Source organism: Phlebotomus papatasi, chromosome 1 (assembly GCF_024763615.1).
Source record: "Phlebotomus papatasi isolate M1 chromosome 1, Ppap_2.1, whole genome shotgun sequence".
NCBI classification, from domain to species: Eukaryota; Metazoa; Arthropoda; class Insecta; order Diptera; family Psychodidae; genus Phlebotomus; species Phlebotomus papatasi.
In genome coordinates this window covers 60,024,558-60,096,646 of record NC_077222.1, presented here as the reverse complement: position 1 = coordinate 60,096,646, position 72,089 = coordinate 60,024,558, and the positions used below count along the sequence as shown (strand labels likewise).

At 33.3% G+C, this 72,089-nt stretch overlaps 1 protein-coding gene across 3 annotated transcripts; it reads left to right on the top strand.

Annotated features, from left to right (window-relative positions):
* The first annotated feature begins 44,772 nt into the window (after nt 1-44,772).
* On the top strand, nt 44,773-59,756 carry LOC129809520 (nuclear receptor coactivator 7-like). Of its 3 annotated transcripts, none has more exons than XM_055859439.1 (6): nt 44,773-44,958; nt 45,346-46,011; nt 51,194-51,326; nt 52,583-53,048; nt 57,564-57,697; nt 58,443-59,756. In XM_055859439.1, exons 1-6 carry the CDS (start codon nt 44,928-44,930, stop codon nt 58,678-58,680), a joined length of 1,668 nt encoding a protein of 555 aa, XP_055715414.1. In that variant the 5' UTR covers nt 44,773-44,927; the 3' UTR covers nt 58,681-59,756. The 3 variants fall into 3 exon arrangements, with proteins under 3 accessions (XP_055715414.1, XP_055715415.1, XP_055715416.1); XM_055859440.1 differs by having other exon boundaries at nt 44,774-44,958; nt 52,601-53,048; XM_055859441.1 differs by lacking the exon at nt 58,443-59,756 and having other exon boundaries at nt 44,774-44,958; nt 57,564-57,701.
* The last annotated feature ends 12,333 nt before the right edge of the window (nt 59,757-72,089 follow it).

The following is a 72,089-nucleotide window of genomic DNA, read 5'->3' as shown; positions in this document are numbered from 1 at the left end:
CCTGTTTGAATCTTTTCTGACGGAATAGGGTTTTCGGTGCTTCCGGGGTGTTGCATTTCCACTTGAAATGCAACACTTTCCCATATTCTATCGGGATAGGTTGACCCCATTCTTTGGTCCATTTCACTGCAGTGAGAAATCCTCTTGCTATCTACTTCAGAACATATCCTGTTATTTCTTCCTTCTCCATCCTTCAAACTAAAACATTTTCTGTTCTCTAGGAGAGTTGTCATGAGACTTTTCTAGTTTGATGCCTTACTTCCGGTTGCACTCTGCCACTTAGATTCAATGAGGAGATCATTGCTATTTTGCATTATAACATTTTCGATCGAATGTAAAAGTTTTGTTCTCTCTCGGTGTGTCACTCTAATTAAATTGGCACCATAGCAGAAATTCGGAAATTCTTAACCCTTGATAACCCCCTTATTTAATCCTGTATATACTACTGGGTCACCGCTTATCCAAAGGAATGATCATGATTTTAGATTTTGATGCTCCCAGGAATATGTTTTGAAAATATTGATTTCTATTGATTTTTAGGCTTTCTATATCTCTGGAAAGTAAGAAACATCGAGTTTCGCTTTTCGGCGAAATAATAGTTCTCGACGTTATCTAGAAAGTACTTTTGACTTTCCCTCTCCCCTTCTCTCCATCATTTCAAGTCCAGAAAAAAATTCTTCCTTTCTGTCCAGATTGTTGCCATGTGAGCAGCGGGTCGTCTTTGAATATTGAATGGATGAAATCGCCTCTAGGAGATTTTCTAAAACGTATTTAAGAGTTTAGGTAAGCGATCGTCTAGTCTTTGACAAATTATTCAATCCCGTCAATTTAACAAGGTATGGTAGGAATAGTGATTAGTGTTAAAAATCTAAAGTTGCTACTAGGGTAAGTGTGCCAAATTTCGGCATAGTTGCATGCAAGCGGCAAAGTCTCAAGTTTGAAATGTAATATTTTAAATACAAATTGATTTTTTTATTCTTTCTTCTGAAAGAGTGTTGCTGGGAACCTTGTAAAGAGTTTACCGTCTTTATTTACTGTAAAATCATTCTTAATATATTTTAAAATGAATAAAAATATAGACATAGCTTTGGTACCCTATTTCGGCCACCTTCATTTTCATAGTTTCTTGCCCTTCGGGAATTCTTCCAATATCTTTTTCACGTCATCTCGTTTGTCGTAGCTACATTTTTTGTTATTCTTTTGCATTGAATAATCTCTAGAGTACGTAAAATCTAAAAGTTCATGGGAATTCGAGGAACAAAAAAGGTGACCGAAATTGCAAGCTGGCCGGAATTAGGCACACTTACCCTATATGGTTGTAATCTGGATTGTTTATCGGATTGAAAAGTTTTTCTCAAGGTATGATAAATCCAATGATTGAACTCGGTCATACGACCCATAAAAGCTTTTGCTGAATTTCAAAGTGAAGTTTTGAGAATTACTCTTTATACAAGAAACTTTCGTTTAGTATATTTTTGCAAAATAAAGTTAAATGATATTCATGTGTTGAAATACTTGTACTTATCCTCTCGTAATCCTAAGTAATGGCAGAAACTTGCATTTTCAACAAATAAGGGAAAATCCATGATAAAGACAAAAAAATATAACGTCAATTCCTCAGAAGTATTTGAATCTTTGGTCATTCTAGAAATTCCTTAAACTCTCACACAAAGGAATAGTTTCACAATATTACACTGAAGTTTTACCACAAAGAATTTTCCACGAAAGAGGGACAAACGAAATTTCAAGGGGTTTTCAGGGAAAACTTCTGGACATTATCTCAGTTACATTCATGATTTAATTTCATGAACATTTTGAAGCGAATATTGAGCGGAAACATAATCAACAAAGAGAAATAAATGTTAAATATATATAGTGCTTCATTTCATTTCTAAAGAATTTGTCGACTATTTGATTCAATTTGACTGCCAAATGACAAGACATAATTTAGAACCTATTTCTACGAAAGCTCTCCTTCAGTTACTTGTGAATTTTTCATGTCACAGCTTTGGTAATCCTGTCAGACAGTAAACTGTTTTCAATCATTTGAATAATGTAAGGAACGTGATCCAAGTTCTTTCTTAAAATAATATAATTCAAATTATTTTATCTATTTGATGAACCGAAACTTACTGTTGCTTAATGTTGATCTCTCGACATGTATTGATCACGTTTTTTTTGTAGAGAATCTTTTGGGAAAAGAATGATGGGGAAAACTGAACTTAGTCATTAGTCTAAATATTGATTTTCAGAGCTATGTTTATTCATATCCTCTCCTATGTAGGGCCATGACATTGGGTAATGATCGAGAGAATAAGACCGTGAGTAGAAGATAAAAGGATGAAGTTCTTGAATTAGAGTTCCTAAAATGAATTCAATATGGATCAGTCGTAGAGATCGAAATGCATGTTCCTGTTATGATGAGAGATCGCAGTTTTAGTGGAATGCTCATCAAATCTTTGCAAATTATGAAAAGATGTTGATTACGAAGAAAACCTATACTGTCAAATGCGCTAATCCGGGCGCTTTGCTATGTGGATCGTTATGACTACGCTATCTAGATAAAATCCACTTAAAATAATATTTTTATTTTTATTTTCGTAATATAGTCACTACAGTAACATTACATAATTATTCAACTTTGAGAAAAAGCAAAAATAATATTTTTATCTATTAAATAAGTGAGTGTAATCGACTCATTTCAAACTTGTGCCGGCTGGGCTCTGTACTAAAAATTTTCTTGCAGAGATATTTTCGCTATTGACAGCTGCTTGATTGAAAACATTTATTGTTTTTTTTTCCTTGTGAACAAAATATTTTAAATCCAAAATTTAAATTAAAAGTGAAGTGTAAACATTCTCCTACAAGGTGAGTAAATCGATTTTCATGAAATAATAAAATATTTTATAAAGAAATTAGTGAATTTATGACTGTTTACATTTTGCTCTAAAATGGGTGCTTCGCAAATCAATATTTCTTTCGGCAATCGCATTGATCAGCATTGTTTTACTATTTCAGATGCCGAAGGGAACAAAGGAAAAGATTCCTAGGAACAAAGCTTATTCTAAGGAAGATCTTAAGAATGACTTGAAGTGTGTACGAGATGGTTCTACAATAACCTATGCATCCAAAGCATTTCCTGTACCAAGGGTGACACTATACAACAAATTGTCTGGCAAATACCCGGAAGATTGCCCCAATGTTTGGCCAACGACGCTTACAAAAGAACAAGAAAAAAAACTTGTCATGTGGATCCTGGGATGTGCGGATGGTTGACATCCCAACACCAAGGAACAAATTCTGAACAGCGTTAAAATCATCAGCGAGACCTTAAAAAATTCCAAACTATTTTACAGATGGAAAGCCTGGAGATGCTTGGTTCAGGAATTTTCTAAAGCGTCATCCAGAGCTCAGCATGCGACAGCCAAGGTCCTTCTCATTGGAAAGGGCTGTGGTTACTGCTAAACATCTCACGGAATGGTTTTAGAATTGTCGAGAATATTTTACAGAACACGATTTGCCGACCATTTCACCAGAACAGCTTTTTAATTACTGAAATTACATTTTTCTTGACACAAGAAGATGGAAATGTATTGACCAGGAAAGGTTCACGTGTTTACGTGTTAGGCCAGCTCTTAAAAATTCTGGGCCGACGGAATGTGCCACAATACTTTTCATGGTTGGTGCTACTGACCAACTTGTTCCTCCAATGGTTGTTCATAAAACTGATATTACACCAAAGATTGCCGTTCACATTAAATATGAAATGAAATAATCCAATAAAAATTTTAAAAATGTAATAAAAAATATTTTCTCGTTTTAATATGCTTGTAAATTGAGTGATCCAATTAAAGGACCATTTGATCCAATTAGCAAACAGGCGATCCATTTAGTGAACGCTAACTTATTTCAGTATTATCATTATTTTATGAATTTTCTTTAATATTTTTAATATATTTTTTTATATTATGTTTCTGAATAAAACAGTGAATAATTCTATGGATTTAGAAGAAGTAAAAAAGAATTTCATCAGTCCAAAAACAAACGTTTAAGTAGCACTCTACGAAAAACGATCCGGTTACCACACTTTACTATAATCATAGTGACTGAAGCAAATTCAGAATAAGTATAGCAATTGATACCGCACGCACACACTCCTGAGGTAATGGGGATCGAAATGAGTGGCATGTTAGCCCAGGTATCCTCAACCCGCAATCTCAGTACTTGCCTTTAAAGTAAGCTTTTATGGAAATTCAGTTTTTTTATATACAATTTTCCATTAATTTAAATGTTGTTGCCTAAATTTATAGTTACCCTATTAATCTTTTTGTGTTGACTCACAATCCGAATTGCCAATGAAGAAATCACAAGTTCTGTAAAGAGAAATAGGCTTAATACTGTCTTTTACTATGCAACTCATTGAAATTGTCGGATTAGCTATAAGGGAAGTCAATTAAGTGAATTTCAGAGAGAGATTTCCTACAGATTTCTCTGTTTTATGACTCAATTTGTTCAGTCCTAAAATTGTACAAATGACAAAATGAGAGATCTATGGGAAATCCTCGATTTAAGTTTCCTTCCTCTTTCGGACAAGACATTTGGGAAGTTTGTATTGTACATTTAACAAGTCACTCCCGATAAATTTATGAGGCAATTCCTCGCAACACGTGTAAATTTTATGGTGGAAAGCCGCGTCCAGGCTAATCTTACATTACCTGGAAAATTCCTCTAGAACAATATCCGATGTCTCTAAGCCAATTTAAAGTGTAATCCTATATTCTATCGCAGTGTAACTTTGCAGGGTAATCCCTAGACACTGGCGAGGCATCGTCTTAATTGCAAAATATCGGATGGCATCTCGGAACACAGGCAAAGTGTTGATTCTACTTTGGCCTTCCACGGTATTTCTGCCAAGGGACTATACATGACTTGTATCTCTATCACGACATTTTTCTACCCTATGCTTTCTTAAACAAGAAATTCGAAATAAAAGTTCTGTTTGCGGTTAAAGACCCCTAAATACGTGATATCTGTCACAGTTCAGTAATCCTTATCGAATTTTCCAGCTTGGCGCAAACATATCCTAAGGTTTCTTTTCCTCAGTGTTTGGTGTTCACCCTTCAATATCACCTGCAAATTCCACCGAAGCAATATATTTCGTCCCTCAGCAGTAATTAGAGGACAATTCTCAGAAAGTTTTTTATCCCAAAACTTCAACTGGAGGAAAAGTAAATACAAAGTAATAGGGGAAAGTCAAAAAGTCAAAACACAATGAGAATAAAAGATTTTGATGAAGACCACTAAAAAAGGCTAAATTACTCTTTATTATTTCTGATAATTGCACAAAAAAATTATAATACTTTCTCAATGTGTAAATTTTCGTCCTTCATGTAATGAAATCCTTTAATATACTAAAATCAATTGAGCTTAAATATTAGACTTACAAGTTTAATATTAAAATATAAGATTTCTATGTAGGGGCAGGTGGGGCTATATTGAGATAGGGCAACATTGAAAACCTTGAAAACGCTATTTTTCGCGTATTAAAGAATGAGTTTTATGCTAATGTAATTTAGATAGACAAAATAATTAAGGATCTGAATTAATTTATAGCTACTAACTTCATGTGAAAAAAAATTGTGTTTACAATGTAGCCCCACCTCCCTCTACTATTAGAAAAAAAACTTTCACATGATCTGATACATTTAGAAATAAATGTGTTTTAACTCTAATTATAGTATCAAAATTACTAATTTTCAATTCAAAATTTTCTTTAATTAAACGTTAGTGTTTATGAAGCGCTTAAAAATGAGGTAGGGAAGATCGGGGCAGAATTAGTCAGTAAATCAAATTTTTCATTACGTATAATTTTTATTAAAATGTTTGCATCGTGCTAACAAATATTTTAATAAATAGAAAGGGACGTGTAATTTTGGAATGAATAGTGGTTTCTTTAATATTCCTTCTAAGACAAGCTATAACATCCCACTGTTTAATACCAAGCATGACCAATTCTACCCCGGTTTCCCTTAGCTCGAAATGTATATCTAAAAGTTACATTTATTAAAATACAAATAAGTTTTTAAAAAATTCAAAACTTTATAGGTTAAAGATTTATTTTAAAATTTTAATATATTTGTATGCTTTGTATGAGATTTATATAAACAAACAGGGATGAGAATTCCCCTTTAAATCCAAACAATTTTTTTCACTAATTAAAATTTGATCATATGTACATTCGCAAGAATTTAATAACTATTTATTGAATAGAAATTAATTTAAAGCACGTATTTATTGCTGAAATATAGATTTTATGCGTTCATCCTTCCATGAAAATCCAACAACCCCTATTTATAAAGCTTTTAATTTTTAGTTCATATCAATTTGATTTTTATTGCCCAAAGTAAATGAAATTAATTTGAGTAAATTTAATTTAGATTTATTAATCACAAAAATTATGATATTTTATTTTCTTTCTCTTCATTTGAATTCAAATGCTGCCAATTAAAGATGAAATAATAATAATAAAATTCATTAAATTTATTGAAGTCTGTTTCCAAAATACAATACTTTAATAATTTTGCCGTCCTATTCTATTCACTCTATGATGGTGAATAGAGCAATATTCTTCTTTCAGAGTAAGAATTCAATTAAATTCAAGAATATGATTTTCTTGCTACAGCATTTTCGTATAATATGTTGAAGAGAGTAAGGAAAGTCTTGATCATCTCAGGTTCCTACAAATCTTAGCTTATTTGACATGATTTTATTATCGTTTTAGGCATGTCTGTCACTCACTTATCCCCAAATCAACTGACATAAGTGTGCTAAAGACTTCAACTGTGCAATCAATAACACGACTAAACCATTAGCTTTAATGGAACTGAATGAAGTTGATGTAGTCTCAACTCATTCTTTGTTGTCTCTTAACCCGAGGAAGGAGACTAAGCGAGAATTTGCAGTATTCTTCTCGTATATTTCATGGAGAATAAAGTCTACTAAAATAAATGCAGAAGAATTTCACAAAGTGGACATTTGCAAAAAGAGGTTAAGGGTAAAAAGACACTTTCTTAAAGTTAGATGAAAACTTTAAGGTGTATAACTTGTAATAGAGAAGAAATCTCTTATAAGCAAGATATACAGTTGCTCTAAGTTTGTACGATGGAGTTGAAAATGAAGGACTTTTCTTTGTGTCAGGAGTTGATAAATTCGAGAAGATGGAGCTCCACAGAAATTCACAAATTGTACATTGGGGAGGCGGGAATTCCAGTGAAGCTGAGACGAGCTAAAACCCAAAGCACAATATTTATTCTACTCATCTCCCACAGTTCAGAAAATAAATACAAAATGCTAAGACGAGAATCCTGGTTACCCCAAATGAGACCAGGAGATATAAGCATTCAGTGGCCTCAGAATGCAGCAACAGAAAAAGGAAGGATGCTCGACTTTGAGAATGTAGATAAACATTTATCCCTGGACGGAAGTTTCATCGTCACTCCGGGCGCACCTGTTCCACATCTTTCACATCCGCAAATAATAACTTCACGCACATCTTTCGCTCCTTTATGTTCTTCATGACCATCCTCTCTATTTAGTATCACCCACTTTCGTTCAATCACTGTATCCTTCCCATCATATTTAATCTTTCGTTTCATTCATCTTTTTGAATGACTGACGTCGTTTGATGTAGAAATTTTCTGCTAAGAACACCTTTCATATTTGCAAAATTAAAATTCTACAAATACCTCTGTAAATAGAAATATGTATAAAGGAAAAACTGAGTAAAGATTCAGTTTATAACCAATTGATAGTTCAAATTTAAAATTTAATATTAGCTACATTTAATTCTAGTAAGGTAGATAGGGGTAATTTGGAATTAAACTCAATTTGGAACTTTTCGCAATAACAAAGTGGAACAGAGAATTTTTCATTACTAAATTCATGTTATCTAATTTTACTGCTCGAACTCCACAGAGAGTAAATAATTATTTTTTCGGTGCCAAAAATTTTTCATTACTTTTATGAGTTGTCAATTGAAAACCCTTTTTTATTAAACTCTTACAAAATTTGATTTAACTGACTAATTTCACCGAAAAACTTTAAAATTTTCTCGTTTTTCTTTTCGTTTTTCCTATTAGACAAAAAGCAGGGAACATTTTTCGGTAGATTCATCTAAATATTAAAATTTATTTATTGTAATTAATAAAATACAAAATGTGACGTGTTTTCTTTAATGTTCTTTTTCCTTTGATATAAAGAGATGTATTCAAATTTCGTATCCCAAATTGGTATTGAAATTTTCTAGTAATAGCATTTTCTGCTACTAAGAAACATTTTTTTTAAATTAATTTTTATAAGTATTCCTCTGTTTTAGTAATAAGAACGAGAATTTTCAGACGAATTGGTATTTTAAGCATCACAAATTTATCAACTAATGGAATTAAGAAAAATAGCAAAGAATTAAAGAAAATAGCAAGGAATAGCAAAGCGTTCCATGCTTGGCGAAATGTATGTGACTTCAATGTCGTATTTTAAAAGTACTTATGCAACATTTATAGGGTGGAATCACCACTTCTCGCCAGTGCCCCCACTTCTCGCCACTTATATTGAAATCGCTATTTTTCACGATTTATGAAATAAATGAGCCACAAAGTTACTTGTACTTTAATTGCTGCTACGCATAGAGTCGAAAAACACTCATTTTTTGTTTTGAATTTAAATATTTGAGTATTTTTTAGAGGAATATTTAAAGCAAGTGCATAGAATCCAATATTTCTTACCAAATATAGTAAGTGTCATGAAACTTTCATCGAACAAAATTTCCGATTTTGAATCACTAATTTGTCTATTGAACATTTAATTACATTCGACGAATACATAAAATTTGTATTTAGTTAGTTAATATTTCATTTTATATTATTTTTATGTAAAAATCAGGCATGGCGGAAAGTGGTAATATTCTAAAATTGATTCACCACCTATCGCCATAGCTTTTCAATAGGCGACGCTAACTTCACTTCATAGATTCTCAGTTGTCAAATCTACTTTGTTTACTTTCTGCAATAGTCTAATAATTTTATTTCTCAAATAAAAGTGAAGAAAAATCATTTAATGTGAGTAATATAATAAGGTGATCATGAGGAAAAAGAAATGCTGAATGTATTTTTTGAATAATATTGCTCAAAATAATCGAGTTTGAACTTTTCCAAGTGGGTGGCGAGAAGTGGTTACAGAACTGGCGAAAAGTGGTAAAAAGTGACGACAAAGTGATTATTTTTGCATTGTTAATAAAAATCAGTTTTTTATGTACTCCCACGTTAAATTGTAGGACAATTGTTTTGAAGAATCTAGAGCTAATATATCTAAGTAGCTTTGTGTCAAATTTGAGTTATCTGATAATAAGGGATCAAAAGTTATAATACAATTAATTTCACTTTTTCCTAAAAGTGGCGATAAGTGGTTACTCCACTATCATTTACCACTTCACAATAGATTTTAACCGCCTGATTGAATCACTCAGTTCCCCAAATTATTTAGGGATACGTAACCGGTACGTTACCGCTAGGAACCAAATGAAACTGATTCAGTCATATTATTACAAATTCCAAAACGGTTTGAGTAATCTGTAATACATAAAGCGTGTGCACGTTAAGATTGCACCCAAGAATAATGTTTTAAAAATGAAGTCTACATAGTATAAAAAAAGAAAAATATTTTTTGAAACTTTAATTCATTGTAGATTTATTAAATAATATTAGTTTTTTTATTCAAGTATTTGATTGGCAAGATCTCGAATCGTCTTCTTGAGCCCTCCCGTCAAGTTCTGTACAAGATCATCACCGCGGTTCTTGGTTGTTTCATTCCATTTTTCTTGAAGTCTCGATGTTCTTGACGCGTTTAACCTTCTTCTTCAGATCGTATTTGATAATAGCCCAATATGTTTCAACTGCACGGAGATTTGTAGTGTTTGGCGGATTCACCTCCTTGGGTGCATAACGAACGTCGTTCTCCTCGTACCATTCTTTGGTTGCTTTTGAGTAATGGCACAACGCCAAATCTGGCCAGAAGATTGGGGGTATGTCATGGCATCTGTAAGGAAGAAACAGGCGTTTTTGGAGGCACTCCGTGATGTAAATTGACCAGTTCATGTTGCCCTGCATAAAGAAAGCCTTGCTCTGACCTCCACTCTGACGCACCAAGATTGATGATAGAGCATAGAAGTATCTGCTTCCCGCCGCGAGCCTCTCATTAACCTCTACCCTGACGTCATTGTCCGTTGTCAATACCGACCCGAGGTACCTGAAGTTCCTTACAACCTCAAAATTCCATTGGTCAATAGTGACATTCTGCCGGACCATTAGTGCTGATTTACTAGTTACCATGTACTTCGTTTTCGCTTCGTTGATCCTTGATGATTGTTTGAAGTCTCCTTTTACGTATGTTTCATCATCCATCAAGATGCACCCATTAAAGCTAAAGCCAGGCATCATCTTATCGTGCAGCCTTCGAGCTCGTGGTTTAGCTGACTGACTTTGTGCATCCGTGCGATGAGGGACTGTTGGGCCTTAAAAGTCTTCAGTCCATTCCTCTGTTTGATTTTGTGCATAAGACTGGGAGAACATTTAAGTTTTTTAACCATATCCCTCACAGATGTTTATTATTTATTTATTATCATCTCTCTATTTCTTTTTTGACCCACCCCCCGTGCGGCCATCGCCGTCTTAGCGTTGGTTCCAACCTACTCCGGAAGTCGAAGGATTGTTCTTGTAGTGCATGATCACCTTTTTCTCCAAATATCGATTTCCAATACCCCGATTCTTTTCCACATTCAGATTTCTGGGTAATAGTTTTACTGTCGAGGAATCGAAGAATCACCCTCCGGACGGTCTGGCGTGAGGTATTTGTGAGTTTTCCAAGGTCCGCGTAATTGATTCCAGATTTTTTAGATACACACGTACACGTACACACGTACGTCTCTTTTTATTATTATTTTGTATCTCAGTAAAAAATGAACAGAATTTGATGAAAGTTTCACCAAAAGAGAGGTAAAAAAACGTGTTACAATGTTTACATACAACGGAAATGCGGAGCTAGTGACATCTGTCATAAAAATATCAAATCATTTGGTACAATCTTATCGTGGACACGCTTTATCCTAAAATAAGAAAAAAAAAACCACACGACAAGTTTTCGAGCAATCCCCAAAACATGTTTTTGGAGGGGAAAGGGTAGATAAGAAGGAAATCATTGACATATTAAGGCCCTTGACACACTTAGGACTTAAGCCCAGAGACGGCTTAGTGGAAAATGATAGAAATGTGGTTTAACAATTATTTGGAATATAATTACGGTAATCCGTCTCTCGGCTAATCCCCAAGTCTGTCAAGGCCCTAACGGTCTTTGAGTCTTATGGAAGGGTCCCCCAAATGTTCAAAGTATATCTCTAATCGTTTTACCTCTAGATCTAACGACATATAGACAGACGGACAAACAGTTATTATTTCTCAGAAGTGATCTGACACGCGAAGATGTTTTGAGAAAAGTGTTTCGCAAGGGGTAGAAAGTGGAAAATTTAGAGGGTGGAAAAATCGATGGATTATAAAGGGGAAATTTTTCAAGTCTCGCACACAGTCTGACTTCAAATACATTATATTTTTCCCAGTCAATCTGACTTATGGCAATAATATCTTAATAGTCAGTCTTAAGGCACATATTTCCTAAAAAAAAGAATTGGTAATATTCATTAAATGAATATGGGAAAAATATAAAGTGATCCAAGGCAGTGTGTGTGTGGAGCCTGAAAGCCTTCCGCGAATGCTCTCTCTGTGGAGTACGAGCAGTAAAATACACAATACAATTCTTTTTCATCACATTGCGTGGACATTTTGCAGAACATTGTTGAAATTCCATCAATAGCGTAAGAGATTTAACCTTCCCATCCTTTCCATTACGAACTAATTGATTGAATGCATGTGAAAGTCAGCGTGTGGCAAAAGTGGTCCAAAGCAGTCTGACTTCCAGGAAGATTACACTTATGGCAAATCGATGAGAATCAATTGGTGGTTGCACCCAAAAACCCCTCCCAGATCCTGTCAATCGAAAGTGTCCATTGAGAGAACATGTGGAGAACCACGAGCAGATTGGATGAGAATGACGAAGCTGTATGGTATAGACGAAAATTCTCAAAACTCAATGATTTCCCCTGCTCAAAAGATGTTTAATTCTAAATTGAATGCAGCTTCTTCAGCTACCCATTTGCGTCATAAGGATGGGCAGATGCAGCCGTATCATATATTGTGTGTTAATTAAAAATTATTCCACAACTTTTTCCATTAAAAGTGCAACCGGGATGCACTCATTAACGTACGGAGAAGTGCTCATTTTTTTCTACATCTGCTTCACCAGTGGGAGGTAGAGACTCCCATTTTTCTTTAGTTACCCATCAGGACTCCTTCGTATTTGCGTCTCTGATTCCGGCCACTGTCATTAAATTTACATTAAGTCAGGAACTACATTTCACTGAGCATTCGCAAGACTAATAAATTTTTAAAGCACACCTGTTGAGAGAGCTGTGTATCTCAGTTTTAGGGTCATTTTTAGAAAAAGTCATCACCATAAACTTTTTCAAAATGACTTAATGCTTTGATATAAATAGCGTGTTCAATGGAATATAGAAATGCATTTAACCTATAGAAAAATATCGGCATAAAATTCCCTACACAAAGAGTTTCAATTGGCTTCTGTGTCTTTTTTCTTCGATAAATCGATAAATTCAAAAATTTATTTAAAATGAAAATTTTGTAACTTGTCTATTTTAGTGTTTATCAAGGGAAAAATGATCCTTTTGATGTACTTGGCAATAAGATCCAGTTGCCCGATACAGTAAAAATGTCTTCTTTCAGAAATGTAGCAAATTGTCTAAATTTAAGCATCAAGCTAAACATCTGCTGCACAATAAGTTCAAATTTGTCTTTAACCACGAATTTCCCAATTATTTTCTCATGTAGCCACTTTGCACGACACAACAAGCCCCAACCACTTCCAAAAGGGACTCTCGCCTTCAATATCAAACCTCCAGACTGCTAATGTAAACATGCATTAGCTTCTTGTAGCTCAGCCAGACGCAAATTAATGGAACATGATTTTTCGCCTAACAACTGATGCTTATGGAGGGAGTCTGTGGGGAAGATGAAGAAATGGAAGCCCTATAGTATAACAGCTTCGTCACCTGATTTTCTAAAGACCGAGGAGTCAATTTTGAAAGTAAAATCGCGAGAAAGGTGGTTTTGGGTTGAAAGTAAGTACATTTGCTCGAATTTGTGTGAGAAAGAGATTTTTTGTGGGCTTTCAACAATGATTTTCCAGATTTTAAAGTAAATGAGGTAAAAAAAACTATTTTCGGTTTCATCCTTTAATGAACCCTCAAATCTATCTTAAAAAAGGTATAATAGTCCTTTAGTAAAATTACATAATTTTAAAAAGGGATTGATTGGAAGGAGTACCAGATTTGCGAAGTGCTCGAACTCGTGACTTAAATGGTATCCCTCAAAAGTACTTTCGTATCATTTACCGCTTAAAAAATCACAAACCGATTTATTGAACCGATTGAATCACTAAAAAAGATCACTCTTAATAGCTTAGGAGTAATATAATTGAATTTCGAATAAAAATTATTTATTATTGAAAGCTCCAGATCTCTATCTCTAATCTTTTGTACTATATAAGCGTGTGGTAGCAGCCGAACTCGCAGACGCTAAGACGGACAAACAGTAGCGTGACGACAAGAAATTGGAAACTAAACTTCAGATTTCCAAAATTCTGCCAAAAAAGGACCCTATGGGGGTAAGGATAAGGAGTCGAAAAATATATATAACTCAAAATCGAGAGATTATATTGCTCTATCTGTGGAGTTCAAGCAGTAAAAATTTCAAAATCCATTATAAAAATCCATTAAAAAGAAGTGATCGTTTATTGTTCGGATCAGAGTACCTTTTTAATATATAACTGTGAATCATTGGAATGGTCGCGGTAAAAGCCGTCTAAGCTATAGGGGAAAGTGACCTGCCTCTGAATGCGGCAGCCTTTGAATACTTCAATTTTTCTTTTATTTTCCAAAGCTAAAACCCTATTCTCTTCTAAACTATAGTCAATACAACTAACTATTTTCTATTAACTTCGATTAAAAAATAGAATTTTTGCTTTGGGAAATTAATGAAAAAAATAAATGTTCAAAGGCTGACGCATTCAAAGGCAGACCACTTTCCCCTACTATCGTCAAAATGCATATTCTATTGTGATATTCTGGAATTTTCAAAAGTCATTTTCGTTTTTATTTTAGCTCGTTTAGCGGTGGCTGTATTAAGTTGTGATGTTCTGATAAGTTATAGCATATCAAGAGAAAAAGAAATGTGTACATACCTCTGTCTATCTCTCATTAAATTGAAACAAAACAAGCTACGTGACACACAAAATTTATTCAATAAAACTTAATAAAATATTTTGAGGATAGAAATAATAGTTTAATTGTATAATTTGGTCAAACAAAGGTGCTTATTATCAATCACTAAAATGTTTCAAATTTATATTTTTCATTTAGACAAATTTTCGTAACTTCCAGTTACGATAAAATCTTATTGTGCTTTCTTCTGACACTTCTGACATATACCGTAATATCTGGCCTTTTAAATAATTTTATAAATATTTTCTAAAGTTAACTTACAGTTTATTAGTACCATCTTTATTATTTTGATTCAAAAGTATTGCATTCATTTGTCTTCTGAAAAAATGTCAAAAGAAAGTTACAGCAAATGATGATTTACCTTTGTTGCATACCGCTTATTGCCAATATCTCTTACTGTTTTTTCTCCAGAAGCGTTTGCGCTACAAAAAAAAACTGACGGACTAGTAAGACAACCACGAAAATAGATTTAGTGAATGGTTATCATTTTTTGTGATATCTAAACGTGTTTATATACTAAATTTAAGGCCCGATCGAACTCGGTCGTATTTCACCTCGAACTACAGAAGCTGGGATTGTGAAGAGTTTTCGTTAAATCCAAAAATTTCTTTTATTGTGAAGCAAAGCAAAAGGAATGTTGGAAGGAGGTTTGATTTGGAGCCTAAATTGATAATCAAATAATAATCCTCAGGGTGACGAAAGAGAAACCGTCATATTGGGAAAAACCTTGTACTAAAGACTGCCTGCTCCCCGAGATATTGTCCCTGAATCTTCTCGCCAACCCCTTGAATCGTCAATCTTACCTTTTTCTTCGCCTTCAGGTAGTCGGAGTGACATTGACAAATGGTCTCAGCTCTGGGTCGTTTGTTTTCGCAAATTTCCACGCAGAATGTCTGCCTAGAAGCGTTTTCGTGTGACTCGGCGATCTATAATAATTTGTAGGTGAATTGAGGCATGTTGAGCATAAAGCTCTTAAAATTTCTATTCAAATGAAAATCTGTAGATAAGTCGATCAATAGGGCCAAAATTTCAATTCTTTCCCAATCTACATCTTAAAATATTTAGTTTTCTTTGGATGAAGAGCAATAATTAATTACTGAATGAAGTATTCTGCAATGATTGGCAAAGAGGTGGATTAGAGTCCAAACTCTGGGAATTCCCAGCAAAGTTTTAAGTTGTTAACTTAATATTCCTTCAATATGTTTCATGGATAGATTGAAGTATATAATTTCTTGTTAACAAGGTTTTCTATTTAGGTAAACGAAAGGAAATGATGACGTGAACTTTTAGTATAGCGCTCTCGAAATTCATCCCCAAATGGACTTAAGTAAATATATGTATATTGATATAAGTATACAAGGTACTTAAATTGAAAAATTCTGAAGGAGTGTGGTGGTATTTTATCGCGATCCCGTCCAAAACTCTCATTCCTTGGATGAGATGCAAATTGCCAAATCTCGTGGAAATTTTTTCAATCCGTCTTGCCTGAACAAAACTTTCTTCCACGGAAATGAGCAAGTATGAGAAAGTTCTGTTTGAATGGAAAAGTTTGAGACAACGACTTGCTACTTTCGCGGAAATTGTGATATTTATTGTAATTTATTTCGCAAATGTATATGTAGCGGGTAAATTTATTGCAAGAAATGCTTTTCTATTGTTATTAGAAGTGAAATTAAGAGAATGTTGTGACTTGTATGTAAATGCTAAACTTAAGTGTAGATAAGTATAAAAGTAGTCTTTAGAATTTATAACCAATTTGTTGCTAGTATTTCAACATAGATTGTATTAATTCGCTTTTATTTTACTTTTCGAACTCAAATGATCATTTATATAATCGATTTTTTTCAAATTGGCACTATCCTGGAGATTAAACAGTAAAAGATATCAACATCCGGTTTATGGTGACCTCCAATAAAAAAGCAATATCTCCAGACGTTTCTTTTTCTTCTTCCCACCACCCCTCCAAAACCATAATTTTTTGGTTTATTTCAAAAACGATTTCTTGTATCTTAAGATATGTTTTGGAGGTCGTGAGGTGAAAATTTCGTCCAAACATACCTACACTGAGAAAAAAAGAGGGTGAGATTAACTTTTTTCCCTCATAACTTTAACACTTTTTAGGTGTAAAAATATATCAACATTTTTTAATGGTAATTGTACACCTTTTTAAGGGTAAAATTAACATGAGAAAGGGTAAGTTTAACCCCTAATACACCTAAAAAGAGTAATATTTACACCGATTTAGGATCAATACTGCAGGGTAAAATTAACATTTCCGGAATGTTATTTTAACTTTTTCGGATTTCTCTCAATGTAAGAGCTAAAAATATCGCCTTTTTGAATTTTTGAAGTCTAGAGTTTAACCAATTTAGCGGGCTTACTTTTCAACTGTTTTGGTTAAATTTGATCTTTTTGAGAAAGTCTTGAAATCAGTAATAAATCAGTTAAATATCCGTAAATTAGTTATCTTTTTCGTATTTACATTTTTGTATGTCCGTATGTTCGTTTGCTTGTAAGTCTTGCCAGAATATTATAGAATAATCATTTCTTAACCTATTTTCGATTTTAATGTGCTTTTATGATTTAGTAAACCAGTATGCACTAAAAGACCATGCGAAAAAATAATTCATGGAGAGCTCTATCTCATGAGTTCTAGCGTTCCACAAAGCTGGAACGTTTTGAAATCTTTTTTTTTAATTCAAATGATATTGTATTAGGTACTTTTCGTTGAGAATTTCGAGTGAAGTACGAAAAACTTTAGTTATCTGAACAAATAATGCAAAAATACTTTAGGATTAAAGCATTTAATTCACGAGTTCGAACATTCGACAAAGGATGCATTAATGATTTTCAATTCAATTTTATTCATAATTTAATCTAGTCTTTTATCTCTCTTCTTCGTTAGTTATTTTATAACTTCTCCTGTTCAATAGAAAAATTTAAAAGACTTTTAACAATTTTAACTTGAAAAGTTTCTTTAATACTTTTTTCCTTTGAGTAACTTCTCTGAAGAATATTGATGTATAGAAGTTTTGGATTTGTGATAATAAAGAAATTGTATAAATTCAATATATTGATATTCATGAAGCGGACTGTTATAATAAATTGTCCACGAAGTTATCTCTAGTTTATATAGGAAGAGGTGGGTTGGGAGGCTAGTTTAAGTTGTGTGGCTATATCGATATATGATTTTTTCCACATATTTTTAAATAAGTTGGGCTTTACCATAATTCAATTTATATCCACAATAAATTGTTCTATCTATCTAAATTATATTATGTGAAAACCCAGTTCCCTTTAGATATATAATTTCTTTATCTAAATTCCTATAACAGAATTTAGAAATCTCTTAAAATACTGTGTTAATGCACTTAAAGGACTATGAGTTGAAAGTTCAAGAGAATCAGTATCTTCAATTTAATATTAGAACAATTGATCAATTTTAGTTGAGCATTATGACTATAAATTCTGTCAAAAGCAGAGAATATGAATTTCTTTTTACGACAAACGTCTTGTCCATACCCTTGTGGTAGATTCTGTTCAAATATATAGGGTCACCGTTCTCTCAGGGTTGAACTCATTTTTGTGTGGAAGGAAAACCCCTCGAGAGATTCTTGTTTTGAATCCTTGTGGATTCGCTTTTCAGACCTTTTCTCCACAAAAATGTACCAGGAAGTGATTGATAGCTGGATGCTCACTTTATTGTTTGAATTTTCCTTTCTACTCAACATTTCTCTCTATTCTGCGCCACTCGACTTTTCTATATACTTTCCAATCCTAATATCTTAAACCACCCTCCATCCAAAAGTTGTATATGTATTTTAGGGAATATGGAAGTTATCTTTTTTTTCTCCCTTTATTTTTTTTTTGACTTCTTCACTCGTCTTCTGTGCTGAATCCAAACCCAGTTCTTCTTACAATGTTTGATTTTATTTAACAAGAGATGAGGGAACAATCTTACATATATCGTTGGTTGTATCAGCAACTAGGCTATCTGCATTACATTTATGTCTGCATTTGTCGTGAATATCTCATCGATGTGTAGTCTTTTGCAGTAGATGCCAACACAATGGATGTGCGCATATCCGAGTTGCTGTTACAACCGACGAATATGGTGCCTTATGTTGAAATATGAAAGACTATAATGCCATATCTGAAAATTGGGTTCCACTGCAAAATTTGCTGATGTGGTTAGCTGACGATTGATAACGCTATAGTATTATTAAAGTTTTCAACCCTTAGTTTCAACTATGAAAAATGTATTCAATAAATTGAAAATGTGAGTCACGAATCTGCAGATGTCCCTCCCTTAAGGTTCAGAGAAAAATTCATAAAAGAGTAAATGGTTATGAATATAAATTTTGAACAATTGTCATATATTACTGTTTAAGGGAAACAATTTCTTTATTTGCCTCCCGCGGGGGATTGAATGAAGGAATTATTATTCTTAAAATTTTCTCACAGTATATGCGACTTAGCCCTGGATCTCCTAGCTCTTGGGGCTATATTTTCACTTGTTTCTAACATTTTCTCATCTATGCAAGTTCAAAGGGTGTTGCGCAATATCCATAATTTTAAAATTTGGCTTATTTTTTTTTATTTGTGTTGATAACAAACCTCAAATTTGACTGAATTTGTTAACGGTTGAAAATGAAGACGTCATATTATATAATTTCGTTTTCTTCGTAAAATAACAAAAAAAAAAGATAGCAAAAAGCTGAAGGCTGTTGGACCCTGTGAAAATGTATACAGAAAAGCTGAAAATTAATGGTCTCCCATTTATATGCGGTATTGCCTTGAATTTCTAGCTTTGGAATATTAATATTGATGAGTTTTCTGCTTTTTCTCAGCAAATCTTTTCTTGGTTTCATCCCACAATAAACATTTTCTTCATTGTTGACGGGTGGAACAACATTTTTTACAAGCTTCATTAACCATGACTTGTATGTGTGACCACCAAGAGAAGCCTATGGGATAGACGAGAGGGACAGGCGGGATATTCAAATTTCCTACTTTCACAAGAATGCCCTAACGTTCTTAAGCGGAAATTGATTCTTTTTGAAATGCTTCCATGAGACATGCCCTGCTTCTTGGACTGTGTCTTCAGACTGTGAGAGGAAATGTCGATTGAATTCTGGGAAGAACCGGAAATAGGTCATTTTTTAGTACATCGATCTTTAGTGTTTTTCTTCTCCCTTTTTTTTCATGCGGGAAATAACAAAAAGGATATCTCATTCCGGGGAGATCTTTTACCATGACTTTTCGTGGCTACTCATGAGATCCTTTTGTCAATAAATTGCGACAAATTCTTTTCTTTTCCTTCCTCAATTGCAGACGTCTCATCAATTTACAGCTCTCATATCAAACTATTCACCAGAAATCTCTATCACATCCGACGCCATGCACTTCTCTTTCTAAGAAAATACACCACAGAGACTTTACTCCCAGTGGTCATTCAATAAATTTCCCAGAGGAAACAATTCATCGTATACATAGTGTGTTGTCGAATTCAAGGCATCAAAATGAAATTATATTGTCTGGAACACCAAAAATTCTATCAACATTAATGGAAAAGTTATTGCCTCGAGAATCCCAATGATAATACAGGGTATACAACATGTTGAACTAAAAAATGTCACCATGTACAAAATTAATTAATTATTATTAAATTTTGAGTCAAAAAATAAAAGTGTATAACTGAGTAATTAGTTGAATTATAATTTATCGCATGAATTCATTTTATATTTAAATTAAATATTAATTGCACCCTGTAGTATTCTACCTCCCTTTTGCATGTACGTGGTAGTGCTTTTAATTGAAAGCCCTTCTATATGTTCAATTGAGCAATGTCCATAGGGATATACTTTTCATATCGAGTAACATTGTTAATTTGGTTTTGTACAATATACAATAAATTTCACTATTTCAAACTCTACATGGTTTGTTGAACCATTAAAAATTAATAACACTGAAAGTAATGTATTCAGAAATAATATGCGGTGAAATAACGAGTGCCTTTTTTTCAATATAATTTATATCAAATGGAACATGATCTGAAAAGCAAATAATTACAATGACAATTGATAAATTTTAATTTTAATTGTGTCTCTAGTGTCTAAATTATTATTCTTTTTGATTTTTTTTTAACTTACTGTAGGTGTAGATAACATTACTCATCTATCCGATATCACAAAAAAAAATTACTGTACTTTCATTTGCTATATTAATTTAACTAGCAATTATTTTCAGGCGCATTTAATTCCTGAAATATATCACTCCTGGAACTACAAGGGGCCAACTCATTTTCAGTCATTTTTTAGGAGACAGCATGAAAGCTTCAAATTTCTGTAAATAATTGTTTCAATTCAATGACCGAACATAAACTATTTATTTCTTTCCTATTTGTGTGAGCACTAATACAAAACATAACATATTTTTACTTTTCGAAATATGTTTTTTTTTATAATCTAGCCCCCTGACATTCTAAATTATGTGCAAATTTTCGTGAACTTAAAATTCCAAGAGACCATCCTGCTTTAGTTAGTCTCTTGCTTCACAAATGTTTATACACAAAAAACCTATATTGTTCCTCATGATGTCAAAAAGGATTGCGCAAGCAATCAAAAAGAGTAAAATTTTGAAAAACTTTTCTAATAACAAAATTTAATTATGTATGTATGTATTTATTGAGTCATTACCATTTACAAATACTCATGCTGAACTCAATATACATTGAGGCCATTGCCGTCTTAGCGTTGGTGACCAACCTCCAGGGTGAAAACTTTGAACTTGAAAATAAAATTACTTATATTATCTGAAAATTTATTAAATTCTCTTTTTAAATGCATTAAAATCTCAAGATTGCAAAAAAGTGAGTTGGCCCTTAGTAATTTCCAAGGAGCGATATACAGTCATCGCAAAGATATAGTCACTGTGACTCAATTTGAAGATGCACCTTTGCGAAAAGGTAAAACTTAAGGTTATTAAACTGTAAATAAGACCTATATCGTCGGTTCCGAATAAGACTATTGTAAGTCTAAAATGCGACTTTTCAGGAGAGAGGTTTAAAGTTTGACAACTAAAATTTATTTTTATTAATTTCACTGGAATTAATATATTTTTAGCTTTCGAAACTATTGTATCACACTTACGCATTGAATATCTTCTGGTTAACGCTACTTTTAAGTTATTTACAGTAAAATTGTGGACTAAAAACTCAATAATCGGGCAGGCTGATTTTCAGTTTTTTTCTTGTAACTTTTCCAGGAATATCTTGATCAATATAATTTTTTTTTTATACTACTGTAAGTAGACTTACAATAGTCTTCTTCGGAACCGACGATATGTAAGATAGTTGTGATAGTAAGATTTAATTCTGCAAATTACATATAAAGTTCCATAAAAGCAACGTTCCAAAATATTCCTGATTGTCTGAATTATGGAACTATTTCGGTGATTATATTTATAATGAACTCTGTGCTGAGAGAGAATAGGGGGAAGTGCGACAGCTTCGAAATTGGGCTTCTTTCTTCTATTGGACCCTATCATGATATAATTTAGCTCCATAAACGAATTGGGAAGCTGAATCGAATGATGAGAAAGCTCAGCCCTGTTTCAAAGTTAAAAAAAAAGCTCAATTTCAAATCTGACGCAATTCAATGTTGCCCCACTACGCCCTATATAAAATTCTTAATTGTTTTCTCAAATAATTCCTAAATGACGTCATGCTGGTATTCTATATCCTGTCTACTATACCGTTCTATATTCCATAACTAGAGTAAAAATTGTAAGAGATAGACACTTAGGGTCTTCGAGAGATTGTTCTATAAGTCAGCATAAACATAGAACATGAAAAGATTAAAAGGACTCTCGTAAAGAAATATTTCTCAATCGATTTGGGCAAGTTGTTAAAAAAAAAACATTTATCTTCCTCTTAATTTTCCTTCCATCTATATCATTATCTTTTGAGTTCTTTCTCCTCAATTCCCAGTTCTTCTTTTTTGCCTTCAATCAAAAAAATTAAGGCTAAGAATTTTAAAAGTAATGACCTTTTGCAATAAAAATATGAAGTGTTTTAGCTTGTAACTCAAAAGAGAAAATCTTCAAATGATAGGGGAGACCGGGGTAGAATTAGCCACCAAATAAAATTTTCCATTGCGTATAATTTGTACAAAAAATTTTTGTATGAGGCTGATAAATATTTTAATGAATAGTAAGGGAATTATATATTTAGAATAATGAGTGGTTTCCTCAATATTCCTTTGACGGCAAACTATAAGATACCACTATCTAATACTATACGTGACTAATTCTGCTCCAGTTTCCCCTAGTAAATTATTTAATAATAATAGTAATAATGCTGGCACAACATTCCATGAAGGAACTAGGCCTTTCCACAAGGGGATTTCTAGACTCGCATTATTATTTTTTCTTGTACGGGATGAGGTTGTCAGTCCCATGCCCTGTGGAATCAAGTGCAATGAAGCTCACTGGATAAAATCTGAACACCTTTCACGCCAGAAAAATTCCTGGTGACCTAAAGGGGATTCGAACCCGGGACACTTGGATCATAGAGCGAGTGCTCTACCACTTTACCCATTGAGTGCCCACTAAAATATTTACTAAATCTTTAGACATTTTATCTCATAGTTGAAGGGTGGCTCAAATATTTTTCCAACGTCTGTATAGTTAGTATATTGTACTTAAACAAACGATGGCAGAGAATTCCAAGCCTCCATAAAATACTCTCATCCTACAACTTAAAAGAAGACGTAAATAACGCAAATTACCCACATTGTACTTAAAATATTTCATTGAATACATGGCTAATCAAAATGTCAAGTCCGTTGGAAATTCATCTACTGAAGTGATGCCTAATGATTGTCATATTCCAGATGAATGAGTTTAGCAATTATCCTGCTATTGAAAGTTGGTAGTTCTATTGTTCTCTAAATTTCCAATTGGTCCATAATTATTTCCTTTTCGTGCCTAAAACGCGTATTACAATGGGTGAAAATACCAAATTGACCTCAATTCGAGATGCTCAGTCATAAATTGTCTACATTGGTAAATATTGGTTGAAGAGGATCGTGTGGACAACTGTGCTTAACAATATTTGAGAGTATGAGAATGGAGAAAATGTAACCTCTTTTGGCAAGTTGTTGATTTAATTAAATTCAGTTATATTCGAAATAAAACAAATCAAGTGTTAGTATAGTCAAATTGTATGCAAATTGCTAATGTAAACACATCCAACAAATTATCATGCCACCCCTTAAACTGCCAGAATCATCCCTCTCAGCCATTTATTCATTTTAATTGTGTTAAAATTGCAAAAACACTGCAAACACCAAGTGCTAATTCACGATTTTAGTTCTTTGGGGAATATGGCGTGAAAATTTACTCCAAGATTCAGTATGATGAGTAATTGCCCCTAAGCATGGTATTACATAGTAATTGTTGAATAAGAAAATCACAGGTTATAATCATAATTCAGTTTGATTTCATACAAATAAACACACAATGTGCTATCTCGTGAGATTTTCTGTATAAATACAAGTCCACATTCAAGAGACTGTCAAAATACAGAAAGAAATATAAATAATATAATGTGGAAGTTGCTTCTTGAATTAATAATTCCCGTATTGCAGTACATAAATGAAAATTATTTCTTATACACAGAAAGAAAATTAAGGGAGGATTTTCTCCAAGAATTTATCTCATTACATTGCTTTAGTCTAATCGCGTTAATAAATACTTTAAAATTCACACTAGATTAAAGGTGTGAATTCCTTTAAACATTAACAGAATATGACATTTTTGCTGTAGTAGAGGAAAGTGGAGTACCACCGGATACTTTTGAAAGATACGTATTTCACTTGATTTTCCAGAATCACAGTAAATTTTAGAAAAAAATGTAGTCATTGAGGCAAATAATGATGCTGTAATACAATTAAATTTTCCAGGAAAATAAGGATTATGTAATCGTACATTTTCAACTTTTGTTACAAAATTATCTGGTACATGCGTCTGTCTCACAGCCTTAATAAACACTAAAAATATACTTTTTTAGTTATATTTCATTGCGAAACATCTGAAATATAATTTTGTATAAAAATTTGAATAATCCCATATTCAAGTTCCCGTAATTTTAGGACATAATTATTTTTATTTCTAAACAACTTGAACTATGTAGATTGTCTTTCACTGGACAAGCATACTTAGAATATCTATGTATTCATATAAGTGTCGTCCTCTAAAGTCTAATATGTAATTAAAAATCGCATTGTTCTGAATCGGAACTACCCCTGTTCGGAAGTGCCTCAGTTTCCCCTACGACTTGTAACATGAACTTAAGGAGATTTTACTGTATTATACATCTGTATTCTTTGGTGCACGTGTATAGCATATCCTCTCTCAATGTGTATTAAAATATATACATGTATTATGTATATCTAGAAAAGAAGAGACATAAAATATTTTTGCCTCACAAGGATTTTGGATGGTTTCATATTTTTCAACAGTTAAACTCACTTTTTTCTCATATCCTTCCAACAATATATCACATTCTTTATTTAAATAAAATTCACTCATCTTATACCCTATTCCCTGTATACATATATCCTTTATTTTTCCATGGTATTTTCCGGTAGAACAGAAAAAACACATAATCCATATAATAAATATCCCCAATCTTGGGATTCTATTTGTTAAAGAATTTCGAGAATTCGTGCCATTTCTTGTGTATAGTTTCAAGGAAAAAAGAGGCAAGCTATTTAATTACTCCATTATTTGAATTGTTTCTGTCTGAAAGTTATTTCTGCAAACCATTGTTATATGCTAACGCACAATTTATTCACAATGTATATATGAATTTCAGAGAGAATTTTTATGTCAAAAGCTTTTACCCAACATGACTTCTCATAGAGTCACAGACACAGTTAGTAAATGTCAGTATAAATATGTATAATATGTGTTTGTTTTGCTCCAGTATTTGCTGATGATAAAGGAAAATGATTTGTTAGAACGACGCGGAAGTTTTCTAATTATAATTGCCATTCTCAGTCTTCACTCAAGAGAGGTTTAACAAACAAAAAAAAATGTCCTACTGCACAACGCATAACTGTTAAAAATTTTAAAACTTACTTTTAAAATGATCTTATTGAGAATATTAGGTTTTAATGATTTAGAATTCTCGTTTTTATCATCTGCCACCATAATTGTCGTTCTATCTTAAGACAAGAACGAATCAAGAATTTATGGCTCTATAATGTTTTTGTTTAGGTAATTACACAAAACCATCTTGAGAATACATAAAATGATTTTGTAATGTTAGATGTTATTTAATGAGTAATCGAACTACTGCGAAAATAGAACACCTAAAACTGTGCTAAAGTGAAATGATGTGTTTGATAATATTTTTCAATTTGGGTTTTGTAAGACAGTATTATTACAGTTCGAACTCCTCAGAAAGAGCTGTATATGTAAGTCCATAATTTTGAACTGTATATAATCCATAGAATGGCGTAGTTTAGTAAAATTTTGAAAATATGAAGTTTCGACGATACACTTTTGTCCATCTGTTTCTATCTGCTTTTATAATGGTTTTTCGTTTTTAAATGTCTGAAAAAAGTCTGGACCGTCTGGACCTATCTGGACCTGTTTCAATCGATTATGAACCGGTAGTAAACTGATTTTGATCCTTAGTGATTTTGGGAAAAATTTAATGTAAATTCAGGTAATTGTTTAATTGAACAAAATGCAAAATGGATATACTTTAAGGACCTCTACAGAGTATTAAAAATTAAAAAACAACATGCTTTTTTTAAATAAAAATTCCCCCTAGGGGGATGTGGGGCACCTTTAAATGTGGACCAGCTTTGAAATTGGGATTTTTCACCTATTTTAGAATTCGAGAAGTAAACTTCTCGAACTCAAAGAGAGAGGACTTATATAATCGTCCTTTTTTCAACTTGTCATCGTTATGAAGCTTAAACGGCAAGAGATATCGACATCCAGTCATCGAAGACCCCCAATAAAAAACAATATCTCTAGACTTTTTCCCTCCTTCAGCCCCCCCCTATATCTCCTCCAAAACCATGTTCTTTTGGTTTTACTCAAAATTGACTCAAAAATGAATTTCCAAAATATAAAATTTTTGGACAATAAATTTATATATTGGAAATGTATGGAAAATGGAAATATAAAGTCAATACCTAATGGTCCATACACACTACAGACATTTATGGCAATATTGAAACAAGTCGCCTGATTTTGTGTAGGAAAAACTATTTAATGTCTCTCGAGTAAATACAGGGCATAATATAGAAACGAACTGGGCTATTTAGTTAATATAATTACGTATGTATTGAACGAATACATCTTGAAAATAAAAGAAAAAGCTTTAGCCTTCTGATATTGCCTCAGTCTCCCCTAACTATCATATTTTGATAAATGAATTTTAATAACACATAACAAAAAAATTATATTGCTAGTCATTTATAGATAGTCACTTATAGCCTTATAGTCAGTTTATAGGTAAATATTTTACGAATTTGAGTTTATGAACTCAAAATTTCATTGACTGTAATAATTTAAATAATATCTTTTGCAAGCTTAGTGTTGTTTACTGCAATTTATTTTCCTATAGCTATATATAATATTATATACATGTTTATTGCACTCTTGAAAAAAGTCCTAATGAAACAGCCAAAATTTGTAGAGCTGAAAAGTTATTTCTTCGTGTCTTCCACATTTCTATCATTCTTCCGACAATTGCAATAAAATACAATGAGCTTTGAAGTTTTATTTTGGCACGCAAGTTTTTTCTCACTTGCTTTTTCCCCCAACGTTGGTACAAGTGAAGCTCAGTGCTGGAAGGAAGAAAATTTACAGTTGGTGCAATAAAAGCTCTTTCTTCTTTTTTCATTTCTTCAATATAGTTGAATTCCACAATATTTGCATATAAATTACCAGTGGTATATGCACGACATAAGAAGGATATATTGCTAAGGGAGTTGTACATCTCTCACTCCAACCAGAAGGCTTGTGTTCTCCGAGAATAAAATTGTCGGCATTATATTGTGCCATTTTTTCGTATAAATGAAGATAGGTTTACCAAAATGGTTGCAAAAACTATACAGTTTTTTTTGGGGAAAAAATGCAATGTCTGTTCTGCTAAAATTAAAGATGGATGGGTGACAGATGGAATTGACCGAGAAAACTGTTATATAAAAAGGAATTTTATACACTTCCTAAAACGTATCATGAAACTCACACATCATTCAAAACCAATAGATATAAAATTATAATAACTAAAAGAAAAGTTATCTATAAAACATCACACGATATATTCTTTTATTCACTAACTGTATGAAACAGGTATTATATTTAGATATACATAATGTAGATATAACAAACTATGATATTATTGTGGATAGATATTGTTATGCTAGCTACCTTTAAATTCGAATCATGATGCAAACGAAGAACGAAATGGAAATTGAATTCAACTGTAGAATGTAATTTGAAGCTTTTAGAGATGGTAACTTGAAAAATTGTAATGTATGAATAGAAAAAAGCCATTGGTGTATTTCCTTTCTGAAGCGCAGTGAAAAAATAAACATTACATAATCGTGAGTCAACATAAAAATTCAATTTAGTTCAGTGCATAGGGGCATGGATTGGTGGGGGTATGAAAGTTTCAAAAAAACGTCCCGAAGAGATGAGTTTGCCAATTTCGATAAAGCTTATCTTCAACTCATCGTATGTGAATATGGTGCTATGTGGATGAATCAATTTGTTTTGTACTGCTATCCTCCCACCATCGTCATTTTAAATTGTGCACTTTTTCACAAAGTCGAATATCAACCAATTACCCTAATTCATACTCATGATAAACTAATTGTGCAGATACAACCAGATAATTTTTGCTTGGAGAACTCAAAATGGTTCATTAATTTAAATTAAATTTTAAGTGTACCATGTGGCAGCATTAGGATATGTAGCATTTGTTGAACAGGTGGTGAGTGGTATGCAGAACATCTCGTTAATTTTCAAGAGAGTGGAAAAAAAAGAAAATTGTTCATTTCATAATGAGAGGAAATATTTCTCTAATACACCAAATGAACTTTCAACTTGAAAAAATATTGTGTGGCTTCTTAAGAGGGGTCAGAGTCCTTTAAGAAAATCCAACTGAGGTTGTGAGATTCCTTTGCCAAAAATATTTTTACCAGAGAAATTGGCAGAATTATGCAAAAGTAAGATTTGTTGAGCTTCCAGAAGTCATGATTTATCAGTTTTATTTTTGTTAGCTCATAGATTCTTTATTATCTCACAGCTTCTGTGGTCCGAAGTGAAACTCTACATTGTCAGTTGGAGCATAAATTTTTGACACTCAGATCTTATCTTATACGGGCTTCAGACCTAATCTGGCTTAACTCATCTAATTCCTCATTAAGCATGATTTTTTAGGAAATTGTTGTTTAGGCTTAAATATTAAGGGCAAATGATTCATTTCATTTTGAAAAATCGATAAAATTGCTTGTTATTAAGATTTTTGAGACCTTCGGGAACTGGGCTAAACCTCCAGTCTGAAGCCGGCATTAGAATCGAGTTCTGTGGTTTCCATCCCAACGATCCCAACTGCCCCACCCGTCTGGCCGTTGCATAACTGCCTCTGGTGGTAGAACGGATATAGATCACGATAAGCGGTGCGTAAAGGTTATGACGTCACATTGATCGTAACACACTAAAAATAAAAGTGTCAAATTGGATAATACTTGATCCTCTTCAAAAAGATGGATTATATTTGATCTTTTGAAACGTTCACTCTTAATATTTTGTATGCACATTTATCACGATAGATTATGTTTTATCGTAAACTTATTACTTGTCTTTCATCTGAACAAACACTAAAGATGATTGCGATGAAAAATCAATTTTTGGAAATTCTTTGTCGAATATCCTGAAATTACCATCTTCAATTTGGATGAAATTTTGTTATATTGTAGCGTGGTAGTAGCTTTTCCAACTATGGATTCCCTCTTGTTCAAGCTACACTCTGACCCAAGCTGTAAGACTAAAATTTCGGTGTTCATTAACCGACTCTGACAAGATTTTAATATTTATGATATATTTTAGACAGAGGATACCTTTCTCACCATAAATCACACCCCTCATCATTCTAACTTTATTGTATCTTGATCTTTATTTTTAGTTCAACTGGAAAAATACTCTAATGGCCACTCGTGATTTTAAGATATGTTTCGTGTGAGATTTTCATCAAGTTGGAGCATTTTAAAGGAAATCATTTTCACTACTTTTTGATGACTTTTTTTATAATGCTTAGAGACTTCATAGCTAATCCTCCTTGGAAGAAATTTTTGTAAAAAAATTACTTTTTTTTAAGGAAATCGTTTGCACTGCTGTTTTATCCTCTAGGAGAAAGTGTGGTAGTACCATGAAGTAAGTTCTAAATGCTGAATCTTGTGTCTACACTACTTGAACTATCTCGACAATTCTTTCAGTGAACAAGGATCTCTATAGTGTCTATGAACTCATGCACGTCTTCTGAAGCCTAATATCTAATTAAAAATTCTTAGTCCCTACAAGTAAGGGAAGGCTTTCGGGCTTTGCACACACTCTGGCTTCGAATACTTCATATTGCTTCATATTAGTCTCATATTTCTTTAATGAATCTGACGTAATTTTATCAGGAAATGTGTGGCTTTTAAAACTAGTTATTGAAATATTATTTTACTGGGTCAGATTCCGATCCAGAGTATGTGCAAAGTCTTAAAGCCTTCCCCTATTTTTTTTTCCACTGATCCACTTAATATTATAATAAAGTACTGTCAACATATAAATTATTTGAAGCAAATTGCTTATGATTATGTAGAGAGGAACAACTGTCATTTCTTTCCAGTATATGCCAAATCGACGGCTCAGAATATAAAACGAATAAGTCGCGTATGGTCAACTTTACAGGAGAGCGATTTTAAGTTGAGAAATTTACATGCTAAGTAGGGTAAGGTCTCATAATTTCGGACAGTTTCTAATTTTGGACACTTTGAGGATAAAATTGGACACTAAAAATAAATTGATTAAAATTATGGATTTTTTTCCAATATTTGATGAATAATGAATTCTATCTAAATATTTGTTCCTTTTGGAAGATTGTAACATTAAATACATTAAATTTTGAATATTATTTGAGTTAAAATTGCTTTGTTGAAAATTCAGTGTGAGCAATTGCTTACGACAAATATGACGGAACTTCGTGTTTAATAATATAATAATTTTTTTCTTGTACGGGATTAGGTTGTCAGTCCCATGCCCCGTGGAATCAAGTGCAGTGAAACTCACTGGATGCAATCCAAACACCTTTAGGACAGAATCACATTGACAGTAAAATGCTCACCGTCACCGTCAAAGCCCTCACCGTATTTCGTTGATTTACGATTTTTCATTTCTTACGCAAATTCTCAATTACCGTATTGCCTTATCTCATACTCAATAGCACTAGGTGAAAATAGTTTAAGAAAATTGAATAAATAAAACGAAAATGCGATAAACGGTGAGCAAAAAAAAAACTGTAGGATTTTTTTCTACTACAGTTTTTCGTACAGTTTTTTTGCTCACCGTTTATCGCATTTTCGTTTTATTTCACCGAGTATGAGATAATGTAACACGGTAATTGAGAATTTGCGTAAGAATTATAATGAAAATGCGTAAATTAACGAAATACGGTGAGGGCTTTGACGGTAATGGTGAGCATTTTACTGTCAATGTGATTCTGCCCTTAACGCCAGAAAAATTTCTGGTGACCTAAAGGAGATTCGAACCCGGGACACTTGCATCATAGAGCGAGTGCTTTACCACTTCACCCATTGAGTGCCCAACTTCGTGTTTACTTCAGTCTTATTTAGCTATGGTGAAGTACTAACAATGTTTCTTCGCTTTTTTGAGTGATATTATTGAATATTGTGTTTTTCACGTTAATGGTGATTTGTACATTTGACTTGAAATGAGATTTGCCTTGTGAATTCGATTTTTCTTGAGAAAAATGGGAAATTTTCTAAGAGATTCACCAGTGAGGTGATACTCCTCATTTTGGACAGGTGTTTTTTCTCACGAAATTTCGTGAAGTTTTGTTTTTTGTGATGACTATGTTGGACAAATGCCTGGAGAAACAAAGGAGCATCATCTCTACGAAAGAGGCCAAAAGCCTTAAAAGGAATACGCTAATTCGCATGTACTTGGAGTACCGAAATCAACTCACTTTAATGAATGATATAGAAAGTTTCCGGGCTTCTTGTGACATTCTACGTTTCCCTTGCATGAACAGGAAGAGGACTTGGTAAGATTGGTTCATGAAATGAAGAACAATGGGCATCCTGTTAAGGCGGATTAGCTGTCCAGATATACAGCCATCTTGTCCAAATTAATAACCAAGTTGTCCAAAATAAGAGTCAAATTCACCTCAACATATCAATTCATTTTTAAACGTATTAAGACTAATTTTAGTAAAAACAAAGACAATAAACCCTTGCCAAGTTTCTAAACAACCCTTCTGAAAAGAGAGTAACAAAAAAAGTCAATTAGTATTGAAAATATCGCACTTCAAACTCAGTACATTGATGCTTATAAGTATTCTGTTCAAAATTATGAGTCCTTACCCTATTTTAGTTTGACTTTCCAAGTTGATATATAAATGACTAAAATTATCAAAATCTCACAATTTTACGAAAAAAGATTCTCATTTCTAAACTACTTTAACTATGTGGATCATTCTTTTGCTGGACAAGCATCCCTATAGTGTCTATGACTTCTTATAAGTCTCATTCTCTAAAATGCAGTGTTTGGTGGTACCCCAGTTTCCCCTATGTCACCTGTATAATTATTATACAATTTACCTGCAATTTATTATAGTTAATTAGTTGGAACATTTTATAATTGCAAATATGTTTCTTGCTCTACTACAGTATCTATGGTCATTAATAGAATGCTACAGATACTGTATTCAACTTAACTAACTACATTGTATCCAACTGTACGATTATGTAGGCTGATACCAAAGAAATAATATGGAAAGTTTTGAAGAATGGATAAATAAACATGCTCTGGAAATAATTGAAGAAGTTTTAACGATCTCAAGAAGGTCTTATTATATAAAACTAATTGGATGGTCATATCTAGGCGAGGCAGAAAATAAGGAAAATCATGATCAAATGCAATGGGAGAATAGTCCTCCTGTATAAGGGAATTTCAGGATGGTATTTAATAAATCCTTCTGTGAGTGTTCTCAGAAGTTGTCATGTGAAAAGGACAATAGACCAGCAATATTGGATGGATAACCATAGTGACGTGTGACATTAAAAGGTAATTTTTGGGCATGTTGGAACGCCTCCAAAGCACTAGGAGCTAAAGGACACAAGGTGAGGCCAAAAATGTTAAGCACCCTTCTGCCTTCGATAGAATACAGAATGAAAATAGGATTATGTTTCTGACTATACAAGAATACATAGTAAAACATGGATTCATGTGCAGAGGTCCTACGGTATAGGATGTCGAGATATAAAATCTTCATGTATAGTTGCTGACAATATAGCTAATGATGGGAAGGGTAGGAGCTTGTAACACAGTATAGAATAAGGACGATGGGTAGAAAAAAAATGTAAAGAAGACTGTAGGAAAATGTATAGTTGAAAGCCCAGGACAACTCAACTGTCATTAGTCATCCCATTCATATTGCACATGCAGCAAAGGAATGGAGGAAGCTAATTTTTAACGTTTTCCGTACAAGAGATGGAAGCTGTGGAGGGCAAACGCGGATACAACTATTTCTGTCTGTCTGGTTCACTGCTGAAAGCATTGTGATTTATGTTGTACTTTTGTAATACGGAAAGTGGTGCTGAAACTCAACTGAACGACTTTTCTATTGTTTCCTTTTCTGTATGGAAACCTATCGGACATGGCATCTTTTTTCCTTTCCCTAACTGTCCATATAATTGTACCTATTATGCAATGCAAAGGACAATTTATTATAATATTGATTAACTACAAGATTACATACATATTTCCAATTGACTGCATTATACCTGAAATGAATTAAATAGGTGTGAAATACAGGGTAGACTTCACAATATCCTCCATATGAAGTTGTTGGTAAATAAAATGCATTAAATTCTAGCTATTTTACATTCTATACTACCGAAAAATTGTATTAAAAATTTTCCACAACATCAACCTAATAGAATTTCGAGCGGAAATTGAGTATATTTATTTTCATACAAATAAATATATTTTATGGCAGTCATAATTCAAGGTGATGCTTGGCTTTTTCACAAGAACCGCGGATTATACAGTATTCCAGCATTTCCCAATGCAATTGCATTTTCACGATAAAAATCAAATTTATGAAAAATGTCATAGGAAATGAGAATTTTTAACTTCTTGTCTACATATTTATGGTGCTTGACTTTTCTATAGCTACCAAGTTCACTTTTGCTTCTTCTCCCTTTTCGTTGGAAAACCATATTCTTGCCTCTACGAAATTTCAGTTATTGCATTTTGTGTTTGGAAATTTGTGCATGCTTTAGTTAGGATGTCGTTTCCTCATCATGTTGTCATATTATCATCATACTTGTTATAAAATGAATAAGAGAGACAATGAAACTAAATTAGTGCTTCTTGCAATCAAAAATAAATTAAATGTGATGTTAAACAGAATTTTTATAAAGAATTTATACAGTTAAGTTGCTCAAATAGGAACATTTTGGGGGTATAGATGACATTTCTCACTCCTCAAATGTGAACAAAATTTTCAAAGACATAAAACGGAATTCATGTGAAATGCACTTAACATAAATCAAGAATAATAAGTTTAGATATTTTATCACTGTTATTTGATTCGTTTTTCGTTTTAATGAGATGCTGTGTAGTTTTCATCGTCTACCGCCGTCATAGCGTTGGTGTCCAACCTCCAAAGCAAATGAATGGAAAAGTTCTTTCTCTTTCGAGGACATTCAAAGAATACTGTGATAATATGGGAAGCACCAGAGAAAAATGGTTCCAATTCATACTCCACGGAAAACTTTTTTCACATAATCTCAAATTTTATATTTTGAGTTTAACCGTCGTTCATATTGAAGGAACTTAACTGTATTCAAGATAATCTGCTGTTATGATGATCGACTGAAGTACATCGATAAGAATGTAAATTCACTTATTACCCAACCTTTTTGAAATTATATATAATATATCAGCTACCTCAAATAAACTTCAACTAAAATAAAGGTTTCTTATTCTTTTCCCGTTTTAAGCTCTTTTAAACTACAAGACTCTCACTAATTCGGCTTTTTTAAGATCGGGCTACTTTTTAATTCGGGCAGCAGTTAAATTTGAAAAAAGTTTATCGACATTTTTAAGTTTTCGAATGAAGATAATATTCACAAATTTGGCATGGTTCGCCTTAGTTATGATGGTATTTTGCATTATAAAGGGGGTTTCATGAAATTTACCATAAATACGAGTATGTAAACTTAATATTAGTATGCGAAAGAACAAAAAAACGTTGCATTTCGAAAAATTTCATGCCCGAATTTCTCTCCGATTCGTTTGACATTTCGGTCCCAAATGCCCGAATTTGAGAGAGTCTACTGTAATATCCTGAAACAGCCTTTAACGAGTATAGTAACTAGTTAAAGCACATTTAGACTTGGAAAACTGCAGCAACATTAACCACTAAACTTGTTTGCATCATCATTTGCCACCTTCGTATTTCAATGAACACGAAATGCTAAATTTAGCAGTGCATCGCTAACAGATAGCAGAATTACAGGAAACAATTTGAAACATTTCCAAATATAGAACCGTCTTTCAAACAATCAAAAATTGTCTTCTTATCATTGAAATTTTGCTTGAAATATGAAAAATACTTGAAATATGTTGATAGAACCGGTACCTCAATTTATTTTAAATCTGAACTTATTTTGTTACTCTGAGGTACAAGGTCTTTAAATAAATGAGTGTGGAAATTAGTGTTGAAACAACCCCGCAAGGAATGAGACTAATTCACTCAATTCCTACATTAAGTTTTGAATCAAAGCTAACTTTTTTAGGTGAGTGTTATGGCAAGTCGAGCTAAAGGCCTTTACACATTGGAAGCAATTTTCGTCAAAAATCGGAAATCGACGTTTTCGCCTACAGCAGTGCAGACAATTTCGTTCAAAAACACAATTTTTGACCAAAATTGCTCTCAATGTGTAGAGGCTTAACACATTAAGGCTTGACTTAACTTCCATCATGCTTGATACACATGAGTGTTGGTACAATCCTCATATTTCTACGACGAGACTAACGCCATTCGATCGAATCAGGAATCATCTGCGCCAAAGAGTCAGCCCTCTTACCAACTTTAGCTAATGAGATTCCCTTATAAACTATATTAAGATACTAAGTGCAGTTAGTCTTTAGACAGCTCGGCAAGTCTTAGGACTCCTAACCTAAGATTTATGTCATCAAAACAGCACTGTATCTCTATAACATCCTGTATTTCATAACTTTCAATATAGAAATATTTCATTCCATATACCTGACCTACAATCTTTTAAACATGAAGAATCTCTTGCACCACATAAGGAATTCAATTACAGAAGATTTTTCTACCACCTACAATTTCCCTGAATGTCTATTGCATTTCTGAGAATTTGTCAAGCATCAAACATATTCATTCGTTTCGATGTGAAATTTAAAAGTCATTTGCACGACAATTTCTGCTTCGGCATTACACTTTTCACCAAGACGATTTCCTTAGTCATGTTTAGTTTAGAGTGTATATGGAAATTCGTACTCGTGTTTGTATTACGTGTAGAGAAGTTTGTATATATTTTTAAACGTATATAAACTCCTTTTTATGCTGTATATGTGTTTGTTAGTTTTTGGTAAAATTTGTATATACTTTAATCCGAGCAGTCAAGTGAGAAAATACAGCTTTTGGCCATATTTTCGTCACGTTCAATGCCACAAACTATGCACACATTTTATGTATGAATCTTCCATATTCAGCAGTAAATACACACCAAGACGTGCTGCTGGGAGGGAAAGCTTCTCGGAAAAGCCATGGTAGGTGGAAAAGCTATAATGGAGCGTTGAGAGGAGTCAAGCATTATGATGGAAGCTAGACTGACAAAGAGGCGCCCACTCTGCAAAATTCATACCATGCCTCATCGCATCGCTCATAATTTCTTGGGAATGCATTCATGTGAGATGTTGGGAGATGTTGCATATGTCGTTGTATATATCATTTTCCCATCCTGGAAGAAATCCTCGACAATGTGTGCATTATGTGTCATACCTCGTACATCATTATTAGGAATAGTATAAGAGGAGTATCTCAGCTTGGCACATCAAAGTGTGATAGTAAAGAAAAAAGGGCATCTCATGTTCTTCCCTTACTTACATAATTAATTAATAAGCGTTGAGTGTGTTTTCCTCAAGTGAACTGCTAGTCTTTGGTGGGAGAGATGAAGTGGCTTGATAGAGGGAGGTGGCGGTGGGGATGAGTTGAAAATTGGAGCAATATAGCAATGAACCTAGTTTGTGGCTGAGAATATAACACTTCACTTGGTGAACCACCTTAAACATACAATCGAGAAATTTATTGGTCTCCAATGGTTGAAGCCGCGAAGGAAGCAAACGAGCGAAGATGGTTATCTTCCAACAGCGATGATGTTGTCTTGTCCCAAAGCGGCAGTTATTTGTAAGTTAAGCCATGCGAGGGAAGACGACAAAATGGGCCCATTTCACTGCAAAACTTTCCCCCTTGGTGTATACGCATATCTTGTACAGAGTGTTGGATATCATTTGAGGTGTCAGATTGTTATACCAAAGAACCCTATATGGTACCCAAGATATTCTCAAGATACTGCAAAATCAATGTCCTATCCCTCTTTGAATTTTCAAAATGACTACTGCAAAACCTTTAGTTTTCCACACAATAACCACAGGCGAAACATATTCATGTGGTTCACCTCACTAAATTGTGTATCCTCTCATGTATGTATATTTTAGAAATGGCGACCCAATAATAAATCCACATGTGATTAATTTTCACTAGAATGTTCTACTAACTAAGATATCATGTCAAAGGAATTTTCCTTTCACTCTCTTTATGTAATATACACAAGAAACTTACTATAAACAGCTTTGCCATATAGTCTTCTAATTCAAAACAAGGGAGAAATATATAAACCTTAAATAAATATCTTTGCATAAATGTAATGTAAACGTTTCATCATCCATATGTCAATGGACTTATGGTGTCAAAAAATTAATTAAAAATACATTTAATACAAAATGATTTGATCATTTGCATAATCTTCCTTACAAATCGATAGAAAAATCCTTTTTTAGGGTCTGTATTTTGAATTCAAGTGTTCTGGTATTCGTCAAGATCAGTTTCTTTTTCTCAAATGAAAGAACTTAAATTTTTCTTCAAAACTTCCGGCTCTAGGTAAGGGTCTGTCTCAGTGGGTCAGTTAGAAAACGTATAACGTCTGCTTACAACTATACAACACAACTAGCAGTTGAAAAACCTTTGATTTATCCTAAAAAAAAGGCACCCTTTTATAATTATTCTTTATAGGCTTCGTATTTAATGGGAAATTCAAAGTATCCACTGGATTGTAATATGCTTCCATTTCACCGAGGATATCTCTGAGCAGTTTGCCCATTACAAATTTCCCAGGTATTTTTAACACATTGCATAACTTCAATACCTTAAATTGCTGATGTTCGATCCAAAGAACATATTATTCTCAAATGTACGGAAATACTGTCCTGTACTGAGTTAATTATTATTAATTTAGTGGAGTCACCTATGATCTTCAAGATCATTGCGTGTTGCCGAGGACTCAAATCTCTAACACAGCCTGTAATAAAACAGTTTCCCATGTTTGCTTTTCTCAACATTTTACATGTTCGTGGATTGACGCTTAATTAATCACTGACAAACATAAAGCACAAATAATCTTCAAATTTTCAATTTTTCCATTTAAAATCCTGATTTTTTTAATCAAAATTTCGACTGTCCCTACTTGCCCTACTTAAAAGCCTCGATACACTACGATAATTTTTTTTTTTTTCAAAAAGTGCTTTGTTAAAGAAAATTTTCCCTATTATTAATAAACAGAAATTTCAATTTTTTAAGGGAAATTTTTTGACGAAAATTGCTTCTAGTGCGTAGACGCCCTAAGTTGTAGTATAATAATGAGAGCGATAATACTACTGTGTAGAAAAAGTAGGGTACCTATATCAAATTTCGGCATAGTTGCATGCAAGCGCCAAAGTCTTATGTTTGAAATTTAATATTTGTAATATAATGCTACTTTTTTTTAAGGAGTGTTGCTTTAGGTAATATTTCGGCCACTTTGTTTCTCAATTCCTTGCTTTTCCGGAATTCTTCTGTAGCCTTTTTCACATCATCTCGTTCGTCGATGCGACATTTTTTATTTCTTTTTAGCATTGTATAACCCCTAGAATGTAATAAAACTAAAAATTTATGGAAATTTGAGGAACAATGAAGTGGACGAAATTGAAAGCCGGACGAAATTTAGTACAGTTCACCTACTTAAGAAAAAAAGCAAATATATATCCATATAACAAATACAATTTTCGTCACCCATAAAAGAATCAAGCTTATTTAAGTTGCATGACTGTAGGTGAAACAAGTGTTTTAAAAATTACGATATATTATACATAACGTCCAAGTATGAATATTCTTTAAAGACATTATTCACTTTGAAAAACCTCATTATGTGTATCGATCTATTTCCGATTTACATCATGTATCGATATGGACAAATTACTATATGAGTTGTGTAGGGTGGAATCTTCTCGCCAGTGCCCCACTTCTCGCCACTTACATTGAAATCGCTATTTTTCGCAATTTATGAAATAAATGAGTCGCAATTTTTTTGTATTGTTTCTGCTTCTACGCATAGAATCGAAAAATAATAATTATTCGTTTTGGATTCACGATTTTGATCATATTTTAGAGCAATATTTTAAGCAAGTGCATCGAATCCAACATCTCTTACCAAATGTACTAAGTGTCGTCAAATTTTCATCAGGCCAAAAATACCTATTTGGGTAAATAATTTGTCTATTGAATATTTAATTGCACTTGTGGAATACATAAAATTTGTATTTAGTCAATTAATATTTCATTATATATTATTTTTGTATAAAAATGAGGCATGGCGAGAAGTGGTAATATTCTGGAATTGATTTTACCATCTGTCGCCATATCTTTTCAATAGGCGGCGCTAACTTCACTTCGTACATTCTCAGTTGTCAAATCTGCATTGTTTACTTTCTGCAAAAGCCCCTAATTTGATTTCTCAAATAAAAGTGAAGAAAAATCATTTAAAGAGAGTAATAATAAAGTGATCACAAGGAAAGAGAAATGGTGAATGTATTCTTTTCATAGCATTGCCTAAAATAACCGAGTGTGGTTCTTTTCAAGTGGGTGGCGAGAAGTGGTTACAAATTTTACAAAACTGGCGAAAAGTGGTAAAAAGTGGCGACGAAATGGTTATTTTTGCATTATTAACAAAAATCAGTTTTTTAAGTAGTCCAGCGTTATGTTCTAGGATTATTGTTTCCACGTATCTAGAGCCAATACATCTAAGTAACTTTGTGTCAAATTTGACTTATCTTGTAACAAGGATTCAAAAGTTATGATTAAATGAATTTAATTTTTTCCTAAACATGGCGATAGCCGGTTATTCCACCCTATTTCAGTTTATTGAAAAAGAAATTATTTTTCAGCAAATTAAATATTTAGATAAAGATAATGTTTGTTTTATTTTATAAGAATTACAATTTTCTTGCTGACTAGGGTAAATTAAGCTAATTCAAAACCTGCTCCAAATGGAAATTTTTCGCTACTTCAAATGGAAACGTCATTGTTTTCATGATAAATACAGTACTATATTTATATATTTTCTATACCACAGTTTCATTATTTAGTTAATTTTGCACCAAGTAAAGCGAAAATCCATTCATATTCACAAAGTTTTATTTGTTAATTTCTCGGAAAAATTAAAGGTGTACCTTTTCACCATCGAATTTTTCATCGATCGACCATGTTTTCCAATGAAAAACACAATGAGGTGACTGTTGTTTATTCGTTTCGTTTAACATTTATGTCATATTTCTGGCTAATTTTAGTTAAATTAAGTGCGAATCTTCATTGTTAACGGTACGTGAAGTTTTCAAATGAAATAATTACCTATTTCGTGGACAAAAAGGGGTTTTTCTGAAGTATCTGCAAGTGAATGAAATATACACGGATATGACCTGGTATTTTTTTCTCCTTTATTTTCTCCTACGACGTTTCGTAGGATTCTTTGATTCTTTGTGGGAAGGTTGTGATGAGAGTGTCAGTGAGAGAGTCAAAATTGCCAATTAGGTCAACTATACCTCTTGACATTTTTTCCCAAAATTTTCCATACCTGAAGAAGGAGGAAAACCCCTCCGAAACGTCGTAGGAGAAAATAAAGGAGAAAAAAATACCAGGTCATATCCGTGTATATTTCATTCAAATATTCTACTGACCGTAAAGAAAAAATATCTGCAAGTGCTTCATTAGGAAACCCCGGAAATATGATTTTATGGAGAGATTTTCTTATTGTTTTAGATGGGAAAAGAAAAAACCAGGAATAAGAACAAATCCTGTACTCAAGACCAATTCAACAAGGTTTTGGAAGACTTTCGTCGCGGTTTCACTTAAACTGTTTGTCTCCAATTAGAAATTTGCCCTTGTCTCCATTTGAATTAATTTGTTTCCAATAGAAGCATTTTACGCTCGCGTATTTTTCTTGTATTTAAGAAGTTTTCAAATTATATCTAAAGAATTTTCACTAAACAGTAACATTCTAGAAGAGTCAAGGAGCAAATTTATGTAATTCTCTTCAGAAAAAATATGAACTGAATATGTTGAATCTTCTGTCAAAGTTAAAGCGTCTGGAAGTGGTTTTGAATTTTTGAATTAGGACTTTTACCCTAATTTATGTTGATTAGTAATGATTTACGATAAACCACCGTCACCCATTGTTTTATATCCTGTATGAGGAAATGGGACACCTTAAAAATTGGGTTTTTCTCCTAGTTTTAAATAAAACTAATTCTTATCATAATGCGATAAGGTTTACAATCGGTTTGTATAGATCTAACTTATATCATAGTAAGACCCAGTTCCATATATGTAAAAAGTAGGGGAAAAAAGCCTAATTTCAAAAGTGCCATAATTCAATGGTTCCCCACTTCCCCTATAGTTCTGATTGGGAATTAATTTTTTTTCACTTTAAACTGAAAGTTACTTATAAAGGTTTGCTGGATTTATTTAAAAAAAAAATAAAAAGCATTTTAATTTATTCGTTAAATTTTCTTTATACTACACAAAAAAATAGAGCATTACGAAAAATTTCTGCCGAAATCGATTTGCATTTTTTGTCATTAATAATTCCAGGAACATAAAAACTTTTGCAAATGTAACTGCATTCGGTGAAACCATTGATTTTTCACTCAATACACGGTGAATATTACTTTTTCCTAGGAAAAAAAATCAATTTCCTTTGTTTCAATTTTCCCCAACTTTTCAGCCCATTCGACTTGAACACTCGACCAGCAAATATTTTATGGTATTTGAAAAGCTATACTCCTGTCGTGTATTCAATCAATACACCATCATAGTTTCCTGGTACAATATTTTGGGAGAATAGTCATTCAGAGGTTTTCAAATTGTTGTATAGCCGTATATCTGAAACACAGTGCACAAATTTATAATCTCTGTATTTGGTGTAAAACACAAACCGAACAAATGTTTTATAAACCACCCCGAAACTCACAGTTTGTGCACATATCAGTTTCTCGTGCCCAGTTAGATTGGTCAGAGAGGTTTAGGGGACGATGGTTGAGGAATAATTTTGCATGACCAAATAAATTTGCAGGAAATGAATGTGAACCCAAAACATTCCTGAAAGAGCTTTTTTTGTGTGCCAGTCTCCCCTTGGTGCCCGAAAGTTTCTTGTTATTGCTGGCTGTTTTTTCAGCTGGTCCACCGACAAAAATGTGGGCGTCAACTTTGGGCAACACATTAAGCTCACTCTACTGTATCGCCACAAATGTATATATTCTATTCCAGGATTCTTCTTTTCTTTCCATTTGTATTTCCATTAAAATATTTCAAATACCACGCAAATTTCCCTTACTGCGGTTCGGACACAAACAAGACAAAAAAGAATGTTAATTGCGTTCCTGACCACAAATTCACTTGATTTGCATGTCCTTCGAGAAAATTTGAATATTGAATCAAGCTCGTGATAATTTCTTGTTTTCAACTCAAGCTCCTGACTCTGACATAGGCAGATATTGTAATTAAATGAAAACTCAATTTTCTTGGAATTGAATTTGAAAATCAAATCTTATGTCTAACGTTTGCAAATAAAGTACGGCACAAAAGACAGAAAATCTCAATATTTTCTCCAGAGTACATATTCTCTCTACTATTCAGTCTAGCAATATTTACAACTACCTAATATACAGCTATGGAAACTATAAAATATAGTAATCATAGATAATAATAATAATAATGATAATAGTGACACAACGTTCCATAGAGGGACCAATACTCTGAAAGAAATAATTTGCAAAAGGGTGTAAAAGGGTGCAAAAATCGATTAATTTTGCAGATGAATTTCGAATTAAACGAAAAATTTGCAATTGAGTGCAAAAATTTGCACCCAATTTGTAACTTTGTAAATTTTTGCAAATTTTTGCCTCCAAATGAGCACTATAGTAGCGCCATATGTGGTGAAACACTACAAATAGAATTTGGCATTCTTGTCTGCCGCATTAACACAAAATCGACGTACACATATTCTCAATGAAAATGTTAATTGCACGCACTTTTCAATTTTCACTCCACTATCACCGTACACTTTTTTTTCAAAAACTATTCAATTTATCTATTATTTACCTAATTTATTAGCAAATTTTGCCCATTTTTTCGCATTTTAATACTCACAATTGCAAGAATTTTTGTCGTCGGACCATTACTGAATGAACGGAATGAACCATCCAACATGTCAAAAAATTTTGCATTGGGATACAACCTCGCGAACAAATCCTTCAAAAATTTCACTATTTAGGTCTTTTCGTCACAAAATATTTGTCACACAACACTCCATAGACCTGAGCAAACTTCTGAACCACAAAATTTCATTTTCCCAAAAAAATGTTTGTCAATTTTCCTGCAAAACACTGCTCAATTTTCACCTTATTTCTGTCGGTACCGTGTTTTTGTGAATCACAACACAAATCTCTAACGTAGGAGCTTTTCCTCCCATTTTCCACTATTACATTTATCGAGAAAACACGCGAAAACTATCACCACTTTGCGAATTAACTGCACTGTGAATTATTATTTTGTCTGCCATTTGACAATTCTGAGCGACACTGGAACTGGAAGCCACTGGAAATTGCTTATTTTGACGCGTGCAAAATGGCAAACTTTTGCATCCTTTTTCATTCTTTTGCAAAACAAAGTTTATTGAATTCGAATTGACCAAAAATCGATTGAAATTAATCGATTTTTGCAAAAAAGTTGATTGGAACCAGGGTTACTACCCTTTTTGGTTAATTACATAGAGTAGGTGTTCTCCTTTTGCATCATTTTGCAAATTATTTTTTTCAGAGTACGCTACTGGTTATGACTAGAAGTACTTTAGGATTGCATTCCTGAATTTAAAATAGAGACAAATTATTCATTTATTTGTTAAATTTAGAATTTTTATCAAAGTTTTGGATACTGGATCACTTTCTACCTACTTTTGTATCATTTCATTCAGCAAGGTACAGAATTAGACTAGGTAGAATCTTTTGTCATCTAATTTAGAGATTAAAAATAATATATTTAATTTTTTAATTAAATAAAATATCTTATATTAATTTATTGATATATTCGATATATTTGTGTGATTACTGATAAGGCATTTATTGGGATTCTATGAAATTATATTCACTGTTCGCATAATTCTTTCAGGGTCTGTTGAATAATTCGATATTCGAGACACAAACCATATGATCGGTTTTCCGATGGGAATTCTTATCATTCTTCATTCTCCAGCTCTTTCTCGCGGCAATATAAACACAATTTGAAGAATAAAAGAGAAAGAGAGAAGAGAATAAAATTCAGCTGGATATGTCAGAGTCTGTCAGATCGTACACCATAAATTTTAACAATACACCACGTACTTATAGCGCTGCTGATGTTCAATTCCAAGTTGACGTGAAGAGAAGCGCATTTTTCTTGACATATTTTCTAGTTATTTCCAGTGAAATAAATTTTCTAAAAGTGCAGAATTTTGACCGTGTGTAGTGTGATTTCTTATATGATGTCGTAATGTTTACGGCAGTATTTAGAAAGACCGGTGGTAAGATTTCTCTGTACATTAATAAAAATCATTCGACTTCATTCATTCGAAATAAATCCACCTGTTTCATTTACCCAGAGAGTGTTTGTTTTCTCTCTTAAAACATCAATAATATTGGATTGTGGCATACGCGTGATTGTTAATTCATGGCGTGAAGGATAAAAGGCCCAGAGTATCGATTGGATTTTAATTGAATATAAACTCGTAAAAATTGTTCAGCTGTGTTTTCTCTATGATTTGTCACTCGCGTACGCGGAATTATGCTAATAAATTACAGAGTAATATTTTTTTAGATGATTTTTTCTACGTCTAATAATGTGATGATCATATTTATGTAAATTAGATGATCATGCGAAATATATTCAAACTTCTGACTTTTCATTACAGAATTGCTTGATGGCCTACGGCCTGGTTCACCAAAGCCTGGCCATATTGAGCGAGTATCGTCACCAAATGTCCAGGGACATCATAATGAGGATGATCCTGTAATCACGCAGAGATTCCTCAAAATCAATGTGAGGCACATAACTGATGGCCAGGGTGTTGTAGGAGGTGTTCTTCTCGTGACACCAAATGCTGTTATGTTCGATCCCAATGTATCTGATCCACTGGTGATTGAACATGGCCCTGAGAGCTATGGGGTCATTGCACCCATGGATTTGGTCGTAAATGCAGCAATATTTCACGATATTGCTCATATGAGGGTGGGAAATGAGGCTAGCAATGACAAGCCCGAAGTGTACTATCCAAAACCACAGATAAATCGCTACGAAAATACCCATTCTCCAGGAAAGGATTCCCTCCTGGTGAAGGATGAAACATTCCCGGAATTGGGTGTTGGATCAGTGGAGGGATGCGATGATCAAGAAAGTGTTTGTTCGAGCAATGGACGTGAAGGTGATGCCTTTCCCAAGGCATTTGATCGGGATCTTGTGACACCAACAAATCTCCAACATGCGGAACAACTTGCAGAATTCCGGGGTGGTGTACGTGAATCAATGGATAAGACAATGTCGACGGAGTCAGCAGCAGGAGAAGCCAAAGAGACCAAATGTAAGTCAACACAAAATCTCCATTCTTCTAACAATCTTTTTCAATGCAAAGTTCAATTTTAATACTTTTATACTATGTATATGGATAGGATATGTACATATGGCCATAATTGTAGATTCCTCTGCCCATATCAGCTCTCTTTTCCTCATTTTTAGTCGTATACAAATGTTTTGCCAACCTTATCTTTTAATTGCTGAAGTGTGTATTGCTCATGATGAGAAAGAGTTTCTTCCAAATCCGGTACGACTTTTGCTCATTTATACAAATTTAGATAAAACACGCGAAATACTCAATGCACAGTGTTCTAATTTTATTTCAAAGAAAAAAAAATGCTTAGATTTTCAAAGATACCTGTTCCGCCTCTTGATAATTATTTAAAGAGTTTGCCAAATGGATTTTTAAAAATATTTGCTACTAAAAAATATTAGGGTAAGTGTGCCTAATTCCGGCCAGCTTGCAATTTCGGCCACCTTTTTTGTTCCTAGAATTTCCATGAACTTTTACATTTTACGTACTCTACAGATTATACAATGCAAAAGGATAACAAAAAATGTAGCTACGACAAACGAGATGACGTGAGAAAGATATTGGAAGAATTCCCGAAGGGCAAGGAACTATGAGAATGAAGGTGGCCGAAATAGGGTACAAAAGCTATGTCTATATTTTTATTCATTTTAAAATGTATTAAGAATGTTTTTTAGAGTAAATAAAGACGGTAAACTCTTTACAATGATCCATGCAACACTCAATCAGAAGAGAGAATAAAAAAATCAATTTGTATTTAAAATATTACATTTAAAACTTGAGACTTTGACGCTTGCATGCAACTATGCCGAAATTTGGCACACTTACCCTAAGTGTGCCAAATTTCGGCATAGTTGCATATAAGCACCGAAGTCCTAAGTTTGAAATGCAATATTTTTAATTCATATTGATATTTTTTGTTACTTCCTTTTCGGGACGGTTGTGTGGAACCTTGAAAAATAGTTTATCATCTTTGTTTTCTTTAAATCACTTCCTAAAATATTGAAAAATTAATAATAATATGGACATTGCTTTGGGTAGTATTCTGGCCATTTTGAGTGAAATACCGGCCACCTTTTTTCTGACCACCTTTTGTGACGGAACGGATAGAAAATTTCAAAACGTCAACCGGAACGAGTTTAATATTTAGTTTAATACGTTTATATGACCCACAAGCCCTGAGATCTTCCGTGTAATTTGTCCTGAAGACCTAAAGAGTAGCATCTCAAATTTACGCGCAGATTCCCGTAGCAATTTGCCCTTCCTGAACTCTTCCAAGGCCTTTTCCACATCATCTTTTTCATAGAAGCGATGGTTTTTTTTCTCAGAACATTGTAGCACTCAGAAATTGAAAAAAAAAAACACAAAATGAATAAGAAATTTAGGAAAGCAAAAGATGTTGCCGGAATAGGCAACACTACCTCACCGGAGAGACGCTCAAAAAGTATATATTCTATAAATACAGGATCCAGCTGGGAAATTTTACCCGAAATTTAAATATTGATTCACTATTAACATAAACAGAAACAATCTTTAATGAAAACTAATCAATTTTCATGAAAAACACCGAAGGAAAACCTTCTGCACTTCACCACAAATCACAAGGCTGCTAGAAACACAATCGATCTGTTACATTTTTTGTAAGACTCTTTCCACACTGAGTTTTTACAACGCAATTTAAATTCAAATTATACCTAAAATTTAACGATCTTTGTGTTAATACATCCTAAAATGAATAAATATTTAAAAGCAAAATGAATTCATTGACTATTCGAAGATAACATACAAAATTATAATTAATTTATTTCCATGACCGAAATTACACTCAAAGTGGCCGAAATTAGAAGCTGGCCGAAATTTGGCACACTTCCCCTACGTAGGTTTATAATATTTTTTCCACTTTAGGGAACATTTTCAATTTTAGGGAAATCGAGACATTTAACAAGTTTAAATTTTGGAAATTGAAATATTTCCAAAATTTTTTACCTTAACGAATAACTTGCGGTAGGCAAATTTTACAAGAAAGCGATTTGAAGCTGAGATTTTACTTGCTGAGTATAAAGTTTTTGTGATTTAAAATCTCCATAACTTTGAAAATAATTGTCTTTCAAGTATAATATTCACAGGAAAGTATAAAGAAGTATCCAAAAAGCGAATAAAACGATTTTTGTAAAAAATCGAGTTGTTCGACTTATATTCTGAGTCGTCGAAATAAGGAATTCTGCGAGCCAATTACAGAATATAGCGCAGAAAATTTATATTTTGTGCAGTCGAAATAGATTACGTCAATCACGTAATTTATATTACATTTTGGTTGTCTTTAGTGAACAAAAAGCTCAAGTTCGTTTAGTAAAAAAATCAAATTTGAGAAAAGGAAAGAAAAGAAAATCATCTCATAAGGGAGAACGGTTAGCGCAAAAGGAGCCTCTAGAAATACATTTTTGAACGGTTACTTAAAATTCTTTTACTTCTCATTACAAATTTTATAATACATTTCAAAGTGTTAATTTATAATATAGAAGAGTAACTAACCAAGAAAACAAATTACAAATCATAATTCTAATCAGGATAGAGGATGCAGAAAAATATTATCAAAATCGATACGATATTAAACTTTCGGCACACAACTTCGTCTAAAAAATTTTTGCATGTCTATCTGGGAAGCAAGAAAAAGCAACAAAATGTTTTTCGGTCTTTGTTGACCTATTTTACTGCTCAAACTCAAAGAGAGAGCAGTTATATAATTCATCTTTTTCTAATTCTAACTTGTAATCGTGTCCAAGATCTCAAACGATAAGTGATAATCAACTACCGGTCTTCGATAACCTCCAAGAAAAAAAAAACTACAATATAACTAGGCGTGTTTTTTTTCTTCCACGCTCAACAAAACCATATTTTCTGATTTATTTAGAAAATAGCTCCTACAATTTCTTTTGTTTTTGGATATGTTTTGGAAGTAGTCCAGGTGAACATTTTGTCCAAAAGAAACCTATGACATAAGAAAATCGCCATCTTGAATTTTTTTAAGGTCAAAGTTTAACCACTCTAAAAGCCCTATTCTTCAACCGATTCGGTTAAATTTGTATTTGTTAGAAAGGTCTTGACATCAGTAATGAATCGATAAAATATCCGTAAATGAATTATCTTTTTTGTATATGTACAATGTTGGCTTCAAAGGCTAAAGAAGCCACTTAGGAAGAGAATTTCTTAGATCTCACCAAGTAATTCCCTTGCTCTTGGGACTTGTGACTTTTTGAAGATTCTTTTCCCTTTCGGCGTCGCTCGGCGTCTTGAGATTGAGACAGCATCTGGTATCGGCAATTGAATGCAACTGGGATACAGGGAAGAATGCCCCTCAGTAATGGCGACCAGATAATCTGATGCTTCCAGAGCGTAAAGACAGAGACTTATACCGGTTCCAGACTGGAGGCTTAGCCCAGTTCCTCAAGGTCTCAAAAATTTAAATATCAGACAATTTTATTGATTTCTCAAAATCGAGTGGATAATTTGCTTTTTAATATTCAATCTTAAGCAACAATTTCTTCAAAAAACATTTTTGATAAGGAAATAAATCAATTAAGCCATGTTGCTAAACCTTAGGTCTGAAGCCCGTAATACTCTCTACACCGGGCACAAATGCCTCAGGGAAAAGATTTCTCCAAATCCTCAAAGTCCAAGCTGCCACTTAAGTAAGGCTATTTAAAGCCGTAGTGGTAGGCAGCGGAAGCCTCTCCTGGCTTAACTTACATATAACTTACAACTTACAAGTAAAATGCTAGTAAATTAGTAAGTTACTAATAACTTACAAGTAAAATGCATTCGCATTTAGGATAAAATTAATTATCGGCTCATAAGCGGTTGATACCGATTCAGACTTGTCAGAGAGATTCGAAGACCTTTTCAATGAACCTAACTTTACCCCATTTTTTTTTAAGATATACGCGGTTTAGAACCTTTTTAACCTTTGACCTTGACAAACCGTTATTAGGAATAATTAAGCTTGTAAAATATATTTAAAAAAAAAACTAAATTGCCAGCGGCTGCCACTAGGGTCCTTCCAAGTGTTAACTCTTTCCGGACCACAACATATCCAGCGAACGAATTTCAGTAAAACTCACTTTATTGTAAGTCTTAGTGGTCAAATATGATACTTTTGTGGAGAAAGAATTTTCTCCGCCTCTGAGAAATTGGAAAACTCATGGGTACTCTCGTCCCCAAAAGAACGAAAAGGAAACAAACTTCAATTTTCCAAAAACCAATAATATCAATTTTGTGAATTATTTTTGCATGTCAAATGACTCCTTTACAATGTTGATCACTAAAACAAGAAGAATTATTGACCAGTATGTTGTGGGATGTTCAGGAAATGCTAAAAAGGACACCCAGTTCCTGCTAGCCAACAAATTCCTCAAAATATTTCACACAATAACACTTTAACACACATTTCTCTCAACACGATGTTATTGGAGACATATTAAGCTTTCTCAAGAGCCAAAAAAACACTTCCTGTACAATCAGAATTCAGCAAGATCTGGAAGAATAGGAAAAACTTCCCTGAAAGCAATCTCCCTCGCTGCCGAATGTCAAAATTATCGGCCATATTGGAAAAAATGTCGCTCCCGCTTGGAATTTTCTTACAAGGTTGGTGTCAAAAAGCAAATGGCGGGCATTGGCAGGATAACCTTACAATTGACCTCTAGATTTTTAGGGACGAGCGTACCCAAAAAGTTTGAACAAGTTTTTTGAAAATTTAAGAAAAAATTGTTATGTAATCTGCAATTGTTAGTTATCATACTTATTGGCCCCGTGAGTTTTTTCCTTATTCTGGTCTAGAAATATCAAAAAAGTCACAATATCTCCAAGGAAGAAGAAAATCGAAAATTCACGATATTTGACCATGAATATCTTAGCTCAGGAGCTAATTGGGATTCTGCAAAAAATTATCTATATTTGGACATCCTTATAGTTTGTAATCATCCAAAAGAATCGGATTTTTATCGATTCTAAATAGTTCCAAAAAATTCTTTTTTTCATGGGTACCCAGAGTCCCAAAGGAGACAAAAGATTTAAGGTTCAATGAAGCCTTTTTTATTAGTTAGATATACTCTATGCTTTATAATATTAATGGTAAAGCTTTAAATGTCTTTTTTTATTGCAGCTGAAGGACAGAAGGATGAGACGAAAGAATCCGACGAGAAGAATCTGGATGTAGTGACAAGTGAGATGAAAAGCCTAGAGGAGCGCCGAAAGAGTTTATTGGATCATCATTGGGCAATTCCAAGCAAAGATAGGTAAATAATTGGGGGTAGGATAGTATGAATCTTTGGATGGTTCATGGATATGACATCTCCCATTCCCATATTGGGCATTTTGGGACAATTCCATAGGGAGTAAGGAGTGAAGAAAAATTAAAACTAACACCGAATTCAATTTGATAGCGGAGGTTGAAGGGTTTGCATGCTTTCTTTTTTTGGGTTTAATATTTAGATAAATTGGAGTTTTATACTAACTCTAATTGATACTCCCTCCGTTCCGAAATAAGTCGTACATTTGGAAAAAATTCCTGTTCCGAAATAAGTCATACGTTTGGGAAAAATTGGGATTAAGGGAAAGTTCGTTGGTAAATGTTTTGTGAATCAACAATTGTCTCTTGTAAGGAACTATTGTTAATGTTCAGAACTAAAATTGGGGTCCAGTCTTGATGGTATGTTGAGGAACGAATGTCTTAAAAATATCTTATTTTTGGCGTTTTATTTTCAATCTAAAATAAGTGCAGAATGGTGAGAGATACAGTCTTGGGACCTTCGGGGGACCCCCCCATAAGTTGACCCTGAGACCATTAATATGTCCTTCATTTTGCCAACACCCCTCCCCTTCCCCTCCAAAATCATGTTTTTCGGGATTGCTCGAAAACACGTCGTGCGATTTTTTTCTTCAATTCTGGATATGTTTTAGAGAAACACATAAATTGTTCCAGGGTCAACTTATGGGGGATCCGCTGAAGGTCCCAAGTCCCTATTTCTCACCATTTTGCATCCAGATATTCGAACACATAAAAAAGAATGTTCTTTTTATTGCTCATTCTGCAAATTTTGAGATATAAAAAATGTCATATCGGTAATAACTGTTGGGTTCTACTTGTGCATACTAAAAATTTAGAACAAATTCTAGCCTGTAATGTTAATCACAGTCCATTATGTAGTAATTAACTATCTACCGGAGCTCTTTGAAAAAAACGCGAATAATGGACAACTTCAACATATCATTTCCTCAACTTACCATCGTGATAGGATCCCCATATTATCCCTGAACATGGAGGATAGTTCATACACAAGATATTTGCAAATAACAAAAACATTCTCTGAAACCATTCCTTAATCCCTAATTTTTCGCCAAACGTACGACTTATTTCGGAACGGAGGGAGTATTATTTTTTCTTTTTTTTTATTGAATTCAAGTTTAAATCTCTTTTAATCGGTGATCGTTTTATTTTTTCTTCCTCGTCCAAATTGATCAAATTGTATTTTGGACGTTGTTATCAAAGTAGAAATTGTCATTCCAATAGTCAAAGATCTCAGGAAGATGAGGAGGATTTGGCAGAGGAGAGTCTGGAGACTGTGGCATCGATGCCACAGCCACCACCAGTGATTAGTCAGCCAGATGAAGAAGTGGATGATCAGCAGCTTGTTAAATTGTCGTGCCATGATTCGGGGATTGATATACGTGATCCCAATTCACTGCCACTGCCAGCTGTTCAGCAAATACCTACGAAGAAGGTCTACAGCGATGCAGACATTGTTCTCAGTTCCGATTGGGTTCCTCCACTGACAATTGCGGCCTCACATTTTACCGATAGTCCACCAAAATCTGCACAAATGGCACTCACTGCTCAGTCAGTGGCTCAATCAAATAATCTCGATCAGGGTGGGCGCAAGAAGACGTCAAGTGTGAGCTTCAGTGTTGAAGATAGCGAACATCAGGCAGCGGACAAGACGGGTGATAAGAAAAACAAGGTATGATCGCAATTCAATTTTTTTCAATGACTTCCTCACAGTAGCAAAGGCGTAGTTAAGATTACATCAAAGAGAAAAGATGGGCAAAGCAATAAAATCTTGGAAATAGGCATTGGCGAGATAAAGAGATAGAAGAAAATGTTCCCTGAATTGCTGCCATTTCAAATTTTCAATTTCAAAGCAAGAGTCATTTTCATTAGTTTTTATGAATAATTTTATTTTTAATTAACAAAAGTACGAAAATTGAAACTTGCTCTGAGACTGCAAAATTACCTTTCCTCGTGTTGATAATAATCCTCGTGTAAATAATTGAAAAAAACTAAATACCGAGATTTCCTAAAATCGAAACAGAAACTTTAGATTAATTTTCTAGTTAAGCAATTAGGAATTTACATATTGTGGTTAGACTAGATTAGAGTACTCAGGCTTATGCTCCAAGAGATCAGAATCAATTTTTAAACCTACCAATTCACTCGTTCTTTTTTTACTTTTTTTATAATTCTGCATAGGGGAAAGTGACCATGCTTGATACTGTAAAATGATGTCCAAGGTTTGTGATTTTTTTCTGATTAACACACAAACCGAAGCGATTCTTCCACTATGACAAAAAAATGTCTCACTTATTAGGTTCATAGTCCTACCTCACATAGTTCCTGGAAATCCTTAGATTTTCCTCAAGAAGAAAATGAAAATTCAGTGGCGACTTTTATAAGTGTCGGGTCCGGGGCCTTCCTGTATAATAATTGATTCGACAATTCGGAGGCCCATTTTCACTGCAAAAATTTCACCGAATACAAAAAATTGCACATCAATGTTTAGACGGAACTCTAATCTATCTGCTTAAATCGTTTGTACGACTGGTTATTAGTTTTAAAATCACTTTTATGTAATTTTTCTAAGCCGTGTTTTTATGACATTAGGGCACTAGCGAAAACCATTTTTCCACTTTGAGTCCATGAAAATGTCACTCTGCAACCTTAAAATTCAGGCAACAGGGTTGAAGGCTATGTCAATTGTCGATAAAATTGGCGGATTATAATAGGTGTAATTATGAAAGAATCACATCTAATGATAGAGTTGCCACAATTAAATTATCATTCATGGACCTTTTTAAAATATAGGATGGACACAGGTAGAATTTATGAATTTGTCACCACCCACAAAAACAGTGTCCCCAAGTAAAAATATTTTTACATAAATATTAATACTGATGAACCCTCTATGTGCCTATGATAGTAGTTTTCCTGAACAGCGACATTAATTAATAAATACTTATAAAATATCATGTATCAAAATTACAGTTTTGGACCTATTTTTGATTTTTGCTTCGTGAAACTAGGAAAAAAGAGCTAGGATTCTAATTTTTTTAGGAAATGTGAGGCTTAGCACTAGCTATTGAAATATATTGCGATAAGTCATAACTATTGATTAACATAGAAAATAAATAGTTATTATTAAGCTTGGATCGTATCAAGCATGGTCACTTTCCCCTAGTATACAAAATGCACACAATAGTTTTAGGAAATAAATATGAAAAATATGTTGTACTCTGGGTCATAAAAATATTTTTAGATGTCGTTATGGCTAAATCAAACCCTTCGATTTTATCTATTAGAAAATTTTTGAAAATTTTATTGTTTGGAATATAAATTACGTAATTAATAAAAATTAATGTAACGGACAGATCTGAAAACTTGATATATGTTACCGAAATTTGAACTATTAAGAACACAAATCCATGTTAACTCCAGCTCTTACTTAAGTGTCTGTCTTTCCAAATTTTACTCTAACTTAATTTATTTATTTATTTATTCGAATTAAGTAAATAATTTGTACACTGAGAGAAATCCAAAAAAGTTAAAATAACATTCCGGAAATGTTTATTTTACCCTGTAGTATTGATCCGAAATCGATGTAAATATTATGCTTTTTAGGTGTATTAGGGGTTAAAATTACCCTTTTTCATGTTAAATTTACCCGTAAAAAGGTGTAAAATTAACATTAAAAAATGTTGATATATTTTTACAACTAAAAAGTTTTAAAGTTATGAGGAACAGAAGTTAATCGCACCCCCGTTTTTTTCTCAGTGTAGTCAGATTAAATTAATCTGACAATTCTGCATTTAATAAAAAAAAGTATTTCATTCATTTACTCGTGGATCTGTCAAAGTATGCTTCTTGGTATTTCTTTAAATGATTTTTCGGTTCTTTCGGAGTATAAAACGCGTAAAAACATCTTTTGCAGTTTCCCTGTTTCCCCTTAGAACTTTTCAGACATTGATGAACGTTGTAAGACTATGAAAGAATACAATTAAGATGAAATTCAAAAATGATGTTTAAATAATTTCTAGTGCCAAGAATTGATATCGACTACTTGGAGCCTTATGCCCTAGACACACTAACGACTTAAGCCGAGAGACGACTGAGTGGAAAATGATGGAAATGTAGTTTACCATTATTTCTAATATAATTACGCTAAGCCGTCTCTCGGCTAATCCTCAATTCTGTCAAGGCCCTTAGTCTTATAATTTTACTAAAATGCTACAGTTCCATTATGCCCTAGATAGATTTAAGGCTTAAGCCGAGAAACGGCTTAGTGGGAAACTGAAAAGAATGCAGTCTGATCATTATTTTGCTTATAATTACGTTAAGCCGTATCTCGGCTTAAACTGTAGTAGATTAGTTCAGAACATTATTCAGAAAAAGAGATTCCTAAAATTGTTCGTAAATGTTTGGGAATTCCTACTGGGAATTTATAAAATGCTTGTAAATTGTATAACCCACTAAAAAGTTCATAAAAGTTTGTATTCACAAACATTGTTCATAACGTAATTACTTGAGGAGCAGTTTTTGTTCTTTTACTGATTTTTCTTTATGTGGCAAAACCTTACAAATAAATGACAACGTTTTACGAACATTTTTTTGTGTATTTACGAACATTTGCTTGCAAAAAACTTACAAACTGTTACGAACTTTTTAGTGCGTTATGATTTACGAGCATTTCGTAAGTCACCGGTAGAAATTTACAAACATTTGCAAATAATTTTACGAAATATTTTAAAGCTATAAATTGCTCGACATTTAGGAATTGGTAACCTTCGAGAACTGGGTTAAACCTCTAGTCGCTTTATACAGCGATTTTTTTCAGTCCGTTAAAATTAAAAGCTTGTGGCGGTAAAACTTTAACACGTAAAATATGCATTTTTTTTACAACATTTTCGAATTTGGTTAAGAAAATACCACGAAAACAGTTAAAATTGAAATTTAAGGTACCCTAAAAAAAACCTAAAAAACCTAGAAAGTTAAAACAACTCTATGGCAGAGTTGAATTAAATCTACGAATATCGATGTAATTGTTCTCTTTTTCGTTGTAAATTTTAGTAAATAGAGTTGAAACAACTCTTCGTGCGAGTTTAATTAATTCGTCGGATATCGATGTAATTATTACTCTTTTTCGATGTTCATCTCGACTGAAGTATATGCTTAAGTGTTTTCGTTTTAAGAATCAGTCAAGAAGATTTTCGTGTAACAAAGTTCATATGGAACATCAACTAGAAATCTGCCTAAAAGTATTACATGTGCGCGCATCATACGTGATATTTCGTTCGGAATATAGTGAACTTGAGTTTAAGAAAATATTAATAAAGAAAATGATAAAATAAAAAAAAAACATAAAATTTCAAAATCTATCCATTTTGAGATTTGAAAGAGTAATTTTAACTCCAAAAAAGACTTTTTTAACTCTTGGAACGAGTTATTTTAACTCTTAAAATGATTTATTTTCAGCCTTAAAAAGAGTTATTTACACTCTTTTGTCATGTAAATTTAAGGAAAAAAAAGTTAAAGCAACTCTTCAGAATATTACACGTAAATAGAAGTAAAATCAACTCTAAAATATAGTTAATCGAAAATCACAACGAAAAAGAGTCAATTCAACATCGATTCGAATAAGTTTTACTCGATTATTTTTCTGAGTGTAAAGAGTTTGGAATTAATTAATTAATTATTAATTAATTAATTAATTAATTAATAATTAATTATTAATTAATCAATTAATTAATTGGACTGATAAAAATAAATTCTCCTCCATTCTTTATGCCTTCGGCATATCTTTTTGTTCGATATAATTTCATTAAATCAAATTCGCGTCTCTTTCTTTTTCAAAAGATTTGCATAAGTCTATCCCATTATTTCGCTGTCAAAATTGGACTGAACAAAATCTAATTTGGTGTGATGTTCAAAAGAAGAAGAAGAGTTCGAAAGAGTAAGATAGACATATGCAAAACTTTTAAGAAAGAAAGGGATGTGGATTTTAACTTTATGAAATTTTTCTGATCTAAAAGGTATGCCGGAAGGAACCATTAGTATTAAATTTTAGTAAAATTGGTAAAATTTAGTAATTACAAAACTGCCATTAATCCTCAAAAGAGTGCTCCCTACTCATTCTTTCTCTCCGCCCTAAAGATCCTTAAGCATTATCAATTTGTGTACATCAGCTTTTTTTTATTCTGTTCAGATGCTGAAGAGATTGTCATATCCTCTGGCGTGGGTTGAGGGTCTCACTGGTGAAGGAGCTAAGTCTGAATCGATTGAATCAGCACCAAATACTGGTGATTCCAATCAGAGTGTATTTTCAAAAGTATTCTCCAGGTAAGCAAGATAATTCTTATTATTGTGCCATTAACCACTTGAGGTTTGATAAAATCTCTGTGCTTGAAATAATTATTAAAGCAATTTAAAATATATATATATATATATATCCTCTTGCAAAATTCTTCCAATATTTTCGTTCAAATTAATTGATGAGATCCTTTTTGCAAAATTTTTTATGCTACCAATGGATTTTTATTGTAAAAAAAATACACAATTACACCTCTTTTTTACACTTACACTGATTTTTTTATTACACTTGAAAAAAAATATAACTATAAATCTGTTGCAATTATCAATTCTTGTTTTGGCACACAAACAACACAAATATATTTTCTATTGCGTGTACGGCAATTGACACGATAAATTATTTAGTTCCCCAATAACTTTGGTATCGGAATTGGGGGGCAATTTGTTCTTGTCGAAAACACCATCCGAAGATTCTGGGGGCTCCCCAGTACCCCCGTTGACACCACACGAGGGGCAAAGTACCCCCGGGTAAGGATAAATTGATGATGAATGTTTTCCATAATAATAATTCTATATTTCTCAGTGGTTTTTCTGTTCCTCTATATATGTGTCATTTTGTGTTCCTTTTCTGTAAAAGAACCTGTATATTCTTTCAAAATTAAAAATACATAGTATATTCATGTAAATGTATACGAAAAGAAAATGTCATATGTAGTTTTTAGTAAATTTTTTCAGGTAACTTAGCAAATTTATCTGTTTTTCCTTCCATATCCAGACGCTCATCAATTGGAACATTCATCCGACCAAGTCCCAGTTCCTCCGAATCTTCTCATCCGTCATCACATAAATCCAGCAAAGTACCACCACCGAAATTGGACTATCGATCAATGGTTTCAATTGATGACATGCCGGAATTATTTGTCAGCTTTGACAGTAAGTTTTGTTCCCCATGCAATTATTTCTTTAAACACAGAAAGAAAAAGAAATTATTTTATTTGCAAGCACATTTTTAGTGCTTTCAGAGAGGATAAAAACGTTTTGTTAATTGGTTACAGTTGATCTTGTTAGTTGTACGTTCAAATTGTTCAAAGTTCAAAATATTGGATTGTTTTTTCTTTTTTTTATTACATTTTTACACAAAACTTTGTCAATAATACAAAGGAGATATGGTTAACTTGATAATGAACATAGATGCAATGCGCACAGCTCTTTAGATGCTGCACAAACAAGTTAAGATATTTGATGATTGATTCAAGTGCCACAAAAATCAGTTTTATCACTATGAATAATTTATTCGACTGATTTGGCTGCAAATATAATTTTGTTGGGATTCTTTTTAATCTTCTGAATCTTCGCGGAAATGGTCCAAAAAGCACAGTCCTATATGATTTATTTTTCAAGCTGTCATGTCATTCGTTTCTTCGCCGTAGAAAGGAGTTTTGCAAAAAGAACAGTAATAGATTATCATCTTACGGTTTATAGCAAAGGCCTATGCAATACATCCCTCTCATCAATATCATGTCCTAATGTTACGACAAAATTTGTAGGCTTCTTAAATCTAAGAGTTTGTTGTTTAATATTTATTTTTGTCGAAAAATACAAATTTGTCAGTTATTACTCAGATTAGACTTATCTGGGAGTGGAAACCTTTCCAAAAAAATTAATTTGGATAAAAGTTATGGATGGTCAAGTAAAAAGTCTTAAGCCCTTTTGTACTTTATTTTGAAAATGAATATATATACTTAGGATTATACGATTTAGACTAGACCATATATGTACTTTTTTGTTCAATAAGTTTCGTCCATTCTGAGGGCAATTTAATTATTTCAGAATTGAAAAAGTAGTGGTCCCTACTTCCTACTGACACTCACTAGCTCATTTTTACAAGCTTCTCTTGAGGACAGTTTTGTACCATCAAGAAAATTTTGCAAATGCTTGAAAAAGTGACAATCGCTTGGTGCCAGGTCTGGACTATACAGCGGGTGCGATAGGAGCACCCATTCAAGCTCTTGGAGCTTTTGGAGCGTCGCTAAAGAATTGTGCAGTCTGGACTGAAATCGCCAAAATCTCGAAACCAAAACCCCGAAAAGCCAAAATCACGAAAATTAAAATTCCGAACGTCAAATCTCAGATTACCATAAATTCTTCTAGATTCATGGCTGCTTCTCAAATATTTCCCTTATATATATATATATATATATATATATATATATATATATAAATTTTGGTTATTTTTGAAATGATCATAAAGTAAGAAATAACTACTGACAAGAAACTAGAATCCTTATTTCTGTTGTTTTCCACTATTTCTAAACCTGGGGGCCAATTTTGACCGTATCTAGTCAGACTACATATATGTAGTCTGACTACATAGCTCTACATGTACACTGCTGGTGAATGTGTGTGAGTGTAGTCGAGACACATTTTTCAGTATTGCCGTATCCCTATCTAGTCTCTGGGATTCGTTAAGTTGGTTAACGAATTGAAAACGCGACAACCCTTGACTAGATAGGAGACTACATAGCCAAAAGCTATCTAGGCACCTCTTGGATATGCCTAGATGGCAAAAATTTCTCTGAAATTGACCAAAAATGTCTCTAATATAGTTGAAGACATTCAGTAAATGTAAAAAATGCTAAATAATTAAAGTTATATGAAATGTATGCACAAATTCCACATATTTAAAATTGCATTTTTTGTATGCAAAAGTCCACTCAAAATTAGAATATTTCTTTACATCTAACGTTTGAAAGCTTAGAATCGCTGTTATTTGAATTTAAAATTTCTTTTCTAAGGTTAATTTTATATGGATGTATGGTTGCCTATTTAAAAATGTGCCACCCTTAAATTTTATTGCTCGAATTCAAAGAGGGAGCAAGAATATTGTCATTTCTTTGAAAGAGAAGATTAAATTAAATAAAAAAAAGAGATATAAAATATTTTGATGTATTAACTTGTTCATTTTCCTCTTTAGAAGATATAAACATTTAAAGACTTGAAGTCTCGTGTTCACTAATCAAGATAATTAGTGAAAATAAAGAATTATAAAAATGTATAAATATAAAAAATAGTTTTTAATCCACGAGGTTTGTTAAAAAAAGACTTAAAAATTCTGCAAGCTACGTACATTTTGTCTGAAGTACTCTTACATTCTTAATACAAAAATTAGTAGAAGTCTTTAATATCTCTTTAGAATATTATAACAATATTCTTGTTGTTTTTCAGAAGCATTATATCATATTAAACAATAAACAATAAATAATGATAGAGTATTTACCAAAAAAAAAAAGCTTTTCTTATGAACGATGCCCAATTTTAATACTCCCTCCGTCCCGAAAAACTCATACTTTTGCTAATACATTTTATATGAAAGAATGTACGACATTTTTGGGACAGAGGGAGTATTAATTTTCTCATGCAAATATAATTTATAAATAAAGTATAGATAAAATTTAATCACTAATACTCAATTTTGCAATTAATTGAAAATTGTGATTTTCCGATAAATAATACAAATGAAATTAGAAAAATTATTTCTAACTTGAGAGTTTTTTAATCCCAATAATATGAGTAGTAATAATGAAGCACAGTCCTGTTTTGTGGGCGTGGCTTTCCATGGAGCACGAGACTGTTTTGTGACGCCACATCGATAGCTCTGGTGGGTGGTCTACGTGCAGGTCGGTTTCCCCGCTCCGCGCTCCTCCCCTCCTCCTCCTCTTCTGCATTTTGGTTAATTATTTTAACTGAATATGAAGCACGATCCTGTTTTGTGGGCGTGGCTTGTTTGTGGATATGGAACACAATACTTTTGCGGGAAGCATTTTGATTGGTTATGAAGCACGATACTGTTTTGTGGGCGGAGATTTGGTTAATTATTTTAACTGAATATGAAGCACGATCCTGTTTTGTGGGCGTGGCTTGCTTATGTAGCATGATACTGTTGAGGGGGGGCAAGCGTTTTGATTGGTTATGAAGCACGGTCCTATTGCGGAGAACATTCTCATTGGCTATGGAATACGATACTCTTTATTTGAATGTATGAACCGTTTCAGTGATCATATTAGACTTTTAATCTGTGAACTTTAGACGGCCATCTTGAACTTTTTGGAACTTTGAACTTTTTGATATTGCGCGCTTTCTGATAGTCATTTTGAATATTTGAATTAACGAAAATTACTTTGGTGGACTCTTTCTCATGTGTTTTTTTTCTCCCTATACAATTTATATGGGAAAAGATCTGCCATGCCTAAGAATTGATCCCCGGACCTCTCGGTTGCGAGTCCAATACCTTATCCATTGTGCCATTGTGGCATGATAGAAGGTTTGTCAGAAGTCTTTCCTATGCAGTAAGCGGGATTCTCTATAGTCTCTGGCTTGTATGCACTGTCCAAGTGTGGAAAAATGCAAATGCAATATGAGACCTTTTCGCGCGCTCGAGACCATATGGGTGAGACTATTTATATGAGTCTTTGCGCGACAATTTGATTCCTTCAGATGAATGAAGCAACATGGAAAAAAATGTCTTGCAGTGCGCAAGATAATTGACAAATTGAGTGGAATTTCGCAATATTCACTAATTTTACTGGCGATAAGAACTATCAATAATTTTCATTGGTTATTGAACAGCATGATGTTGATGCCGTCATGCAATTTAAACCATTTTCATTGGATATTGATCAATAGATATTGAAACGTCATTGAGTTGAGATTTGCATGTAAACAGTTTTTTTTTTTTCAAAGCATGCAACTTTTGAGCTTGCGTATTTCAATATTGTTTGCAATAGTTGTCTTTTTTATTTAAATTGTAACATAAATTACCGAAAAATATCATACTTTTCCACTTACATGATTGTATCTCACATCACTCACATCTCTTGATGATATGATCAAACGATTTTTATGCAATTTGTCTAAAAAAATATTTTTCGTTCAGTGATTTCAGATTAGAAGTGATAAATTTCGTGAAATTTATTGAATTTCTGCTTATTGCAGATGGTGACTGCCATGAAATTTCAAGAATCTTAGTTTCAGATCCTCAATTTTCAAATAAACAAACTGATGATCAAAGATGTTGGTATGCATTTTTATGCAGTTGTGCGGGATTATTCGAAATTTGCACTCCTGTATCATGCATAAAATAAAAGAATTAAAAGATGAATGAAAAAATGTCAATGTGGGCAAAATTTCTTGTCTTGTGTATGAATCATTTAACTCTCTTGATCGCAAGTGGGAAAGTGTGTAAAAAGTGTTAGATTTCTCATAACTTTGTATTACAATGTTCTTTTTCTCTGACATTAGAGAATTTTTACAACATTACAGAACAAAATTATTCAAAGTGAATTATTGATTTGTGTTTTCTCTTATTATAATTTAGCAAATATGAAAAAATCTGTAAATATATGTACAATATTTACCTAAGAATTTGATTATGTGGAGAAATGTCAGCAGAGTAAAATAAAATAGGAACCAACTTTTCATACAAAATTGATTTTTATGAATGAAATGTTGTATACACTTCTATAATTCGGTACCAGGGATGCTGAATTAACTTATGCATTTTTCATTGATGACTCATTATCAAATTTATATATATTTCTGTGACACATATCACAAAATAGAAGATGAAATCCTCTTTCTTTAGTAGAAGATCAATTTTTTTTTAAGATGACTCTCAGTAGAATAGGCATAAAAAATAAAATTCAAGCGATACTCACTAAAATAAAGTCAAACATTTGCGTTCTTACACTGATAAAAGAAATTTAGCTTTGCACTCACTAGCACTTCATCACTGAATACTATTAATTTTAGTTCTTGACCGTAAAGCTTCATCCTCCCCTGAATAAATGTTAACAAAATTTTATTTATTATATTGAAAAACAATTTAAAAAAAAGTAACTTCACTTTTTATTTAGAAAAATGTTCTGTTTGCCCCTCGCATCCTACCTCTAGACTTTATTCTGAGATATGAACATGACATGACATGTCCAAACATGTTTCATCGTGTATGAAACAAACATTTTGCATACGTTTGCATAATTTTCTCGGGAAATTTCGTCAGTACGATCAAAAGATCCTAAAATATTTTATAGGAATTTGAACATTGGAAAAAAAAGTCTCATTTGTATCCCTGATTTATTGATGAGTGGAAGACATTTTCTTAGTGAAAAGTGATAAATCACAAAATAACTTATCTGAAAATATGGAGACAAAAGAAAGATCACATCAAGTTCCAAATGTAATGAAGGCAAAGCAGCACTTCAACAAATATAATCTTGATCCTGCTGAGGAACTTCGAAAGGATGAGGAACAATATGCAAGAAATCGACAACAAAATACAACTCCTGAACTACTGAATGCATACACCTACTTTCTAAATCGAACATGTACATTGTTTATCACGATCGGGTTTTCTCCAGAGAATTTTTCACCAGTTGCTAAAATATGTGCCGTAAGCTACTGGGATGGAATTGATGCTGTAGAATTCACCCAAAATACATGGACAACGTTCTGTGCCAATGAACAAACTTTAAGGAAATTATTGGGAGAGGATGCTGGAAAGGATGATGCCAACATGAAACTGGAGTTGCTGAATATTCAACTTGACAACTGCGTGAACATTAGTAGTTACTGTGCTGTGGAAAATTCTGAACTACTTATTCTCTGCCAAAATAATGGAATTGATCGTTTATCTCTAAATATTGCAGAATTTGAGAAATTAATGTTACTTTCTGAATTTATAAATGCAACTTTGATTTACAATAGTTCTGTACAGTGGTATGTACAAGAATATTTTGAGAGATACAGCAATGCTTGTAAATCTTTAGGTGTGCAAAGATTGGAAAATTCTAATTTTTCAAACAGCAATACTTTTGATCCACCAGTCAATTATTTTCGCCTGTTTCATGAAATTCCTTTTGTAGCAAGTAAATCAAATATTTCTTAAAATGTAACATGTGTATAAAAATCAAATGATGTCAAATAAAAAGATGAGAAAACGTAAATGTAAATTGTTTTAATCTTGTATATTTGCAACCTGAATCCTCTTAAGATAAGAAGAATGAAGAAAAAAATGAAACTTCAATTGCACAGGGTTATGCATTATGCCAATATTTATCTATACCAACATTCCCTTTTCATCTCAACATATTTGCTATGTGAGCAAGATTAAAGTCAATGAAATAAAATTATTTGTGAGAATTTTGTCTTGTTGTGAAAAGAAATTGTTTTACAATCAATTATTTCAACATCACACAATGTTTCATCTATGCATCAAGAAAAACACGACATGTTTCATTGATGCATCATGAAAAAATCAATATGAAAATGCACTGAAAAATTTTACCAACATAAAAAAATCTGCAGAGAGATATCATATTTTTTATCATCTTGCATTTTTTCTGCATCAAAATATTTTCTTCACGTGAAAAAAAATCTTCAAAGTGGCGTCTGACATTTTTTCTCAACGTAATCTGATTTTTTCTTTGCAGCATTAGCAGGATTGTTTTAATTACATTTTATAGCACAATCAAAAATGATTGTATCGAACTTCTTTGACAAAATCTACTCGATTGCATGCAACTACTTTTAAACAATTAACATGATTCCTCATGTTGATGGCAACATAAAAACAAAAAAATAATAATAATACTTTGATCAGATGCGAAAGAAAACTCATTTCATTGTTTTACAATCAATTTTATTTATAACTTAGTCGGTTGTAGTTTTTCATTACACAAAAAAATGTTGACTTCATTTTTGTTTTCTTCACGAGAAATATATTCTTGTAGTCTCAACGTATTGCTCTCGGCATATAGGGCAATGTCTTGTTTTTGAAGCACATCCTTGACAAGCAGCAACGTGTCCACAAGGTAGGAAAGCGGTATCGTATTCATTGTTGTAGCATATTTTGCAGATTTTATGTGATTGCTGTACAATATCGTATTCTGCTTCTACATTATCACAATCCAAAATTTGATCGCCAAAGAATATCTCGAACAAATTATCAATTGTATTTTCATCATTAATGTTAAAGAATTGTACCATCAATTGTTTTTTCTCCAAAATAGTCATGCTTTTTCCATTTTTCATTTTTCTAGAAATTTTTTCCACTACACCGCGACGTAAAATCTCATTTTTGTTTTCATAAAGTAGGTCGATCATTTGTGCAATTGTCTTTTTATGTAAAATAAATTGCACCAAATCAGACTCTGATTTTTCTTTTGCCAAAGCTTCTGCTAATTGTCTCAAGCTGTGCGTACTCATTGCGATATAGATTTTTTCTGAGTGATTTTTTAAGATACACCATGTTAAATAATTGTGAAAAATGTTTGTAATGAACAATTTTCAACGAAAGAAAGAAAGGGAAGAGGGATTTTTGGGTTAAAAACGCTCTAAATTTATACTTTTAACTTTTTATTGCAAATGATATAGAAAATTATACATCACTACTACAATTTTCAGATGAATATACATGATCTGAAGCAGGTTTCCTAGAATAATATAACGTTTGTTCCTCAAAATCTGATAAAAAATCTTCCGCAGGTACTTGATCTCCTTCTGAATCAGTCACATATTCTACAAGGTAAAGATTTTTCTCCTGTTTTTCAAAGTATTTTTCTGTGAGCTTATCTTTTCTTTTACACATGAGTTGATCTTCAACTTCTTTGTTAGACTCCTCTACCTCACTCCTTTGAATTTTGTGTAACTTCTCAGAAGCTATGTCACGTTCCATTTTATTTAAAATTTCTTCTATCCAAGATAGCGGGTCATCGGAATGTGGTCTTTTTCGTGTAAATCTTTCCAAAATTTTCTCAGCTTCTTCTTTCGTAGGATTATGATTTATCAAAAACTGCAAAACAGTTTACGTCAAATATAATTTTTATGATTTTTTTTTATTAAAAAATATGGAACTCACCATGTTATTGTGTATCCGAAATATGTATTCTCCGTGAATTAGGTTGGCCTATCTTTCGTAAAACAAACTTATTGGTTTGACTGTCGATTATAGAATAACAACAATTTTACACACTTGGTTGAAATATCCAGTTCAAGTTATGCATCACTTAAAAAATTATCCAACATTGCGAAATTGAAATATTATTTTTCACATGTGCAATGAAAAATGTCTCATAAAAGTTTCAAAATTGTACGATATTTTACTGGAAAAACACCATACGTGATAAAAAGATGAAATTTGAGATTTTCCTTCTTTGTGTGCACTAGGACATGTTTCGAACAAGACTTGATGGCCCTAGTAAAATACACTTACACGATCGCAACTTTTCTTGGAGAAAATCCATTCCCAGTTGAAATATGATCCTCTGCACACGTGAAATTAGGATTTTTTTTTAATAAAAATACTAAATTCCGGAATGATTTCCTGGAAAAGCATCATTTGCAACAAAAAAAAAAATGAAATTGGAGATTTTCCTTTTGCATGGACATGTTTCAAACCTCTCCTGTAGAATCCACGAAAATCGTTTTTTAGCGCACATATTCTTGATTTATGAGTGTCAAAAACGTGTAGATCCAAAATTTGGGCCCGACCTGAGAAGGTCGCATTTCATCTCGGACAAAATGCACATACACCAATTGTACTGGGTACCCACCCCCTCCCCTCCCACACCTCTATATCCCCCCACCACTTCTCAGAATCCGATGACGTCATATTTAAACCTTTTTCATTAAAATTTACACATTACACTCATTTTTTAACGTTATTTTCCCACTTGACTTGGATTTTTTTTACAAATTTTTATTGCGTTTGGTTCTTTGCCACTAGCAAGTGCGAAAGCAACTGCGGGAGTAGTTATGATACCTTTATCAACCAATTCGGTATTTTCGGGATTTTAACCGGCTAATACAACTCAATAAACCTTTATCGATTTAGCCCTGATAACACAACTTAAACAAACGCAATAAAAATTTGTAAAAAAATCCAAGTCAAGTGGGAAAATAACGTTAAAAAATGAGTGTAATGTGTAAATTTTAATGAAAAAGTTAAATATGACGTCATCGGATTCTGAGAAGTGGTGGGGGGATATAGAGGTGTGGGAGGGGAGGGGGTGGGTACCCAGTACAATTGGTGTATGTGCATTTTGTCCGAGATGAAATGCGACCTTCTCAGGTCGGGCCCAAATTTTGGATCTTGTTAACCGAATCAGTGAGATCGAGGCTTAACTTTTGCAAACACCTGAGGAACGACCCTCAGACTCCACTGCACTGCCTGGGCACTCGTCACATACTGAGTGACTGGCCGAGCAATGAGCGAATATCTCGCCTCGAGGTGCACGCTATGCTCGTGTGGGACATACCGTTAGGGTATAAACTCTATGGGTAAGCCACAGCAGAGGGATTTTACGCTTATCGTGGCTTTTCGTCTAACAATCGGCCATTCCTGATGAATCACCGTCCTCGGTGTTAGGAGAACGCAAGGGCAAGGGATTAGGCCGCTAGACATGTATCCACTGGCAGACATTGCGCAATGCAATGAGACAACCAGTGCGTCCAACTCTATATTATACCCGGTGGGTATCGAGGAGGAACCATCTATACCAATCTTTCGTATGATAGTACGTGAGAGAAACGAACTAAATTCTCGTGACGCTCACCAAATCACTGTGATTGGCATAGACCGTGAATTCTAACCAGAATCCACCATCGAGCTTCTTTAGTTGACTGGCTCGACACTTGCGCAATTTTGTTGGACGTCCTCTGGAACATGTAGTCTAGACTTTCTTCGGATCCGACGTTTCTGTTCGGTTCGGTGGCCACCATGCGATGCCTGACTACGCTCTAACTGCTACCGCTCTACCATCCGTACGATGTTATGACATCTAGATGGGAGTAACGAGCGGTCAGTCAGCATCTGAAACGAAAACTCGAAACCGATCGTTAGATCTGCCCAACTGCAATTTTACTGCAATCTAATTTAACTCTGAGACCAAAACCTTCAAGTAACATATTACAACCTCAGAGTCTCATGTTACTCATGTATAATCAGGAATGTGGTTTTGCCTTAATAAAACACCTAGACATTCTGATCTTGTCTAGTTTCACCTCTTGGGCATATAGTTTCTTAACTCGTCTGCATTTTGCAAATTTCTTATTTTAAATAATTTCAAATAGCCTTGGAACAGCCTTCTTTTCTCCGCAAAGACGGGTAACGCTTGCGTAAACAATTCATTGACCTTTCTTAAGGAAATCAGCTAGACTACTACTTTCTTCACTAGGATTCGCCTTAAACATTCATTCAAATGAATTACCAACTGAAGAAAGCAACTGTTGTTCCCATCAATGAATTTCAAAATTAGAGAAGATTTGACAGAGGATTCGTATTCTAAAAATACTACCACAGATAACCCATCCATACTTTGGTTTCTTGACTACTACAACTTTTTAGCTTGTCATAGAGCCAAACCGAAACATAAAGTACTTCTCATCTGTGTCCGATCATTTCTTCACTCCAAAGAGAACAATTAATGGGGAACAGACAGGGTTAACTGAAAAACAACCATTCACTGGTACTTAACCAGAACTTCCATTAGTTTATAAGTCAGCGGAAAGGAGTTACTTTAAACCTCAATTAACTTTGAACTAACCATGATCTTTTCCTGTATTAAACCCTTCCCGCTTTTGATTAGTATTTCGATGAATTCAATCATCAACTCTGAGCCATCTTAATACTCATAAATGGACTTCATAATCTGGATAAGAACTGGAAGATAACCACAGATAACCATAACAGATTTTAGTTCACCGCTTCTGTGACTGTTTGCCTGGCCACAAAGCTGAATCAAAGCCAAAATATCTCAGATCATCTGTATCAGGGGACAGCTTTCACGTCCGCACAGTCAGTTAGACTGAAGAACACTCATAAATATCTTCTCTCTATTTTAGTTTTCAGACTCCTGCCAATATTTTCTTTAATGCAGTGCCATATTCAAACTAAAATATCTTAAGTTATCTCCATGGGCAACATTTCCAGTGAGGTCTCGAAAATGGAACACTGTCAGGGTTAAAATAACTGGAACTTGGTGATCTTATGAAACACACAACCCCGCGACCATTCATTGTCCATCTTATTCCTCGGAGAACAATGGAGAATACAACCAACATGAATTCATTTTTACTGCAATAGGGCTTTGAAGTAGACCTCTTACGTCTACAAACATTTTCAGATCAGTTTGTCAACTTGTAAACCGGAACCAGTTTTCGACATTCAATTTGTCACAGGATTACCCTCGGCCTATAACTAGAACTGCAAGTACGACATTCTGGGTCAACACTGAAATGTATGTCAAATTGTATTATTGCAATCACTGTCTGACTAATGCCTCTGAAGAATATCCTAGATTATTCTGCATTTTCTGGAATTACACACTCGACCCCAAAACTCTCTTCCAATCGTTCGAGTATATCGATCAGGAAAGTCTAACAGCAACCAACATATTCAAAATACATTAAACTAATTCTTATAGAAATAACTGGACCTTTTCTGGACAATCAAACCTTAAATCTCAAAATCGTGGAACTTCTTCTGGAACTCTGGATATTTACTTTTAGAATATGCTGTAACCCGATCTATCTTCTATTCTGATCGTTTAAGAACTGCTTGGTTCAAGACCAGAGAACGATCTGTACTCAATTGATGAAATCGACTTCAACACAAATCTCAATTCAACCAATTTCAATTCAACTATTCTTAATTCTCCTTATTCCCTATCTGCGTATCTATGATCACCGTGTGATATTTGCTTCGTTAACTATGATTTATGAGACTAAGTACTATTTCACCTTTCGACTGTTATTTAACCATGAGTCAACCGAAATGGTATCTTTGGTCAGTTCCAAGCAAACCAATTTAGATCTAACAGTAACTCTAATATGGACCATAGTTGCGGAACTTCTGGACCATAAACACCAATAACGGCAAATGATGTCATCAACTAGAATGAAAGATTACTAGCTCGCTTATAAACTAAAAACAGCTTAGTACTTCAGAGATTTATTTGAGCTTATAATATATCTCAACTGGGTAACCGGCAACACAACAATTTCTCGAACTTGGACAGATTAACAGAACTTCATTTTTCTATAACCACTTGATGTCTATGCATTACCTTGTAATTCTACCCTACCAACCATTGGCCCAAATGTCCGTCTTTTCAGGACGATAAGTGTCAACAATTGATAACAGGGATTCGAATTGTCATAACAGAACATCAAGTTGCCATCTGCATGATTGAAGTCGAACTGATGGCCTTTTGAAAGACAGAGCAGTTCTGAAAATCTCTGACTATTACTGCATCAGGGCAATCCCCACACCTGGATCAATTGCAGGGAAATTACTCAAAGTAGTGAAAATCATATTCACCAACTTTGTGGTCTTCGTGGTCTTCCTTAAGTTTGAAAGCCAAAGGACTAATCTATAATTGGGGTGAAATACGGCTTTCAACATCAAAGCCTTTGAAACACCAACCACTAACTTTACCGAGACTGAATCTCATTTCTTAGGGAAACGTTTCAAACTCAAATACCGGTTTTGACTTTGGACCCCATAAGACATTCAGCTACAACAACTATTTTTAACATAGTTCATATCATCTGAAATCTGCGACAATAAAATCTAGAACCTGGAAGTATAACTCAATCTATTCATCGGGAAGCTGACTCACATCATTTTAATAAATTAGAGGAGCCATTATAACTCTGCATGTTCTAGATTTCAACTTCAGGTTTCTGGGTTCATATTGTGGACAATGGCAACCATTTTCTAAATTTCTGTGGAGGCAAAAAGATTCCTTTCGAAGACCCATCATTGCCATGAATTATCTGTCTGACCGAGCAGACAAACCCACGCACTAATTAAGCAACACCTTGAAAGGTCTAGGTGACAGAAATGAGATAATTCCAGCACAACTATCTGTTTCATAAATAACTAGAAAGAAACTAGAAACCACTTTTGAACCAGAAAGAAACAAAATGACTCTTTTGTGGAACCCAGACATCTTCAGAATTTATTCTGAATAATTTTAGTAACTGCTCAGATAATTAAGGCTCAGGTTCAAACTCAAAGATTTCCAAGTTTAGTCTGAACAAGGTTCGATATCATTTCGGCACCTTTTCTTGGTTAGCAGGGGACAAAACACGTCAAAGATCACCTCCTTTTTTTAAATCTGTAAAAGGACAATCTCCAAAGTTCTGTCATCTTAAAACTTTACCAGGAACTTGTTTTTCAAGAACTTGGGAAGGACAATTTACCCAAGACAACCAGGAATATTAATCATCATGGCCTAATTCTCAATCTGCAACAGTTTTAAATAGAATAAAGAAATATCACAAAATATTTCCCTTGAAATTTTCTTCGACCAGAGCATAAAGAACAAGTTCTGGAATTAAGTTGAAAACTTAAACAAATTTT

Bases quoted from the DNA above. Each gene is read 5' to 3' on its own strand.
- LOC129809520 (XM_055859439.1), top strand. From the start codon at position 44,928: ATGTTTACGGCAGTATTTAGAAAGACCGGTG. The intron at 44,959-45,345 runs GTAAGATTTCTC...TTTTCATTACAG, and splicing joins AGTATTTAGAAAGACCGGTG to AATTGCTTGATGGCCTACGG. The intron at 53,049-57,563 runs GTATGATCGCAA...TATTCTGTTCAG, and splicing joins CGGGTGATAAGAAAAACAAG to ATGCTGAAGAGATTGTCATA.